General features: G+C 36.5%; 1 protein-coding gene across 10 annotated transcripts; it reads left to right on the top strand.

Annotated features, from left to right (window-relative positions):
- Positions 1–30,554: 30,554 nt before the first annotated feature.
- PWWP3B (PWWP domain containing 3B) lies at positions 30,555–59,487 on the top strand. 10 transcript variants are annotated; one of them, XM_013049668.2, is made up of 7 exons: positions 30,555–30,689; positions 33,374–33,554; positions 37,494–37,669; positions 38,401–38,499; positions 39,843–40,028; positions 53,061–53,195; positions 55,713–59,487. In XM_013049668.2, the coding sequence occupies exon 7, from the start codon at positions 55,930–55,932 to the stop codon at positions 58,018–58,020; it is 2,091 nt and encodes a 696-aa protein (XP_012905122.1). In that variant the 5' UTR covers positions 30,555–30,689; positions 33,374–33,554; positions 37,494–37,669; positions 38,401–38,499; positions 39,843–40,028; positions 53,061–53,195; positions 55,713–55,929; the 3' UTR covers positions 58,021–59,487. The 10 variants fall into 10 exon arrangements, with proteins under 10 accessions (XP_012905122.1, XP_012905126.1, XP_012905124.1 ...); XM_013049672.2 differs by having other exon boundaries at positions 33,369–33,554; positions 37,565–37,669; XM_013049670.2 differs by having other exon boundaries at positions 33,369–33,554; positions 37,536–37,669.
- Positions 59,488–72,089: the final 12,602 nt, after the last annotated feature.

The raw sequence follows: 72,089 nt of genomic DNA, 5'->3' as shown, positions 1-72,089 counted from the left end.
AAATTTAAAAAAAGATGTAATATTATGAAGCTTTAAAAGTATTTAACTTATTATGTGCTATATAGTATACCATTGATGTTTTAATATATATGTTTTCCAGTTCCTAGTAATATTAAGCAAATTGTCACATGCTGTTTGGGCACTTGCTTCTCTCATTACCTTTTTCTTGGAAGTTATAATATGTTTGATCATTCTCTGAAATTGTTCCAGTTCATGATCACTTGGTCTGCAGACAATATTTCCTTCATAGTTCTAATCGTTCTGTACATATAATTTGTTTTTGCTGTATTTAAAATATTTTTGCTACAGGGGCACCTGGGTGGCTCAGTGGGTTAAGCCTCTGCCTTTGGCTTGGGTCATGATCCCAGGGTCCTGGGATCGAGCCCCACATTGGGCTCTCTGCTCAGCAGGGAGCCTACTTCCCCTTCTCTCTCTCCCTGCCTCTCTGTCTACTTGTGATTTCTGTCAAATACATTTAAAAAAAATCTTTAAAATGTTTTTGCTACATTTCCAGATATATAGTGTTAAATGAATGCATTTGGTTGTTGTTGATTGATTTAAAAGTTGTGTTCAAAAATGGTAAGCTGGATGATATAAAGTTTTTGATATTTGAGGGTATCTTTTGTGAAGGTCTTGCCAAATATTTTTAATATTCTAATATATATGTGTAAAAAACTGTGAATTCTCTTTCTTCTTGATACAAAGTTCTACACATCTATAAAATTATGCTTGTTAGTTTTGTTTTCTACCCATCTGTATTCTTACATAATTTTGTTTGTTATATCTCTTATTTTCTAAGCAAATTATGTTATAATCTCTCAGGATGATGATGTCAGTTTTTGTAGCTTTATCACTCATTGTTGTAAATATTTAAATCTTTAATTATAAGTTTATAGAGCATTATATATTGTCTTCTTATGGTTTATTACTTAAAACATTTGACAAACGATCACAAAATTTCTATGGGAAAGTAAAGGTATATCAAGAACCAAGAACTATTTACATATATATATAATTTAGATATATATATATATAAATTTCTCTAAAATATAAATTTTATTTATAAATTTTAATTAAAATTTTTTATTTATAAAATTTTAATTAAAATTTATAAATAAAATAATAATAAAAATAAATATTATAAATAATTAAATATTTTTATAAAAATTTTTTAAATAAAATATATATATTTCAGAAAGAGAAAATACATGTGCATGTGAGGGAGAGGGGCAGATGGAGAAGAGAGAGAATCTTAAGCAGGCTCTATGTCCAGCACAGAGCCTGATGTGGAGGTCAATCTCAAAACTGTGAGACCATGACCTGAGCCAAAATCAAGAGCCAGATACTTAACTGACTGACCCACCCAGGCACCCAAGAATGATATTTTTAAAGAGACTCTTTAAATAGCTTAGTTTTTATTATAATAAACAGATTTGCTGAATCTTATTTTTAAATAATATTTCTGTGAAGGATTTTTGCTTTTCCAAAGGCTGGTATTAAAGTAAGAGCAGGAAGTTTCTGACATTGGGGTAAAGGAGAAAAAATAAGGAACTGCTAAATTGCAGTCATGGCTGTATTTGGGAATGGGATTAAAGTAAATGTTATTATTTTGAAGCAATTCATCATCAGGATTTTCCCTGTACATATACTTTTAAATTTACAGAGGTAGAAGTGATAATTTTAATATATTTTCTAACTTAGGAATTCCAAAATTCTTTTCACTGGAGAAATGTAGGCTACTTTTGCAATACGCGTAGTCTTTTTCAATTAAAAAACAATGATTGGGGGCCCCTAGGTGGCTCAGTGGGTGAATCCTCTGCCTTTGGTTCAGGTCATGGTCTCAGGGTCCTGGGATCGAGCCCCGCCGTTGGGCTCTCTGCTCAGCGGGGAGCCCTGCCTCCCACCCCCTGCCTGCCTCTCTGCCTACTTGTGATCTCTCTGTCAAATAAATGAATAAAATATTTTTTAAAAAAAGGATGGCAGAGTTAAAAAGCATTACAGAAATGACTTTTTTGTGGGGAGGTAGATAACAGAAAATTCAAGGAGATTGAAGCAATAATCAAAAATCTCCCAACAAGCAAGAGCCTAGAGCCAGATGGCTTCCCAGAGGAATTTTACCAAACATTTGAAGAAGAATTAATACCTATTCTCCTAAAACTTCCAAAAAATAGAAATGGAAGGAAAACTTCCAAACTCATTTTATGACCCAGCATTACCTTGATCCCAAAACCAGACAAAGATCCCATAAAAAGGGAGAATTACAGACCAATATCCCTGATGAACATTGATGCAAAAATTCTCACCAAAATACTAGCCAATAGGATGCAACAGTACATTAAAAAGGATTATTCACCATGACCAAGTAGGATTTATTTCTGGGCTGCAAATTTGGTTCAACATCAGCAAATCAATCAATGTGATACAGTACATTAATAAAAGAAAGAACAAGAACCATATGATACTTTCAATAGATGCTGAAAAGCATTTGACAAAGTACAGCATTCTTTCTTGATCAAAACTCTTCACAGTGTAGGGATAGTAGGTGCATACCACAATATCATAAAAGCCATCTATAAAAAACCTACAGCGAATATCATTCTCAATGGGGAAAAACTGAGAGGTTTTCCCCTTAAGATCAGGAAAATGGCAAGGCTGTCGACTATCACCACTGCTATTCAACATAGTACTAGAAGTCCTAGGCTCCACAACCGGACAACAAAAAGAAATTAAAAGCATCCGAATTGGCAAAGAACAAGTCAAACTCTCACTCTTTGCAAACGATATGATACTTTATGTGAAAAAACAGAAAAACTTCACTCTAAAAATGCTAGAACTTTACTCTAAAACTGCTAGAATTTATGCAGGAATTCAGTAAAATGTCAGGTTATAAAATCAGTGCCAGAAATCAGTTACATTTCTATACACTAACAAGACAGAAGAAAGAGAAATTAAGGAGTCAATCCCATTTACAATTGCACCTAAACCCATAAGATACCTAGGAATAAATCTAACCAAAGAGGCAAAGAATCTGTACTCAGAAAACTATAAAGTACTCATGAAAGAAATTGAGGAAGATGCAAAGAAATGGAAAAATGTTTCATGCTCATGGATTGAAAGAACAAATATTGTGAAAATATCTATGCTACCAAGAGCAATGTACACACCTAAAGAAATCCCTATCAAAATACTATCAACTTTTTTCAAAGAAATGAAATAAATAATCCTAAAATTTATATGGAACCAGAAAAGACCCCAAATAGCCAGAAGAGTGTTGAAAAATAAAACCAAAGTTGGAGACATCATAATTCCAGACTTCAAGCTCTATTACAAAGCTGTCATCATCAAGACAGTATGGTACTGACACAAAAGCAGACACATAGATCAATGGAATAGAATATAAAGCCCAGAAATGGACCCTCAACTCTATGGTCAACTGATCTTTGACAAAGTAGGAAAGAATGGCCAATGGAAAAAAGACAGTCTCTTCAACAAATGGTGTTGGGAAAATTGGACAGGCACATGCAGAAAAATGAAACTGGACCATTTCCTTGCACCATACCCAAAGATAAACTCAAAATGGGTGAAAGAACTCAATTTGAATCAGGAATCCATCAAAATCCTTGAGGAGAGCACAGGTAACAACCTCTTCGCCCTCAGCTGCAGCAACTTCTTAAGAACATCACCAAAGGCAAAGGAAGCAAGGGCAAAAATGAGCTATTGGATACAAACATAGTGATCCAAAGGGGCACGTGCACCCGAATGTTTATAGCAGCAATGTCCACAATAGCCAAACTATGGAAAGAACCTAGGTGTCCATCAACAGATGAATGGATCAAGAAGATGTGGTATATATACACAATGGAATACTATGCAGCCATCAAAAGAAATGAAATCTTGCCATTTGCGACAACATGGACGGAACTAGAGTGTATCATGCTTAGCGAAATAAGTCAAGCAGAGAAAGACAACTATCATATGATCTCCCTGATATGAGGAAGTGGTGATGCAACATGGGGGCTTAAGTGGGTAGGAGAAGAATAAATGAAACAAGATGGGATTGGGAGGGAGACAAACCATAAGTGACTCTTAATCTCACAAAACAACCTGAGGGTTGCTGGGGGGATGGTGTTTGGGAGAAGGGGGTGGGATTATGGACATTGGGGAGGGTATGTGCTTTGGTGAGTGCTGTGAAGTGTGTAAACCTGGTGATTCACAGACCTGTACCCCTGGGGATAAAAATATATGTTTATAAAAAATGAAAAAAGAAAAGAAAAGAAAAAAAGAAAAAAAATGAGCTATTGGAACATAATCAAGACCAAAAGTTTTTGCACAGCAAAGGAAATGGTCAACAAAACCAAAAGACAACTGATAGAATGGGAGAAGATATTTGCAAATGATGTATCAGATAAATAGCTAGTATCCAAAATCTATAAAGAACTTATCAAACCCAACACTCAAAGAACAAAGAATCCAATCAAGAAATGGACAAAAGACGTGAACAGACATTTATGCAAAGAAGACATCCAAATGGCCAACAGACACATGAAAAAGTGCTCAACACCACTCAGCCTCAGGGAAATACAAATCAAAACCACAGTGGGATACCACCTTACAACAGTCAGAATGGCTAAAATTAACCAGTCAGGAAATGACATGTGTTGGTGAGAATGCAGAGAAAGGGGAACCCTCCTACACTGTTGGTAGGAATGCAAGGTGGTGCAGACACTCTGGAAAACAGTATGGAGTTTCCTCAAAAAGTTGAAAATAGGGCGCCTGGGTGGCTCATTGGGTTAAGCCGCTGCCTTCGGCTCAGGTCATGATCTCAGGGTCCTGAGATAGAGTCCCGCATCGGGCTCTCTGCTCAGCAGGGAGCCTGCTTCCTCCTCTCTTTCTCTCTGCCTGCCTCTCTGCCTACTTGTTCTCTCTCTCTCTCTCTCTCTCTCTGTCAAATAAATAAATAAAAATCTTAAAAAAAAAAAAGTTGAAAATAGAGCTACCCTATGACCCAGCAATTGCACTACTGGGTATTTACCCTAAAGATACAAATGTAGTGATCCAAAAAGGCACATGCACCCCAATATTTATAGCAACAATGTCCACAATAGCCAAACTATGGATATCATCTGTTGATGGATATCAACAGATGAATGGATAAAGATGTGAGATAGATATATAGATATATATATATATTCTGTTATATAATGCATATTATATATATATATACGAAATACTATGCAGCCATCAAAAAAATTAAATCCTGCCATTGCAATGACATGCATGGAACTATAGGGTATTAGGCTAAGCAAAATAAGTCAATCAGAGAAAGAAAATTATCATATTATCTCCCTGATGTGAGGAATTTGAGAGGCAGAGCAGGGGATCATGGGGGAAGAGAGGGAATAATGAAACAAGATGAAACCAGAGAAAGACAAAGACAAACCATAAGAGATTCTTAATCTCAGAAAACAAACTGAGGGTTGCTGGAGGGGAGTGCGGTAAGAGGAATGGGGTGGCTGGGTGATGGACATTAGGGAAGGTATGTGCCATGGTGTGTGCCATGGTGAGTGCTATGAATTGTGTATGACTGATTAACCACAGAATTGTACCCCTAAAACAAACAATACATTATGTGTTAATTTAAAAAATCAATTGATTTTTTAATGTATGCATTTAATTCTGGACTCTTAATTTTATTTCATCGATCTATGTATCTATCTTTATGCTAGTACAACACAATCTTTATTACTGTATCTGTCACCTTTGTGAGGGGGGGATCCTGGTGATAGGAGCAGAAGTGATGGGACTACTGACTGATGATCAGTAGATGTCTTTATTTCTTACAATCACTTCTTTTATACCTTCCACAAGATCCGAGTACAAACAGAATATAGATTTATGTGCAAGGCGTAGGCTACCTGTGAGATGTGATTTATGCAGGCAATCAAGTGAGACAAGTGAACAACAACAATTATCTCTTAGCTTTAAATGACAATATCTCTTAGCTTTAAATGACAAGAGCAAGCTAAGGACTCTCCACACTTATCAGATGTATCTAAAGGAGGGCATGAAAACACTATAGGGATCTTCCTATGTTTATTCCAGACATGGGGCCAGAAACACTCTTGCCCTCCATCTCCTGGAGTTTTCTCACAGGATTCTACACGACCCCAGTCACATTGGTGAGGAACTGGGTTGTGTTCCAACAGTGGCTTTGTAGTAAGTTCTGAAGTTGGAAAGCTGAGTTTCCCAACTTTGTCCCTTTCAAGATTTATTTGGCTAGGCAGGGCCTCTTGAAATTCCCCTTTAACATTAAGATCAGCTTGTATATTTCTGAAAAATAAAAAAAAAAAAAGATAGTTGAAAATTTTATAAGGATTGTATTGACTTTGTGCATCAATTTGAGGAGTAATGTCATCTTAGCAATATCAAATTTTCTAATCTGTGGATTCAGAATATATTTCTATTTATTTAGGTCTTCTTTAATTTGTTTCAGCAATGTTTTATATTTTCAGTGTACAAGTCTCACACCCCTTGATAATATTTATTCCTAAGTGCTTATTTTTCTGCTAATTTAAGTGGAATTTTTTCCTTAATTTCTTTTTTTTTGGAATGTTATTGCTAGTATAAAAAATACAGCTAATACTTGAGTATTCATCATGTATCCTGCAGTTCTGCTGAATTTGTTTATTAGCTCTACTAATGGTTTTTGTGAACTTTTAAGGAGTTTTTATACCATATCATCTGTAAATAGAGATAGTTTTAATTCTTTTCCAACTTGAATGTCATTATTCTTTTTTTTTTTTTCTTTTCTATTTCAGTCAGAGCTTCCAGGAAAATGTTGGATAAAGTGGTGAAAGTGGGTATCTTTGTCTTGTTCCTAATCATAAGAACCGTTTTGTGATGTTAGCTGTGAATTTTTCCACATTAAGAAAGATCCCTTTTATTCATTTGTTAAATGTTTTTTTATCATGAAGGGTGATAGATTTTGTCAAACACTTTTCCTGCACCAATTACAATGATCATTGGGATTTCTCTTCATTCTATTACTGAAGGTCGTCCTATTGTTGATTTTTATGTGATGAACTACCCTTGCATTCCTGGGATAAATCCCAGGATTTGGTCATGGTTTATAATCCATAACGTGCAGCTGGATTCAGTTTACTAATATTTTGTTTAGAATTTTTGCATCCATATTCATATGACATATTGGCCTATAGTTTCCTTTTTCCCTTTTTTTGTAATGTTCTTATCTGACTTTGTTATCAAGTTTAACCTCACAGAATAAATTAGGAACTATCCTTCTGTTCAAATTTGTGGAAGAATTTGTAAAGAATTTGTGTTATTTTTTCTTAAAATGTTTGGTAGAACTCCCCCATTGAAGCCATCTATTACTGGGAGTTTCTTCTTCCTTGGAGATATTTGACTAGTATTTAATCTCTTAACTTGTTACAGACCTTGTAAGATTTTCACTTCTTGAATCAGTTGTGCTAGTCTGTGTGATTCTAAAAACTCTTCCATTCCATTTAAGTTATATAATTAACTAGTATATGATTATTCATAACCTCATATCCTTATTTTCTGTAGTTTAGTAGTAACGTCCTGAATTTCACTTCTGATTTTATTAAGTTGAATATTTTCTTTTTTTTCCTAGTCAGTCTAGCTAAAGATTTCTTAATTTTGTTGATTTTATTGAAAAGCACAGTTTTGGTTTTATTTTTCTCTCTATTGTTTTCTATTCTTTATTTCAATTATACCCAGTATAAATTTTATTATTTCTGTCCTTCTACTATTTTGAGAGTATGGCTTGTTCTTATTTTTCTGTTTCCTTAAGGCATAAGGTTGGGTAAATATCAAAAATCTATAAAGAACTTATAAAACTCAACACCCCCCCAAAATGAGTAATCTAATCAAAGATTGGCAGAAGACATGATTAAACATTTTTTTCAAAGATATCCAGATGGCCAACAGACACATGAAAAGGTACTCAACATCACTCATCATCAGGGAAATGCAAGTCAAAACTACAATGAGATACCACCTCACACCTGTCAGAATAGTTAAAATAAACAATATAAGAAATAATAGGCGTTGGTGAGGATGTAGAGAAAGGGAGAAACTTCTGCACTGTTGGTGCAGTGGCAAACTGGTGCAGCCACTGTGGAAAACAGTATGGAGTTCCCTCAAAAAGTTAAAAATTGAACTACCCTACAATCCAGCAACTGCAATACTACAGGTTTACCCAAAGAACACAAAGATACTAATTCAAAGGGATACATACACCCCGATTTTTATTGCAGCATTATCTACAATAGCCAAATTGTGGAGGAATCCCAAGTGTCCACTGACTGAGGAATGGATAAAAAAAGATGTGGTAAAATGGAATCTTATTCAGCACCCCCCCCAAAAAAGAATGAACTCTTGCCATTTGCAATGACATGGATGGAGCTAGAGAGTATTATGCTAAATGAAGTAAGTTGGTCAGAGAAAGACTAATACCATATGATTTCACTCATATGTGGAATTTAAGAAACAAAACAAACAAGCATAGGGGGAGAAAGAGAGAGGCAAACTAAGAAACAGACTCTTAGCTATAGTAAACAAGCTGATGGTTACCAAAAGGGAGGTGGGTGAGGGCACGGATTAAATATGTTATGGGGATTAATGAATGCACCTGTTGTGATAAGCACTGGGTGCTGTATGTAAATGTTGAATCACTATATTGTACACCTGAAACTAATGTTACACTGTATGTCAAAATGCTAGAACTTAAATAAAAACTTAAGGAAAAAACAATTTAGGTTATTTGATCACTTTTTTTAAGTTAAACAGCTATGATTTCCTACAATTTGGCTATTAACCATCATTTTTGCTGCATCATATAAGTATTGGTACATTGAATTTTCATTTTCATTAATCTCAAAATCTTTTCTAATATATCTTGATATTTCTTCTTGATTCATTGGTTAAGTGTTTATTCTATAATTTCCACACATTTAAAAATTTTCTACTTTCCCTATTGTTAATGACTTTTTTTGTAATTTGTTTTTTATTTATTTTTGGCATAACAGTATTCATTATTTTTTCATCACACCCAGTGCTCCATGCAATCCGTGCCCTCTATTATACCCACCACCTGGTACCCCAACCTCCCACCCACCCGTCAATTCAAACCCCTCAGATTGTTTTTTAGAGTCCATAGTCTCTCATGGTTCACCTCCCCTTCCAACTTCCCCCAACTCCCTTTTCCTCTCTAACTCCCCATGTCCTCCATGCTATTGGTTATACTCCACAAATAAGTGAAACCATATGATAATTGACTCTCTCTGCTTGACTTATTTCACTCAGCATAATCTCTTCCAGTCCCGTCCATGTTGCTACAAAAGTTGGGTATTCATCCTTTCTGATGGAGGCACAATACTCCATAATGTATATGGACCACATCTTCCTTATCCATGTGTCCGTTGAAGGGCATCTTGGTTCTTTCCATAGTTTGGCGACCGTGGCCATTGCTGCTATAAACATTGGGATACAGATGGCCCTTCTTTTCACGACATCTGTATCTTTGGGGTAAATACCCAGGAGTGCAATTGCAGGGTCATAGAGAAGTTCTATTTTTAATTTCTTGAGGAATCTCCACACTGTTCTCCAAAGAGGCTGCACCAACTTGCATTCCCACCAACAGTGGAAGAGAGTTCCCCTTTCTCCACATCCCCTCCAACACATGTTGTTTCCTGTCTTGTTAATTTTGGCCATTCAAACTGGTGTAAGGTGTTATCTCAATGTGGTTTTAATTTGAATCTCCCTCATGGCTAGTGACAATGAACATTTTTTCATGTGTCTGATAGCCATTTGTATGTCTTCATTGGAGAAGTCTCTGTTCATATCTTCTGCCCATTTTTTGATATACTTGTCTGTTTTGTGTGTGTTGAGTGTTAATGACTTTTAAAAATATTTTACTTGTTTGTTTTAGAGAGAGAGGGAGAGCGAGGAACAAGCAGACTCTTCACTGAGCATGGAGCCCCACATGGGGCTCAATCCCATGACCCTGAGATCATGACCTGAGCTGAAACCAAGATGCAGCTGAACCATGATGTAGAGGCTCTGCCACTGAGCCACCCAGGCACCCCTACTGTTAATAATTTTTAATTTTATTCAGATAATGAAATTCAGAGAAGATAATTTGTATGATCAGAGAAGATAATTTGTATGATTTAAATCTTTTTAAATTAATTGTTTTTATTATAGACATCCTAGTAGATGTGAAATGGTACATCATGATCATTCTAATTTGCTTTCCCTTAATGTCTAATGGTGTTCAAATTCTTTTCACGTACTTGTTGGATAGTTGCATATTTTCTTTGAGTAATGTCTTTTCAAGATTTTTGTTTATAGCAGCAATGAAAGTTCTCTTCATTGTTGAGTTGTAAGTATTTGCTTTTAAATGTTTAGGTAAACCCCCTAGATAGATATTTCTCCTTGATATAACTCTGAGCAAACAAAATAAAGGCATACTTTAACCTGGTTGTCCAGGGAACCATAAGATTAAAACAAAAAACTGCAATTCTTTGAAAATATGGCTCATTCTACCCTTTCCAGTAATAGGAATCTATAATGGGAATATGGCCTGTTATCTTCAATGCTACCACTGATCTGGAAATATAAGACTAGAGCCAGGGTAAGTTAAAATGCCCCATAGCTCTATTACCAAGATACAGGGATTTTTGTCATTGTTGTGGTTCTTGATTAACCATTCATCTGGTTGCTGTAAACATTAGATTAGTTTCCAAAGTTCCAATGAAGATCATTCTGACACTTCTTACCAATTTGTGTATTGCTTTTGTGGAGAAACAGAATTTTGGAGTTCCCTAAATTTTCATTTTTATTGACATCACTCTTACTTGGAAATTTTATTTATTGTTGATTCTAATTGGAGTGTGAAATACTGTGTGAAAAGTTTCCAGTTATAATATTTCTCAAGGTTAACCATATTATCTATTTTAGCATTTAGGACAATCTTTTACATATTCAAATTAGTGATAAATTTAGGTATTATATATATATATATTCATACACACACACACACACACACACACACACACACACAATGGCCTTCAAGAGTACAGTATTACCCTTTTACAATGCTGGTGGGATTGCAAACTGGTACAGCCACTGTGGAAAACAGTATGGAGGTTCCTCAAACAGTTAAAAATAAAGCTACCTTATGACCCAGTGATTACAATACTAGGTATCTACCCAAAGGATACAAACACAGTGATCTGAAGGGGCACCTGCACCACAATGTTTATAGCAGCAATATCTACAATAGCCCATCGACAGGCAAATGTATAAAGAAGTCACTAAAAATAATGAAATCTTAACCATTTGCAATGACATGGATGGAACTAGAGGGTATTATGCTAACTGAAGTAAGTTAATCATAGAAAGACAATTATCATATGATTTCACTCACATGTAGAGTTTAAGAAACAAAACAGAGGATCATAGAGGAAGAGGCAGAAAAATAAAATAAGATGAAATCAGACAAGAAGACAAACCATAAGAGACTACTAATTATAGGAAACAAACTGAGGTTTGCTGGATGGTGGTGGGGAATGGGGTAACTGGGTGATGGGCCTTAAAGAAGGCACTAGATGTAATAAGCACCAGGTGTTATATGTAACTGATGAATCACTTAACTCTACCTCTGAAACTAATACACTGTATGTTAATTAATTGAATATAAAATTTTTAAAGATTTTATTTATTTGACAGACAGAAATCACAAATAGGCAGAGAGGCAGGCAGAGAGAGAGGGGGAAGCAGGCTCTCCACTGAGCAGAGAGCCTGACATGGGGCTCGATCCCAGGACCCCCGTATCACAACCTGAGCCGAAGGCAGAGGCTTTAACCCACTGAGGTACCCAGGCACCCCTGAATATAAATTTTTTTAAAAAATTTGAAGGGGCACCTGGGTGGTTCAGTCAATTAAGCATCAACCTTTGGCTTAGGTCATGATTTTGGGGTCCTGGGATTGAGCCCTGCACCAGACTTCCTACTCAGTGGGGAGTCTGCTTCTCCCTCTCCTTTAACCCCTCTCCCCTGTTTACACTTGTGTGCTCTATTTCTCTCTCTCTCTCTCAAATAAATAAATAAAATCCTTAAAAACATTTTTTTAAAGAGTACAGAGTTAGTTTAATTGGAACTCCTAGTTCCACCAAAATGGAGTAACTCTTTTATTCCCAGATCCTATTGGTTACAACTAAAAGCCCTAGACCTACATAACATAACAAAGAAGCATAGAAAGGCTCTGAAATGTCTAAAAATTATAGGTTGTTTGGAACCTCAGAACTTGAGGAAGACAATGAGGTAATTTCCCTAAGTGTCTTTTTTGTCTCCCATATTTACATTAAAAAAAAAAAAAACACTACAGAAGGACCCAACACAGAAGCACCCAAAAAAACACAGATAAATAAGCTTCAAGAAAATTCCATTCCCTCTAAGGAAAGGTCCAGGAAAGAGTGATCACCAACAGAAAGATTTTATCAATACCTATCTTACTACAACCAAACACCAGTGGAAAAATCTATTCCTCACAGTTTACCAGGGATGGAGAAAGTGTTCCTTCAGCACATTCCTCTACCCCATAGAAGCAAGTGTTGGTGTTAGTGAGACTGAACATGGTGCTACTATTTCAGATACTGCCAGGAAGAAGCAGATGACACTCTGATTCCCTTGCCAGCTGCTGTTGGACAGAGTGAGGAGCTAATCTTCCATATGTCTCCTAGAAGAAGCAAATGCTGTGTAGATTCTCTTGCCTGGGTAGTGTCAGCGGGGTTTAGTGGTGAACCAAATTCTCTTGCCTGGATAGTGTCAGCAGGGTTTAATGGTGAACCAAGCTTCCAAGTCTCCCTGTGAGCAACAAGGTTTAATGAAGTGATGAGAGGCTGGAGCAAATCACCAGTCTGCCTCAATCACCCTGCTAAATAACCCAGTGTTCATGGAGTACAATGGAGAGATGAACCTCTATATCTGCATGGCAACAATGAGACTGAAGGAGGTGAAGAGAAACAGAGATGTTAGATAATGTACTTGTTTTGTGCCCAGTTGTCAGTGGGGCCTCATGGGATACTGATACTCCAAACCTACCTGGAACCAATGGTACTGAAAGGGGCAATCTGAGGTAAAGTTACTCAACTGTTTCCCCCACTCCCGCTGTCAACAGTCCTCTGTAAAAGCTGAATTTCCTCCATAATTCTGAAGATATTTTTAGTTTTTTAAATTTTGGTAAATGTCACTAGTGAAACCATCTGGCCCTGGTTTTCAGTGTGCTGGGACATTTTTGATTGCTGATTCAGCCTCCTTACTTGTTATTGGTCTGCATATTTTCTATTTCTTCATGATTGAATCTTGGTAAGTTGTATGTTTCTGGAAATGTATAGACTTTTCTAGGCTATCCAATTTGTTGGCAGAATTATTCATAATAGCTTTTGTAATTTTGTGTATTTCCATGGTATCTGTTGTAATTTCTTCTCTTTTGTTTATGATTTTATTTGAGTCTTCTCTCTCTTTTCCCCTTTTTCCTAGCTAAAAGCTTGTCAATTTTATCTTTTTCAAAGAGCCAATTCTTAGTTTTGTTAATCTTTATTATTTTCCTAGTGTCAATTTCATTTAATTCTACTCTAATCTTTATTATTTCCTTCTCTCGTCTAACTTCGGTTTAGTTTGCCCTTTTTCTAGTACCTTGAGTTGTGTTAAGTTATTTTTTTAGATCTTTCCTTTTTACTGCTGTGTGTGTTTATAAACTAAACTTATAATCTAAACTTTTCTCTGAGAACTGCTTTTGCTGTATCCCATAAGTTTTGGTATGTTGTGCCTCCACTTTTGTTTGTCTTGACATATTTTTTAATTCCCTTTTTCATTTCTCCTTTTATCCATTGTTCAGGAGTGTTGCTCAGATTCCACATAGTTGTAAATATTCCAGCATTCCTCTTGTTATTAATTTCTAGTTTCATACAATCCTGGTGAGGAAACACATTTGATATTTCTATCTTCTTGAATTTGTTGAGACTTGCTTGTGCTTGGGAGGAATGTATATTCTGCTGATGTTGGATGGAATGTTCTATATCTGTCTTTTCAGTCTATGTGTTCTACACTGTTATTCAAATTCATTGTTTCCTTATTGATTCTCTAGATGATCTATCTATTGTCAAGAGTGGAGTATTGAAGTCTCCAATTATTATTGTATTGCTGTTTATTTCTACTTTTACTTCTGTTAATATTTGCATTATATATTTAAGTGCCCTGAAGTTGGGTGCATAATTATTTACAATCATTTCATGTTCTTGATTAATTGACCCTTTTATCATTCTTTAATGATTTCCTTTGTATCTTGTGACCATTTTTAGCTTAAATACTATTTTGTTTGATATAAGTACAGCTGTCTTTACTTTCTTTTGTTTACTATTTGCTTGGAATAGCTTTTCCTATTTTTTCACTCTCAGACCAAGCTTGTCTTAACACTAAAGTGAGCATTTTGTAGGCAGCCTATCATTGGATATTTTTTAATACAGTTAGTCATTCTATGTCTTTAGATTGTATAATTTAATCCATTTACTTTTCATGTAATTGATAGAGAATGACTTACTATTGTCATTTTGTTGATTTTCTGTTTCGTACGTCCTTTGTTTTTGTTCCCTCACTTGCTATGTGTTCTTGTAGTTTGCTGAACATTTTAAAGAGGATTATTTTGAATTATTTGTCAGTTCATAGATCTCCATTTCTTTAGGGTCAATTTATGGAGCTTTATTAGCATCATTTAAATGTGTCATTTTTATCTTATTCTTCACAATCCTTTTATCTTTCATTGGTATCTACACATTTGAATAAGCAGTCTTCTCTTCCAGACTTTATTGGTTTGCTTTGGAATGAAAGGAGCTTCACAAGTCAGTTTAGCTCAAGGTACTATTTGGGTCAGCTGGTAGCATTCAAGGGTAGACAGAACTTGTCATTGGTATCTTTGTTTGGGTGATATTACTGCCTGTGCTCTTGGGGAGTGGAGGGGTACTCCTGCCTGGCTCCATGGTTGGGTGTACCTATTGGCTGGGTTAAAGCAGGGTTTCATGTTGAGCTCTCTGGTTGGAAGAGGATGTTGGCTGTATTCCAAGGTCAGCTGGGTCCACTAGTTAGTCTCTGCAACCACATCTGATTTGGTGGAGCTTCCATCTATGCTCCCCAAACAAGCAGATGGTGCCATTGGCTGGACTCTACATTCAAGTGGGGCCACAGGCCAGTCTTCACAGTTGGAAGGGCTTCAGACTATGCTTTGAGATCAAATGGAGGAATGCAGGCTGTACCTGTAGTTAAACAGAGCAACAAACTGGGCTTTGCAATCAGGTAGACTGTTGGCTGTGCTTGGCTGTTGTTCAACGTCACTAGCAAAGGTCGCTGGACACAGATGGGTGGGGCTAGAGACTGTGTCCCACATAGGGGCTAGGTTGCTTTCTTGGTTGTCTGGTCAGCTGGGGCCACAGGCTGTGCTTTCCTATTGCCCAGACTCACTGGCTGAGGTTTCTGCCTGGGTGAGGTCACAAGGTGTGTTCAGTAATAAAGCAAGGCTTTAGGCTTTGCTCTGCCATTGAGTGGGGTTACAAGCTGGGCTTAGTGGTACTATAGGATGGGCTCCAAGGCTTCTCAGGGTCACTTTTCAGTGACCTGGTTATGCAGAACCAGATGCTATCTTCAACATTTGGGCAGGGCTACTGGTTTGGCTCTTTGCCCTAGTAGGTCATTGGATGGGCTCTGCACTTTCCACATGCCTTTGGCTGCACTTCCTGGAGGGTTAGGACTTGGAGACTATGCTTAGCAACTGGGCAAAACTGTACATTTCCTCCCTTGCCAGGTTGGCCACAGGATGTGTTCCACAGCTTCTGGACATCAGTGGCCATGATTCTCAGAGGGTCAGGACTGGTAGTTGCTTTCAGTAGTTGAGCTAAGGCAAAAGAGTTCCTCTGCCTGGACAAAGACTTACAATGGGCTCCACTGGTATGGCTTTTTGGTTAGGGATCCAAATCAGGAAGAACTACCAACCAAGCTACTTGGCTAGAGGGAGCTATAGCTTCAATTCTGAAATGGGCAGATCCACTGCCTGAGCTCTCTGCTCAGGATACACTGTAAGCAGAAACATAGCCAGCCCAGCAAGATCTGAATGCTGGTTGCTGTAAGTCCCTGCCCGCTTCTCCATCTCTATCTAATACCCAATGATCAAACTCAACAGAGCCCACCGTGGGTCCCCATGAGATGAAACCCACCTCACAAGAAGTGTCCCACAATCCTGGGAGGCCGGGTGTCCATCTTGGATTCTCATTTTCTTACTGGAAAAACCGTAAGTTCAGTGGGGCCCTGTCAATGTGCTGGCCTCAGATAGAGGCAATGTGGTTAAGGTGAAACCACTCTTTTTCTTTTTTTTTTTTCCTGGCAGAAGTTTTTTATTTGTTTGTTAAAAATTCAATTTCTTTAAAAGATACAGAGGTATTCAGATATTCTGTTTCATCTTCTTTTTTAATTTTTTATTTCTTTTCAGCATAACAGTATTCATTGTTTTTGCACCACACCCAGTGCTCCATGCAACCCGTGCCCTCTCTAATACCCACCACCTGGTTCCCCCAACCTCCCACCCCCCCGCCCCTTCAAAACCCTCAGATGATTGTCTTTTAGAGTCCATAGCCTCTCATGGTTAATCTCCCCTTCCAATTTCCCACAACTCCCTTCTCCTCTCCATCTCCCCTTGTCCTCCGTGCTATTTGGTATGCTCCACAAATAAGTGAAACCATATGATAATTGTCTCTCTCTGCTTGACTTATTTGACTCAGTATAATCTCTTCCAGTCCCGTCCATGTTGCTACAAAAGTTGGGTATTCATCCTTTCTGATGGAGGCACAATACTCCATAATGTATATGGACCACATCTTCCTTATCCATTCATCCGTTGAAGGGCATCTTGGTTCTTTCCATAGTTTGGCGACCGTGGCCATTGCTGCTATAAACATTGGGGTACAGATGGCCCTTATTTTCACGACATCTGTATCTTTGGGGTAAATACCCAGGAGTGCAATTGCAGGGTCATAGGGGAGCTCTATTTTTAATTTCTTGAGGAATCTCCACACTGTTCTCCAAAGAGGCTGCACCAACTTGCATTCCCACCAACAGTGGAAGAGGGTCCCCCTTTCTCCACATCCTCTCCAACACATGTTGTTTCCTGTCTTGCTAATTTTGGCCATTCTAACTGGTGTAAGGTGGTATCTCAATGTGGTTTTAATTTGAATCTCCCTGAGGGCTAGTGATGATGAACATTTTTTCATGTGTCTGATGGCCATTTGTATGTCTTAATAGAAGTGTCTGTTTATATTTTCTGCCCATTTTTTTTTTTTTACATGATCATCTGTTTTGTGTGTGTTGAGTTTCAGGAGTTCTTTATAGATCCTGGATATCAGCCTTTTGTCTGTACTGTCATTTGCAAATATCTTCTCCCATTCCGTGGGTTGCCTCTTTGTTTTGTTGACTGTTTCCTTTGCTGTGCAGAAGCTTTTGATCTTGATGAAGTCCCAAAAGTTTATTTTCGCTTTTGTTTCCTTTGCCTTTGGAGACATATCTTGAAAGAAGTTACTGTGGCTGATATCGAATAGATTACTGCCTATGTTCTCCTCTAGGATTCTGATGGATTCCTGTCTCACATTGAGGTCTTTTATCCATTTTGAGTTTATCTTTGTGTACAGTGTAAGAGAATGGTCGAGTTTCACTCTTCTACATATAGCTGCCCAGTTTTCCCAGCACCATTTATTGAAGAGACTGTCTTTTTTCCACTGTATATTTTTTCCTGTTTTGTCAAAGATTATTTGACCATAGAGTTGAGGGTCCATATCTGGGCTCTCTACTCTGTTCCACTGGTCTATGTGTCTGTTTTTATGCCAGTACCATGCTGTCTTGGTGATCACAGCTTTGTAGTAAAGCTTGAAATCAGGTAACGTGATGCCCCCAGTTTTATTTTTGTTTTTCAACATTTCCTTAGCGATTTGGAGTCTCTTCTGATTCCATACAAATTTTAGGATTATTTGCTCCAGCTCTTTGAGAAATACTGGTGAAAATTTGATCGGAATGGCATTAAAGTATAGATTGCTCTAGGCAGTATAGACATTTTAACAATGTTTATTCTTCCGATCCAAGAGCATGGAATGGTCTTCCATCATTTTGTGTCTTCTTCAATTTCTTTCATGAGTGTTCTGTAGTTCCTCAAGTACAGTTCCTTTACCTCTTTGGTTAGGTTTATTCCCAGGTATCTTATTTTCTTGGTGCTATAGTAAATGGAATCGATTCTCTAATTTCACTTTCTGTATTTTCATTGTTAGTGTATAAGAAAGCCTCGGATTTCTGTACATTGACGTTGTATCCTGCCACGTTGCTGAATTGCTCTATGAGTTCTAGTAATTTGGAGATGGAGTCTTTTGGATTTTCCGTATAAAGAATCATGTCATCTGCGAAGAGAGAGAGTTTGACTTCTTCATTGCCAATTTGGATACCTTTTATTTCTCTTTGTTGTCTGATTGCTGTTGCTAGGACTTCTAATACTATGTTGAAGGGTGGTGAGAGTGGGCATCCTTGTCGTGTTCCTGATCTCAATGGGAAGGCTGCAAGCTTTTTCCTTTTGAGGATATTTGCTGTGGGTCTTTCATAGATAGATTTGATGAAGTTCAGGAATTTTCCCTCTATCCCTATACTTTGAAGCATTTTAATCAGGAATGGATGCTGGATTTTGTCAAATGATTTTTCTGCATCAATTGAGAGGACCATGTGGTTCTTCTATCATATTGATTGATTTGTGAATGTTGAACCATCCTTGTAGCCCAGGGATGAACCCCACCTGGTCATGGTGGACAATCTTTTTAATGTGCTGTTGGATCCTGTTTGCTAGGATCTTGTTGAGAATCTTAGCATCCATATTCATCAGTGATATTGGTCTGAAATTCTCCTTTCTGGTAGGATCTTTGCCTGGTTTGGGGATCATGGTAATGCTGGCTCCATAGAAAGAGTCTGGAAGTTTTCCTTCTGCCTCAATATTTTGAAACAGCTTCAGGAGAATAGGTGTTATTTCTTCTTTGAAAGTTTCATAGAATTCCCCCAGGGAATCCATCAGGTCCTGGGCTCTTGTGTCTTGGGAGGTTTTTGATCACTGCTTCAATCTCGTTACTGGATATCAGTCTATTCAGGTTGTCAGTTTCTTCCTGGTTCAATTTTGGGAGTTTATAGTTTTCCAGGGATGCATCCATTTCATCTAGGTTGCTTAGCTTATTGGCATATAACTGTTGATAATAACTTCTGATGATTGTTCTACTTCCTTTGTTTTAGTTGTGATCTCTCCCTTTTCATTCATAATTTTATGAATTTGGGATTTCTCTCTTTTCTTTTGGATTAGTGTGGCCAATGGTTTATTGATCTTATTGGTTCTTTCAAAAAACCAGCTTCTAGATTCATTGATATGTTCTACTGTATCTCTGGTTTCTACCTCTGCTCTAATCCTGATTATTTCCCTTCTTATGTGTGGAGTTGGTTTGATTTGTTGTTGATTCTCCAGTTATTTAAGGTGTAGAGATAGCTGCTGTGTTCTGGATTTTTCAATTTTTTTGAGGGAGGCTTGGATGGCTATGTATTTCCCCCTTAGGACCGCCTTTGCTGTATCCCATAAGTTTTGGACTGAAGTGTCTTCATTCTCATTGGTTTCCATGAATTGTATCAGTTCTTCTTTGATCTCCTGGTTGATCCAAGCATTCTTAAGCAAGGTAGTCTTAAGCTCCCAGATGTTTGAGTTCCTTCTGAACTTTTCCTTGTGATTGAGCTCCAGTTTCAAAGCATTGTGATCTGAGAATATGCAGGGAATAATCTCAGTCTTTTGGTATTGGTTGAGTCCTCATTTGTGACCCAGTATGTGGTCTATTCTTGAGAAGGTTCCATGTGCACTTGAGAAGAATGAGTATTCTGTTGTTTTAGGGTGGAATGTTCTGTATATATCTATGAGATCCATCTGGTCCAATGTATCATTCAATGCTCTTGTTTCTTTATTGATTTTCTGTGAAGCCACTCTTCTGACTTTTCTAATGTGGTATTTCCTGGCCTCTGTGGCGCAGGGGTATGTTTCAGTCTCACCCTTGCATTCTGGGACTTTCAAAGTGGTTTCTTGTCTGTGTATAACTGCTAGATGATCTTCTTTTGAGGGGAACTGCTGTCAGGAATGACCTATGTGCATTTTTCTTGAAGTATGTTAGATTCACTCATACAATGAATTACTATGCACCAATTAAACAAGAAATTACTTATAAATTTGACATGGATAAATATAACAGGATGTTTAGTAAAAGAAACCATCCACACAAAAGAATATAGGCTGTATGATTTATACGAAGTTCAAGAAAGATCGGAGAAAACTAATTTATGTTGATACAAGTCTGAAAAACTGTTGGCTCACTAGCTACAACTATTGATTGGAAAAAGGCATAAGAAAACTTTCCATAATGGAATAAGTGTCCTATATCTTGAACTGTGTGGTGGTTATAAGGACGTTTTTATATGTAAACTGATATTGAGCTGTACAATATTTATTTTAATTTTTGAAATGTGTACCTCAACTAAAAAAAGTGAAATACCATGGGAAAAAACATGTTAAAAAGATAAAATTGCTAATTTAAAAATACATTTTGGGAGGAATAGTTAAGCTGCCAGAGGAGTATGGGACCCCAAGTTTGTCTTTTCCCTCAAACACAGCTAGATAGTTATCAAATCATTCTGAACACCCAAGAATTCATTCGGAGGTTTGAGAGAACAAAACCTGCAAGTCTACAGAGAGAAAAATGACCACCTTTTGGAAGGCAGGGGGAGCAGAGAGTTGACTTGGGGGGGATATAGCTGTGACTAGGAGGGATTCAGCTTATGGAGGCTACTGCAACGTATTATTAGCAGTGGAGCACAACATCTAAACTTTTAGAAGTCTGCTACAGTGAGGACTGGCCTGGCTTAAAGGTGCTCAAGTAGCAAAGTGGGGCAGAACCCTAGGTATGAGAGCATGGTCTGAGGATCCACTGGGTTGCAATAATAAAGGATGGTGCATTGTTCCTAGGCATAAGAGCTGGGAAGCTGGGTGAGAGCAGTGGATCTTGGTGCCGGATTTCTGCTCTCCTTTACCATAAAATTCCAACCACTGCATAGTCTAACAACCACTTTCTTGGGACTGACTGTCAAATGGCAAAAACATGGTGAGACCCTACCCTGGAAGAATAGCACAGGTTAATGCCACAGGAGTCCTTAAAATTTGGAGCTTTGAAATGCTATCTCATGCCTGATTAAAAAAAAAAAAGTACTTCAGACATAAGCAACAAGCAAGGTGAATGCCAGATTCAGATGGAAACCAGGGACACAAGAGGGGTGACTGGTTGCTCTTCTCTGAGGACTCACTGAAGAGGGGGGAGGAGGGACTTCCAACTCCAGGTCTAGAGAGTGCAGTGCCACAGTATTCATCCCCCCATCAGCACTGAAAGCCTTCAAAGAGTAAAAGAGCACCGTTTAGTGGAAGCCAGAGTGGCTTACATCAAGCCCTATCCCCCCTGTAGCCTGGAGGAGCATTTCCACTGAAATAAGTCAGCCAGAAAATCAGCACAGAGGGCCCCTCTCCCAGAAGACCAGCACAAACCACTCATTTGCACCCAGACTACTGATCAGAGTACTGCAAAGCTGCAGCTCTAGGAGAAATAAAATCTGGCTTCCTTTTTAATTTTATTCTTTCTTTCTTTATTAGTTTTTCATTTATTTTCTTATTTTTTCAATTCCTTTTTAATTTTTAAATTATTTTTAAATTTTATTTTATATATGCTCTTCATATTTTTAAAATTTTTTTGTTTTGTTTTTGTTTTTATTTATTTTATTTTATTTTATTTTGGGATCCAGATTCTTTTATCAAGCAGACCAAACACACTCAGGATCTGGGGGAGGGGTTGTGTGTGTGTGTTTTTTTGTTTGTATTTTTTAAAATTTGTGTGTATGTATTTCTTTTCCTTTCTGAAGAAAATGACAAGACATAGAAATTCACCCCAAAAGAAGGAAAAGGAAGTAGAACTCATGGCCAAGGATTTAATCAATACAAATATAAGATGCCTAAACTAGAATTTAAAACAATGATTATAAGAATACTAGCTGGGTTTGAAAAAAGCATGGAAGACACTAGAGAATCCCTTACTGCCGAGATGAAAGAATTAAAATCTAGTCAGTCAGAAATTAAAAATGCTGAAACTGAGATAATATATACCTAGGTAGGTTAGTACTAAACACTTAATCATTGTCACTTTGTTTATATGGCTTCATATATGATGGCATTAGTCTTCTCCACTTATACTTCTTTTTCAAAAGTTTCCTGGAAATTCTCCGAGGTTTTCATTTCAAGTGAACCATAAAATTGTTTTGATTACTTGTATCAACCTTAGAGGTAGATATTAAGATTACTCACATTTTATATTTGTGAACTCAGGAAATGAAGGTAACATGCAAGTTAAGGAAATAACTTACAATCACATGACTAATAAGTGGCAGAGCTGAGAAATAAATTCTTATTTATCAGATTGCCTATTATACTGAGAATATCAAATATGTAAACATCCTGGAATAAACCTCCCTGACAATTTATAAAAGCCATACAGTGGGCCTTGTGAATATTCTCACACATATATTTTTATGAAAAAATGATGATAACCTCTATTCAATGCACATATAAGAATAATTCTGATACAGCCTTGTCCTTCTTTTATGGGTGCCCTAGAGAGTCAGATGGCTCCTTCTCGCTTTAGAGTCCTCAAGAAAGACCACAGAGGGTCCTGCTCTTGGCTTGTTCATCCCAAGAAGAGCTGTGTCTATACTGCAACTCTAACCTGCTATCTCAGAGTGGGACAAGAGTTGGTTGGTTGGTTGTTGTTGTTAATTCCTGTGCACTGTGATAATGCAGTTGTCAGGTCTTCAGCAATTTTACTTTAAAAAAAAAATCTTACTATTAGGGACGCCTGGGTGGCTCAGTTGGTTAAGCAGCTGCCTTCGGCTCAGGTCATGATCCCAGTGTCCTGGGATGGAGTCCCACATCGGGCTCCTTGCTCCGCAGGGAGCCTGCTTCTCCCTCTAACTCTGCCTGCCACTCTGTCTGCCTGTGCTCGCTCTCACTCTCTCTCTCTGACAAATAAATAAAATCTTAAAAAAAATCTTACTATTAAATCACTCTAAGAGATCTACCATACAGTTTCACTAGCCATTTACTGTATGTAGGATTTTAGTAACAACTCAGGAACACAAAATCCCCAAAATGAAGCAAACTCAAACTTGTATGCCTGTGAGCAGTGTGTCAGAGGAAGTTCATTTCTCTCCACTGGAAGCACTTTGTCCTTCACCACCATATTCCCACACATTTGACAAGCAATTTCTCAGCCCCCTTGACTCACTGACTAGTTTGTCTTTTTCTGTATCTGAGCGCTCAACTTCAGGAAGTTCTTTTCTCCTGTTCTTGCAATGAAGGTGGGCAGCCAGCATACATTCTTATGGCCATACTATTTGCTTATTATAGGCAGTGTTGGTTATTGGTCCAGGCCTATGACTTAATAATTGTTACATGCTTTGTATATTGTCTAATGAAAATTTGCTTTAAATACATTTACCTTTAAGGTATCAAATTTTATTAACTCACCAACAAGGGAACCAAGAAGATGACAAAGTCATTTGAGAGAGAGTGTGCCAGGTCAGAGAGGATTTTGAAATAGAATGATTACAAGTGTGGGAACTAGGGATGCTTACGTAAACAAGTGGGTTTTTATACTAATTAACATTTCCTTTCACAATGTTTTAAACAAATAATGTCCTTAAACACATAATGTTCCAATTATTATCAAGGAAGCTTGTAACTGGATGGTACATGCTATCAGTTAGAAGATAACAAGAAGGTGCATTTAAGTAGCAAATGTTCAGAATATATCTGCCTGAGATTGGGGGTTGGTTTTATCTTCTGGCAATATTGTGTAAATAGGAACATCTATGAGGAAAGCATAAAACATAGTCAACAGAGATTGGAACAGATCACTAAGTAATGTTAGTGCCAGTAATTTTTTTAAAGCTGAAACAAAGACACAGAATATATAGTTGGTCATTTCTTAGCTTGGGGACGATTTCTTTTCTTTGACTGTCATTCCTCTGGTTTCCTCCTCCAAAAAGCAATAATAATTCTCACTTTAACTTACTGTTTGAATAATCATTTTGCACAAATTTTGAATATAACAAAAAGTAGACATATGCTTATTTATATACTGTTATTATCATCATGATCATCAGAAAGTTTTTATTTGTATTATTCCTTTAAATCAGTTTCCAACATCTAGGAAAATTTTCCAAATAAAATTCCAAAGTATATCAATATTAATGGTAACAAATTAATTTTGTTTATGAACTTCGGCTTTCAGAGTGTGTTCTTTCTACACATAACCTCAGATAGTCATTAAAGTGCATCAATAACATTACTAAATGTACACATTCCTTCTTATTGAATAATTAACAACTTTCAGGATGAGAAACTACCAAGACGTGATAACTTTTGCTGGAAGATTATGAAAGGAATACAAAGCTCTGTTTTATTTGTTTTAAGGATTTATTTATTTATTTATTTGCTTGAGAGAAAGAGAGAGAGAGAGAGAGAGAGAGCACACGCACATGGGTGGAGGGGCAGAGGGAGAAAATCTTCAAGCGGACTCACAAGTGAGCATGGAGCCCTGCGCAGGGCTTGATCTCATGACCCTGAGATTGTGACCTACCCAAAACCAAGAGTCAGGCATTTAACCAACTGAGCAACCTATGTGCCTCCAAAGCTGTCTTAAATGGTCTTTATTACATCAGAAATGCCCTTTACCATTTTTATCTTATTCTTGCCTCATCCAAAGTTATAGAATGAGGACCAAGAAATTCCATCTGTTTGCAATACCTGTTACTCTGCAGCAGTCCACAGAGTTCACCCCAAATTTCCAAGGTTCCTAACCTGCTGGAAAAGATATTTCCTACCTGAGGCTGAGACCCTTTGGACAACAAAACAAGCACCAGTTCCCTGAAAGGTCTATTTAGGCATTGTTCTCAAGTGTAATATTTGTTTCTTGATGGTAGGCTTATTAATTCTAATTCAGTGACTTTACCTTCAAATGTGGCATTTCTTATATGGTTGCAGTTACAAATTTGATTTGATATCTGATAAACTACAGTATTGTTTCAAATACTTTTGTCAAGCCGTCCTCGTTAGTATAGTGGTGAGTATCCCCGCCTGTCAAATACTTTGTCAAATTCAGATATAGACATTAAGATTACACACACTTTATAGCTGAAGACAATGAGGCACCCCAAAGTTGAGGAACATATTTAAGATTATACAACTAATCTAAGTAGCATAATTGAGAAATAATTCATATCTAACAGTCTTCTTGTCATAATGGAAATATCAAATATGTAATCATCTTGCCATATACCTCCTTGGCAATATATAAAGAGTGGGCCTTTTGAACAGTCTCCCATATATCTAGAGTCACCATCTTTAAGTCTTTTTATTCCACTGAAAATTCACATTTATGGCCAGTTTTTTACATTAAAATGTCATAATACAGACATATAGGAAATTTTATGTTTCTGGATTTTAATGTACTCCATACTTTACTACTCCATATTGCAATATTCTGAGGAATTTAACCTGTTGAGTCCCAAAGTTTGATGACATGAGCTAAAACATAGAATTCTTAGCATGGGGCTTTTGGATAATCACTTGAATTTCATACCACTTAAGGAGTGAAATACTGCTGTTACCCTATGATTTCAACAGTTAGAATTTTTAAAAGAGGAGGACAAAGAAGAGAAGAGAAAAGGAAAAGAAGAAAGAGTTTTTTAAAACTCTGCAGTAATAGACTGTCCAAATAGAGAATATGAAGCCCAATACCTTAAACATCCCAATGCAAAAAATCACAATTAGATTTTTCTTATTAATTTCCTTTGGTCCTCCCATAGTCTCTAATTCTTGTTCCACTCCTCTTGAATCAACAGTCTACTTCTTGAAGTTTGTTTCTGGGTTGATATAGTCTTGGAAAACTTGAATTTCCTGTCTTTTATACAATCCATTTCACTGCAGCTCTAAGGCCAACGTTCTTGGGAGTTTCTTCCATTATATCCAACCATCAATTGATAGCTTATGACAAGAATCCTTAGGTTCATGTGTGCAGGGGAGGAAGATACAAGAATGACAGGTTTGGGTTAATTTATTAGAATGATAGAATATATCAGGATAGGAGCCTGGATTTCCCTATTGGATAAAATATGTAAAAATATGGACCTAACCATGACCTTTTCTTAGAGACTTAGGCAATACCGGTTGAAAGTTAGTGTAAAACAATGGAGGACATTAAGATAAGGAAAGGAAAAGTGAATTGGGGTAAATCAGAGGGAGAGACTAAGCATGAGAGACTGTGGACTCTGAGAAACAAACTGAGGGTTTGGGGGGGGATAGGTGAGCCTGGTGGTGGGTATTAAGGAGGACACTTATTGCAGGAAGCACTGGGTGTGTTGCATAAACAGTGAATCTTGGAACACTGAAAAAATTTTTTTAAATGTTTTTTTTTATTAGAATTGTACTTAATGTGTATATTGCTTTGGAGGTAATAAACTTCTGTAATATGAACTGTCTCCAAAAAAATTAGTGTAAACCATTTTATAAATTATGATTGACAAATCTCCAGGGCTTTAAAAAACTTCCTGTAAGGTGTGGACCACAATCATCACTGATACGCAAGGAATAATGACCTAGTAATAAAATCTTGTACATAAATTTGCAAAAGGTTTTTGTGTCTGCCCATGCACATAAGAACATGCTTCTACAAATCCTGAAGAAGCAGTTGATGAAATATATTTACATCAATAGTATGTTAGCTATACAAAATTAACGTAGGAGTTGATTTTCTCTCTTTGATCTGACAATTGTTCTATAATGTATATCTGAAAAAAAATAGTTGCTCTTCTAACACTGTAGATCCAATTACAAAATAAAGGGCACACCAAATATACTTTAGTCTGTTTTTCATTTCTTCTTTTATAAGGTGAGGGAATAAGCCTTTTGTATTATCTTCTAGCCATCTAGAATCTGCCAAAAATGATTTGTGTGTAAGAGACATCTTGACAGTTTTATTACTCTCAATATAGGGTTAGATTTTAGAGAAGAAAATAACAAAAGGGACTGTCTATTAGGAGAAACTGGCAGCTCAATTAAAATTAGAACATAGTTACCTAAGAACAAGGAACAGTTTTATTATAGGGTAAGTTGTTAACGAAATGAAAATGCATCATTTAAAATAAACATAGCACCTGAAGTTAATAAAATATTGTATGTCAACTATACTTCAATAAAAAGAACTATAAAATAATAAAATAAAATAAAATAAACATAGCAAAAAGAAGCAGAGGAATAAGTAAAAATTTTAGTTTTCCCTTAAATGCAGAATCTATGAATATGATAAGAGGCAGCATAAAAGAATAGAGGTTAACTATTTTGAGTTGAAAATAAACATACACATGAGGCATACTAAATCTTCTAGCACTCTGTGTAGAATATATGAAAAATTATGTCTATATGATCTCATTGTGAATGTAAATTGTATATTGTAAGATCATTTTTCATTTTAACTGTTTAGTCCTCTCCTTTCTATTATCCCTAGGTTGCTCTTCTTTATATTAATGTATTGTTATATGTATATATGTAAGCATACAGACCCAGATACAAACAAATGTATTCAAATTATAGAAAGGTTTAACCTTAAGCTTTAAAATATTGTTAACTTCTCAAAATATTATAAGGTGATGCATATACCATATTGATTTTACTATCTTAATTTGAATTAAAGTGAATATTTTTATATGTAAAACTCTAATAAAATTATTGCATTGCAACTTGGTATGTTTGATGCTTTGTGTCTGTGGATTTTGCTTTTCTTTGGAATTTTCCAGGTATCAAAAATATTCACTTATTATTTTTGAAGTCTCAAAGTCAACTAGAGAACTTGGAAATTAAGTCGACATTAAAAAAACCACAATCATTGCCATTAAAATTTTGGCTTTGTAGTATTTCATTGAAAACCTATATTATAAAACAATCCAAATGGAAAAACTGTAGGTCCACATATTTTGTAGCATTGTCTGAAGTTGGCAAGAACCAATACTTTTGTAAAAACTTGACTTAATATAATTCAGTTTCTCATTATTATCTTAAACATTTAATGAGTAATGGCAACTTCCATAAGCAGCAAAGTCAGTTACATAGGCAATCTAGGAAGTTCAGATTAGTCTTTTATAATATTATAATCCCAAACAATGCAAATCAAGGAGAAAACACGTGGGAGAACTTAGGCGGGTTATGTGTTCCATAAAGCAGACTATTCTACGTATTTTTTTTATTGTCACCACTGTATAAAATTTGATGAAACTCCCCAGTTTGTATTTTTATAAAGTATATAATATATTAGAGTACAAATGATTTTTATAACCATTTTAAAGTATTTATAAATAAATGCTTATAAATAAGATGAAAAGAAATGAATTTTGGATATTTACTTCCTAGGTCAGACTAGGTGGTCTTATTTGTGCTCTGGAGTATACGTATCTCTCTCTGTAGAGATTATTTCTCCACAACCTGTTTAGTCATGCCACTCTGCTACCAAAAGCCCTAAATGTTCTCTGTTCAACTTTAGGGGATCATGTCGAACATTTCCCAAAATATTAGTCCCAATTTATACTCCAGGAGTGTACAAACCTTTAGTTTCTCCTAATCGTCACCTATACTTGGTATATTCAATATTTTAAATTTTGGTATGTTTATTTTTTAATGTTCCACTGGCTTCTTTTTAAAGCATTTTTTAATACTGAAAAAAATTACAAAATAATACCAAAAACAATAAAAGAGCAACCCTCAGAGTAGAATCTTTTCATTCTTAATAACAGTTTCTCAAGGTCTTCCCATTTTAAATAACAAAGTTTATCAGTTCTCTGTTGTCAATTGTTTCAAAAAACAATGTTTCTTAGCATTATGTCCTTGATAAACAACAGAACTGATTCTGCAATTTTGCAAAACTTCTCACGAACAGAAACTGTTTTTAGAGAATTGCAGTATTGAGAAGCATTGGTTTCTGACATTATATTAGAGCTCTTGAGAGAATGTGCTGTTAGAAATCATATCAGATATTATACGACCAAAATAAATGGACTTTAATCTGGGAGAGATCAAAATGCTTTGTATGCTAAAAGAGCCTCAGGAAAAGCTGACCAGCATTTTCTCCCACTTCTGTTAAGGCTAAACAAATTTTTCTTGCTTGCCCAGTAATGTATTCCCATTCTTTTTGGCATTATTATAATTTTGAGGTTAAAGATACGTAAGTCTCTACCTACAATTGTCACATCTTAGAAATAATGAACAAATTGCAACAACAACAAAATAAATAAAATAGCAGATGAAACCAAAATTCAGAAACCAAAATTCAGCTTTATTCAGAGGGGAAAGTGAATTGCAGAGTACTGCTCATTAGGAGAGTGAAATGAAACTAACAGAACCCAAGATTGGAGCAAACTATCCATCAGCCTAGAGGCCTTTCTAGTCTAGAAGTAGAACCTTCAAGGTGCACCATTTATGCTTTCTTCACAGGAAAATGAATATTGGGGATAAGGAAGAACATTGCTAATTTCTTATGGCTTTTACCAGTTTCTCTACCCTGGTATTCATTTCTTTCTTATTGAAATATAAGAACCAGCTTAGGGATATTTTTGTTTATCCAGTCATATGCATTGAAAAACATTTCTATGTTTGTGGTTGATTTTTTTTTTTTTTTACTTTGGCTTATTGTGATTTTACTATTGATACACATATTTTTTTCAATTTTGGTATAACCAGATTTTGTTTCAGGATTTTGTTTAGAAATGGCTTAAGGAAAGAAGTATTAGACCTAAATCAAAGAAAAAATAGATACATTATGTCCCAGATTCAAATACAAAATTGTAAATTATTAATTCTACCTAAAATAAAGTATTCATTCATATCAATCCCAATCAAGACGCAGCATTCTTTCATAGTGGAGCTTGACTAGCAGGTTTCAAATTTACCAGAGACAAAGTATAAGAGAAGGTCTGAAAAAAAATATGCGAGGAGAATTTTAATGCATCTTTACTTATGAAAAAAAAATTTGCTACTTCTATTTCTTTTCTTTTTTGTTGTCAGGAAGTCACCCACCTTAGGGATTTGAATGGAAACTGAACAGACATATGTTGCCATTATGCTTCAAAATTCTTTAAAAGGACCCAATTCTTTCTGTTAACTGTATTGCTGTTTAACTTGTGATTCTCCTCCCTCTAAATGAGGGAAGGACCTCCTGCTTTCTCCATCACAGAGAAGGGGCGGAGCATTCTCTAGAAGCTTGGATGTAAGCTGTGCCTGGGCAGTCTTGGAGGAGGAGCCGCATTACATACAGACTTGGAGGCTTCCGCCCTGAAGAGAAGAAGCTTGGAGGTAATGGCTGTCGTAAAAGCCAGTTATTTTCGGTGATTTCTGGAAACTTTCGAGTAAAGGTGAGAAAAGAAGGGACTGCTGCTTTGGAGTGGAGAGAAAGAAGTGTCGTTTCGTGGGGGTCGTTGTTTCTATGAGGGAATTAATGCCTGAATTTTGTATTCCTTCAGATATTTTAAAAGTCCACATTTTGAAAGTGGGGGAGGTGGTGATCAGATTACACCTGCGGGAAAAATACTTTATGAGGTGCCCAAAACTAACTTCTGAATAGTGCATTTTAGGTTTCAGATGAAAAGCAGTGGTAACAAGGGATAAATGATGAAACAAATGTTGAGAAATAAATCTTTCTTATTTAGAAAAAAAAAAAAAAAGATTGTGATAGTCCCAAATGAAAAATGAAGTTAGTTGGGGTGTTGGCTTTTCATATTACTTTGATTGTATTGTGTTTCTAACAAATATTACTGTTGTGAAGGAGTTTATATAGTAATGTATAACTGTGGGGATTTAAATAGTTCTGAAAATTAGGAGTTTGGTTGTCAGTGGATTCTCAATGCCTTAGAAGAATTGCTTTTTTGTGGAAGTTCAGAGGACTGTCTTTGTCTACATCCCTACCTAGCTATCAGAAGAATATGTGTTCCTATTTTTACTAAAATCTGAAAAATATTAAGCTAAGGAAAAATGGGCTTATGTTAATATAACAACAAACAGTATGTCTAGTAGTTAAAGATGTCTAGGAGAAAAAAGAAAGGAAATTTTCCACTTCTTTCTTCCACATTTCACTTAGCATGTAGTACCTGTCTCAGCATAAATAAGAGAATTTTTTAAAAGATTTTATTTATTTATTTGATAGAGATCACAAGTAGGCAGAGAGGCAGGCAGAGAGAGAGGGGGAAGCAGGCTCCTTGCAGAGCAGAGAGCCCAATGTGGGACTCGATCCCAGGACCCTGGAATCATGACCTGAGCCGAAGGCAGAGGCTTTAACCCACTGAGCCACCCAGGCGCCCCGAGAATTTTAAAACATGGTGGAGAAACCTACCTTCCCCAAAATGTATAAATATACATAAACATGGAAAAATCTTCAAATATATGGGTGAATAAATGTAATCTCAGATGGTACATCCTAGTGTATCTATGATGAGGGGAACAACCAAAGGGATTAGACTCAAATGCAAGCAGTAAACAACTCAGTGGTTGAAGTAATGATGGTCTATATTTTCTTCTTTGGACTTTACTTATCTTTAGAGTTTTTTGGAAACACATAATGGAGCTGAGAGGGAGCAGTCTGTTTTGTTACAGATATTTAAATAGACACCACACACACTCCATTGTCTTTACCTGGAGGTGGATCTGAGAAGGCTGGTTATCTGGTTGCTTGGGCTTTTCTTACAATTCCAGATATTTAGACTCTTGTCCAGACTTTGGTTCAAGTAGAAGGTATGTATTTGTATTTTTATGTACTCTTGAGAAATAATTCAAAAAATTAATGTTTAAAACATAGAATAGTCACATAGGATAGTGCATCCATAATGTTGAATACTATGCAACTGTAAAAAGAATGAGCTAATACAATGAGCTAAATAATAATAAAAAAAGATGTCCATGGTATATTCCAAAAATAAATTGCAAAATGACCTTTATTATATTAATACATTATATGCCAGAAAAATCTGGAAATATGCATGCCACCTTATTAATTGGGGATATAGGTATTGTTGGAGAGAGAGAACATTTCAGTCTTCTGTATATCATATTTCTCCATTTAAAAAATCTTACTTTGAAAATAGTAAGCTTGAATAATTCTAATTATGAGAAAAATGAGATCAAATTTTAGAAATATAGACAACTCTTGTAACAGTAATTCACAAAAAAGTGATGTGGGAAAATATCGATGTGGAGAGACGATCAAGCATGTTCTTGTTTAAAAAGCATGCATATGTATAAATATCTGTAGGAAAAATCTAGAAATATGGAGAGAAAACCCTTATATTTTGACCATTATTGTGGAGGTTTGTTTTCTTTGAAAAATTAAAAGATGAAGAGATACAATATGTATGGGAGATATTATAATAAAGACATTAAAATGAGGAATTGTTATTCCATTTTTGCCTAACACAATTCTTAAATCGAGGATGAAAAAGTATGGAAGCCTAGGAAGGCCACTGTCTGGATAACTAGTTCCCACCCTTCCCCACTAAGGATCCAGATATCTGCAGTTCTCTTTCTAGTCATTAGATGGCTCTTGCCCGGTGTCTTAAATTTTCTTCATGCAACCATTTTTATGAAGTGGACAAACAAAGCAATGAAACATATTTTTCATTAGCAGGTGATGAGACAGTATGTACAGTGTGATTGCAGTTCTGCTGAAATTTTTCATAGGTGCAGAAAAAGCACCCACACTAAGACTGATGTAAGAATTCAAACAGAATGCATTTTTTTTAAAAGATAGCTACAGAGATTTAGATATAGAAGATGGACAGCAACTATTATTTCCCTTCTTGCCTGTACCCAGATCATACTTTTCATGAGAGAGCTCATTTCATCACGAAGCAAATAACAACTGTATCATAGAGAGCATTTCAAATAATAACCAAAAGGGTGATAAACATGGCATCTGCATAGTAGATGAAATTTCACCTCATTTCCTATGTTTCAGAATGACCCTCATGCTGCAGTTTTGGTAGGGAAGTTTCTTTCCACCTTTTCTATTGAATTGGTTTGATTCCCTGTCTCCTTTGGGACAGTCTAGGTTAATATCAAAGATACACGTGACCTAGGGAATCTGCATGTGATGCCCATTGAGCCCCAGAAAGGCAGTGTGACCTCGGAAGTACTGAGCAGGGAGAAGGCTCTGCTGGACAAGCAGCTGGAGTGACAATCAAGACAGCCAGATCACAGGACCAGATCCTCTACGATCCACGTGACATTGGGTAAGGCTCCTCCCATTCCATGAACTATTTCATGAAAATGTGTTGAGAACCTAGGGTATGTGATGCGTTTGCTTCCTGCTGTATCCATAGCATTTTGAATTAAAAGCTGCATTTCATACTAAAATTATGTTAGGTTGTGAATTAGCAGTACAATTTATTTTGTTTGCTATTCTGTAATTAAGAGTCATAGCTTCTCATTTGGGGAAAAAAAATCTCTTGTGTTAAACCACTATGAAGAAAATTGTGCAAGAATCTATTCAGGCATCTACCTGAGGTTTTAGCCAATGGTCTGACTCTCCATTCCTTGACAGCTAGGTTGTCATCACCACATACTACATAACATAGTTACAAATATAATTTTAAAACCTGCTTAAGGTCTTCTGACCCTCCTTACATAGACATCTGTATACTCTCTTGAATAGTAGCTTATAATGGTTTAGCACATTTAATTCTTTCCCAACAGCCATCAGGAATCTCTCTCTCTTGAAGTCATACTCTTAATGAGGTTGGTGCTGAATCTTACCCCCTGTGTCCATGAGATCTTTGTTTGCTTTGGACAGGTGGAACAGCACTAGCAGTATAGAAAACGCAAAGACGCACATTCCCTCATGATAATCCAGTGGAGTCCAAAAGGTCCAAATTGTCCAGGAACACAAATAATGTCCCTGACACTGGCTAAGCCTCTCCTGCACTCATTCCCTTCTTATACTACAATAGAAATAATAAAGACAGGATATTAGGTTTGTTATTGTAATCTTTCTTCTCTGTTTTTGTTCCTCTCTCCCAAAACATGTTCCATGTCTCTCACCTCTGCTGATATTATTTATTCTTCTGATTTTTATCTTATCTTCATTCTCATTGTCCACATCCTTTCTTGTTAGCAAAGTAAACTTTGTGTCTGATCCCTTTTCTTCTCTGCCATGTTTTAATCTAATTCAGTTTTCACTCATGGAACATATTTTATTCAGGCTCTTTTGTGAAGTTTCAGGATAAGAGGCTATAGAAGGTGAGAACCATTTACTAGCCCTAATAAGAAGAGTTAAGGATTCTTTAAAAACACTGCTTTTCTAGAAAACCAGGCAACTAAAACCATATCAGTGGCATAAGGTTTTTCCTAGCATATTGTGTATCTATTGATTGATTTCTTGTCTCTATCTGGCTGCACTGATGGAGCAGGAGAAAATTCAGTTTCTCGGTGGTTAAATTGGACTTCTTTTGCCCCGTTTCCGGTACTTCCTATCTCATCTGTCTCTTACTGCACACTTAGGTAATAAACTCTTTTTTATTGTACCATTAAATATGATTTAATATTTAGACAACCTAGGTTAGTATCAGAGATAGATGTGACTCATGTGTCTTTCTTAACTATGCTATCTAGTGTAGGGAGATGACAACTTAGCATAGTTGTCAAGGATTTGATATATTTCTCTCTGCTGAACTAATAAAGGTCTCAAACCCACAACTGTCTGCCTGCATGCCTTGCCTGTTCAAACCCTTCAAAAACATGACTCTGTCATAATGCCTCCATGACAGATTTTTAAAAGAAGGACATTGGATTCTGCCAATAGAAATCCGTATCTCCTCACTGAAGACCACTTGACATCCTTTATTCAGAGTGGCTAGCTGAATAATTTTGACCCATTCTGACCCAGCTGTTATGTGTCTCTGGAAGAATGATGGCTTCTTCTTTCTTTAGAGTCCCCAGTGCAGATAGTTTTCTTTCTCTTGTTTGCTAATTACAGGAAGAGCTGTGTCATACTGCAGCTCTGTTATTCCAGCCTGAATAATCAGAGGTAGCAGGAGGTAGCAGTTGTGTTTACTTGTTCACTGTGATAATGGATGAGGTTGTAGGGGGTCTCACCAAATTTACTTACATTTTATATGTTACTTGTGTTTTTTAACCTAGCAAAACATTATGTTAAGAGAACTAACCCCCTGAAAGATCCATTGGCACTGTGTAGGTTTTAGCACTTCCTGGGAAATAGCACTCTAAGTTAAAAATCTAAATTTAAGTCTTACTTTATGGAATGTATTGTGCACACAAAAGCTCAGTGAAAGAAGATAGAGAAACAATTTTCTCATATTGAATTAGAAGTAGCAAACAAGAAAAGCACAAGAACAAGGAGTTGCCAAATGTAAATAAGGATGGAATGAACTGGGGCGTTTCTCTACATAAATGACTGATTTTTCAGCCCCTGCCCTGGAATAGCTGTATCTTCAGGGGAAGATACTGCCAAGCCCTTCAACACAAAAGAGATATGTCATCTACCGCATAACCAAGTGAATGCTATCATGCAGATATGGTCAGTGCAAAAACATAGTGCAGAAAAATATTTTTTAAAATTTGTGTTGATGTGTGAATATACATCAAAGATGGAGAGTTCATAGATAAGTCTGATAGTTATGAAAGTGGTTGTAGTTCACCAGTGTGTTCCCCAGAACTGACAGGAAATTAAGCAACGCTCACTCTGGGGTTACATTTATCAATTTCCTCGCAATCTGAAGGTAAATGACATCATTTCTGGTTCAGCCAAAGACTCGGGATTCCAAGCCCAGGAGGCAGTGAATACTGGTGGAGAAAGAACACATCCTTTTGTTTGGGAGTCAAACAGACTTTGGCTTTAATTGTTTTGCCCTCTTCCCAGCTTCATGACCTTGCCCAAGAGCCAAAGTGCCCATTTCCTCATTTTCTGGTCAACTGTCCATTGTATCATTTCTTCGTGTCTTTGTAAGTGAAATTAGGTAGAAAAATCTCATTGCTGTTTACATTTGCGTTTCTTTGATTATTAGGGAAGGTGAATATCCTTCATGTATCATTTACTTTTAATTTTTATTTTGATTGGGTTTTGAGAAGCCCCACTGAATAGCACTTTCCTTTCTCCACAGAACAAATTGATATAAAACCAGTAAAGTTTCAGGTGGGAGCCCAAATATCAGCTCTTGTACAATGGCAAGATAAGTTGCAGGGCATTGATTATTGTGAGAATCAAGTGAGCCTTATAACACCACATTTAAACAAATCTACCCAACAGCCTAGAGGTTTGCAGCTGCACAAAAAGGAGAGAGAAACATGTAGTTAAATTACTTGAGCTTGCTCACAGGAAGTAAATAGGAGCAGGGTAGAACTACCCCCACAGAATATTGTAGATTGCTGAGCTCCTGGGTGACTCAGTTGGTTAAGCGACCAGCCTTGGCTCAGATCATAATCCTGGAATCTCAGAAACAAGTTCCACATCGGGGTCCCTGCTGAGCAGGGAGCCTGCTTCTCCCTTTTAACATCTCTCTCCCTCTCAGAAATAAATAAAATATTCAAAAAAAGAATATTGTGAATTGCCTATTTATACCTTTGCTTATTTTTTTCCATTCTGCTGTTTGGTCTTACTAATTTGGAAGCTCTACTTTAGATGAGAGGTTTTTTTTAATTGAAAATGGTTTTGTGAAGTTTATCATCCTGTTTTCAACTTTGTTTTTTCCATGTTTTTTTTTTTATTTCAGTATATTCGGATACAGATCTCTTTTCTTTAAAGATTTTGATGTTTTATGTCTAAGGAATGACTGCACTTGAAAAAACTAGAAAACATTCTGAACGATAAATGAGACATGCCATGTCCCAGGTCCAGAGAAATAAAATTACAGAGATATAATTCTTCACAAATTAATGTATTCATTCACGGCGATCAGAAACAAGAATCTAACAGGTCTTTTTAATGGACAATGACCAGCTGGGTCTTAAAATCTGGTAGAAATAAGGTGCCAGAAAAGGCAAGAAAAATATGCAAGAGCTATTTTTAACTGGATCTTTATTTTATTGTGATAAAGGGATTTGCTAAGTCTTTTCAGGAAATCACCTTACCCCTGTGGTTTGAATGGAAATTAAAGAGACACATGTTGCCATTTCACTTTCAAGTCTTTTAAAAATGAACGTTTTTCCCCTTTAAGTGAATTTCAGTTAACTTGGCGATTCTCCTCCCTCTAATTGAGGGAAAGGCCCCCTACTTTCCCCATCACAGGGAGGGGGCGGAGCATTCTCTGAGAAGCTTGAAGTGAGCTGTGCCGGGCCAGTCTTGGGGGAGGGGCTGTGTTTCACGAGGCTGCAGCTGACAAGAAGCTTCAAGGTAATGGCTGTCTTAAAGCTAGTTATTTTCTGGGAATTTCTTCGGGCTTTTGTGTTATGGTGGAAAAAAAAAAAAAAACCGACAACAGACGTTATTGCCTGGGAAAGGTGGGAATGGAATAAATATGGTTTGGGGAGAATTGCTGTTACTGTGACAGAATCAATCCCATGAAAATTTAGTTTCTCAATATTTTATGAAGTCCACAGTGTGAGAATGGGTGATCAGATTACAGCTTCTAAATTAAGACCAGTGAGGCAAGCTGTTCATGTTAATTTTTACATGGCATTCCATGTTTCTATTTTTGTTACAGATTGTATTATGTTTTGATGTAAACATTTATTATTCTACACAAAAAGTAACTAATAGAAAAATATAAGCATAAAAAGTGATTGACAAGTACAAACACAAATATAAATGTATGTGAACGAATGTGGGAGGGATTCAGATATGCTGTTGAGCGACAACATTTGTGTAAAATATATGCATTTTCCTTAAAGAGAACTAGACTCCCGTGTTAACAGTCAGCATCTCTGAAGTGTTCAGATTACTGAGGATTTCAAAATACATTTTTATTTGGATTAGCATTTTTAGAATTGCTTTATTTCATGATTATTTTTATAATGAGAAGAGCACAGTGACGCTGCAACAGTATACCTGTTTGGTTTCAGACACATAAACATTCACAGACACGACAGACATGCAAACATACCCCTCTTGTCTTCTGCCAATAGTGGAAATTTTCCTGGACCTGATCGAGCTCATAGCCGGGTTGCTCTGTTGGCTACCGCCCTGCATGTGTCCTCCTTGCAACTCATTCTTTCAGACCACAGGTATGGCTGTGGTCAGCAAGAACTATTTTTCTATATCTTTTAAGTCTATTCAGGGGGTTTGGTTTATTTCTGTTAGCAGTTTTAAAAATATCATGTGACAAGGTGCATCCACAGAATTGAATGCTATATAGCTGACAGATGAAGTATCAACATGTAGTGATTTGTAAAAAAAAAAAAAATGTCTGAGAAGTAGTATTAGGTGAAAATGGAAATTGTAGAATGGCAAGCACTATATTATGTCATTTAAAGATAAAAGACTGCCTTAATGCTCTATGTCTAACAAAATCACCAAAAAATATAAGGCTGCCTGCTAATGGGATTGTGTGGTTGGAGGCATAAGACAGTCTTTACTATCTTTATGTAAAAATAATTCTTAATATATATTTAGTCATTTTTTAACAGTAGCAGAAAAAAGTTTGAGATAAAATGTTACAAATTAGGGGGGAAATTACATTTAAAATCATTCATAATCAATGAAAATACTTATTGATATGGGAAAACTTTCAAACCATGTGCTTGAGCATGGTGAAAAGCTGGTCTGAAATAAAGATTATGAAAAAATATTCAGGAAAAAATAATACTAATTATTTTTCTAGAATTACACTTTCTTTTTATAAATCATCTTTTCAGTTTTCAGTAACTATGCAATTTTTATCAGCCCATTAGAAGTAAAGACATAGCATTCAATGTTTTGCATAATGCATAACAAAACTCTAAATTTGAGCATGGTATATTCTAGAAGCCTGAGAAAATTGCTGGCTTGGCAGCATGTAGTTCCCACCCTTCCATAAGAAGGTTCTGGTAGTAATAGAGTGCAGTTCTGGCACTGGTCACAAGATGGCGCTTGCCAGACTCTCCAAATTTTCTCCAAGCAACTATTTTTATGGAGTGTGCAAACAAAGACATGAAATGTATTTTGTATTACCAGACTATGAAACGGCACGTAGAGTATGATTATAGCTTCGTTGAAGAAAACTGCGTGTCCAGAAGAAAAAGCCCCACATGAGAACTGATAGGAGAACTCAAAATGAAAGCAATTTTTTAAAGTAACTACATAGAATTCGGCCTATAGAAAACAGAAGGCAATTGTTATTTCTCTTCTCTTTTGTCCTCACCTTACCTTTTCTTAATAAAGATGATATCAACATGAAGCAAATAACAACTGTATCACAGATAACATTTCAATAATAACCAAAAAGGTAATAAACATGGCATCTACATTGTAGATGAAATTTCCTCATTTCCTGTGTTTCAGAATGACCCTCATGCTGAAGTTTTGGTAGGGAAGTTTCTTTCCACCTTTTCCATTGAATTGGTTTGATTCCCTGTCTCCTTTGGGACAGTCTAGGTTAATATCAAAGATACACGTGACCTGGGAAATCTGCATGTGATGCCCATTGTGCCCCAGAAAGGCAGTGTGACCTCGGAAGTACTGAGCAGGGAGAAGGCTCTGCTGGACAAGCAGCTGGAGTGACAATCAAGACAGCCAGATCACAGGACCAGATCCTCTACGATCCACGTGACATTGGGTAAGACTCTTCCCATTTCATGTTAAAACATGGTTCCAAGTTGAGAATATGCAGTACAATTTTTTTTTTTTTCCTAGCTCGGGAGCCATAGCATTTTAAATTTTAAATCATATATTCTAGTGTTAGGAAAGAATTATCTTAAACTTCTAGAAAGGAATTATATAAATGGAAATCTACTTATGGAAGACTTGCAGGTTTCTGCCAACTGCTTGACTCTCAAGAAATCTTTGAAAACTACCCTAGTCACTAGGTAGCTATGGTAGCCATTCCAAATATCTAACTTCTAAGCTCATCTTCTTGATGAGGTCATTGTGCTATTGTCTGAATCCAGGAGACACAAACCCCAGTATCTACGTCTGATTGCCTTGGGTAGATAGGGCAGCACTGGCAGCTTTAAAAAGTTAAGATTACCCTAGGGGCACCTGGGTGGCTCAGTTGGTTAAGCATCCAACTCTTGATTTCAGCTCAGGTCATTGACTTAGGGTGGTGATCTCTGGGTCATGAAACCAAGCCCTGCATCAGGCTCCGCTCAGCGGGCATCTGCTTCTCTCCCTCTCCCTCTGCGACTCCACCCTGGCTGTGTGCTCTGTCTATATATATAAGGTAAATAAATAAATCATTTTTTAAAAAGCTAAGATTACCCTAGAATAAACCTCAAGAGGCCCCAACGTACCAAAACATCCAATAATAGAAATGGTCTCCCTGACACATTCCCCAACACCCCCATCTCCTACCATACACACCCTCATTCATTTCTTTTATGTAATAGCTATAATAAGTATTACATAGTAGGACATTATAGAATTACTTCTCATTCATTGAATTTTCACATATTTTCCCCCAACCACATTTCTTTGGTGCCAGGCATATATTCATCTTTTTGTATGTCTTCTCCATTTTCATTGTCCACCTTCCTTCTCCTTTGACAGAAGAAATCCTTTTGCTTATTCTCTTTTCTCTTCACCTTGTCTTTAGTGACTATTTTCTTACTCCCTCATTTATGTGAATATTTCTTATCTCCCATTCAAAATCAATTACTAGCCTTCCTCACAAGTTTTCAGGAGGTTTAAGCACTGAATGCAAAAAAATTATTTGTAGCCCTGAGGCAATAGAGGCCTCTAAAATCACAGTTTTTGTGGTTAGCTGGGCAGTCAGACACAGCCCAATGACCTAAGGATTTTTCTAAATGATTCAGAGTTCACTGATTGATTTCTAGTCTATATCCAGATATACCAATCAATCACACACATGTTCAGATCTTCAGTGATTCATTTTGAACTAATTTTATTTTGCCTTTCTGATGTTCTTACCTACTCCTTGCTTCGCACTTCAACTGTTACTGAACATTTACAAATGATTTTAACCAGTCCCTTTTTTTATTAATTCCAAGAAGATTGTAGTAAAGCTCTGTTTACTACATGCTCTAATGATAAAGTTGTGACATTCTCATCAACCTTTATTTTATTTCTTTTAATATATTTTCCATTCCATCATTCTGAATCTTAATTTCCTAGCAGCTTCAGCCATTGGCACCATGTAGGTATTAGCATTACCTGGGGAATACAAAATCTCCAGACATGGCAGCTTTATCTTCTTGTGATCTCTAGGTCACTGATGGTACTTTTTTCTTTTTTCGCCTCTCTGTCTGTTCACATACATTTGGCCAGAGATTATGAAATCTTTTTGTCTCTGGCCTTGATTCATTCTCTGGCTAGCCTTTTTCTTACCTGGCATATTCATTCTTAGCAAACTTTCTTCTGATGTTCTTCCTCTTCAGGTGGGCTGACGTTCAGCCAAAGAACATTAATAATAAGATTTTAACTTTGTTTATCACCAGTTTCTGTTATTTGTTTGTGCCTATGCCTTAGGGGTCATTCGATATTTTGTATATCCATGAATTATCTATAATTCCTTGCTTTACCAGTGCTCATGGCTCCCTCATGGTTTTTACAAGTGTTCTAACTGAACAATTTCTACTCTTTTATATGAACCTTATACACTAAAGATATTGATATTTGTTTATTCTCAAGCCACACTCTCTCTCCCCTTGGCTTCTACTTTCTCACTGGGGACGTAATTCTTTTTTATTTATTTATTTATTTGACAGAGAGAGAGATCACAAGCAGGCAGAGAGGCAGGCAGAGAGAGAGAGAGAGGAGGAAGCAGGCTCCCCGCTGAGCAGAGAGTCCGACGCGGGACTCGATCCCAGGACCCTGAGACCATGACCCGAGCCGAAGGCAGCGGCCTAACCCACTGAGCCACCCAGGTGCCCCACTGGGGACGTAATTCTTAACCATATCTCTATATCCAGATTATGACACTTAGGCTTCTACTCCTTCCTTTCCTTCCATTCACATAGTTGAGTGGCATGTGAAAACTTCAGTGTAGTTAAAGGCTCTTCTAATGAGGATAAGCTTCACAAACTGTAAGGTGCTGATGTCATCTGGATTCTTGACATTTATCCTGTGTTAACTAACTTCTAATGAAGGGATATTTAGTGAGTATATAAATTTATAGAAAGAGATACATAACTGCATTAAAAGTCATGTGTCTTAGGTAACTTCCCAGTATTTTAAAGTGAGTTCAGAAATATAAGTTAGCAAAAATTAAAGATATTTAAAAAATTAAATTTCTAACATATTCTTTGTACCCTCCAGAAAATATTTTTATACATATCTTGTGGTACCCACAATCTATGCTGGTATTCGTGACCCAAAGTACAAATCAAACTCTTATATGTATTCCCATCATTCTCACAGTGAAATACAAACTTCTTATATTGGTTATATTCTGATTTTGAATGCCTTGTTAAGGCTCAGGTTTATTGAGATATGATTTACATGGAGTTAAATTCACTGTTTTAGGTGTATAGTTTGATGAGTTTTGTCAAAGGTCTGTAGTCATGTAATAACCAATAGAATCAGGCTATAGATATAATTCCAAAATGTTCCCTCTTGCCGCATTGTAGTCAGTACTTTTTACCCTCATTCCTGATGACCACTGATCTAATTTTTGTCCCTACAGGTTTTTATTTTCCAAAATATCTTATACATGGAGTCATATAATATATAGTTTTTTACATCTTGTTTCTTTCACTTAGCATGATGTTTCTGGTGTTTACCCATATTGAAGTATGTATCAGTACTTTGTTATTCTGTTTTTCTACAATTTGTGTATCTACTTATAAGTAGATTTATAATTTTAGTAATTATGATTAAAGTTGTTATAAACATTCCAGAACAGATCTATGTCTGTTCATAAATTTTTATTTCTCTTGGATAAATACCCAGGAGTGGAATTCCTGGATTACCTGGTAAGCCTATGTCCAACTATATTAGAAACTGCCATACTGTTTTATAAAGTAGCTCTGAGATCTTGTATGTTCATCAGCGGTGTATGCATTCTAGTAGCTCTGCGTCATTGCCAGCAGTTGATACTGTCAGGTTTTCTCTCTCTCTCTCTTTTTTTTTAAGATTTTATTTATTTATTTGACAGACAGAGATCACAAGTAGGCAGAGAGGAGGCAGAGAGAGATGGAGAAGCAGGCTTCCCACTGAGCAGAGACCCCAATGTGGGGCTTGATCCCAGGACCCTGAGATCACAACCTGAGCCAAAGGCAGAGGCTTAACCCACTGAGCCACCCAGGCACCCCGGTTTTTTCTCTTTTTAATATAAGCCATTCTTATAAAAGTGTTAGTGATGTCTTACTGTGGTTTTGCTTACATATCCTTAATTATTAATAGTGTTGAGCATCTTTCAATGTGTTTATTTGATATTCATATACCTTCTTTGATTTTGATTTAAATTGGGGGTCCATTTTTTACTGGGATGTTAATCTTATTACTGGATATATATTCTGGATAAAGGTTCTTTATTAGATATGTGTTTTGCAAATATAACCTCCTGTGGATTTTCATTTTGTATTTTTAAGAGAAGTTTTCAAGTCCAATTCATCAATTTTTTTATATGGTCTTAGGTAAGGGGCCAAGATGAATATTTTTACCTATAATGTCCAATTTTTCCAACACTATTTGTTGAAAAGACCATTTCTCCTTTTAATTACCATTGTCAAAAATCTATTGACCACATTTGCTGGTCTATGTGTGTTCTATTTATCTGTACATCTATTTTATAGTATATAATCTATTTTATAATATAATACACTATAATGATTAATAATTGATAACTAATAATGTACTTGAATGCTATAGTCAACTTTTTAGGGGAGGGGAAGAGCAGAGGGAGAGGGAGAGAGAATCATTTTTTTTTTTAAAGATTTTATTTATTTATTTGACAGACAGAGATCACAAGTAGGCAGAGAGGCAGGCAGAGAGAGAGAGAGAGAGAGGGAAGCAGGCTTCCTGCGGAGCAGGGAGCCCGATGCGGGGCTCGATCCCAAGACCCTGAGATCATGACCTGAGCCACCCAGGCGCCCCAAGGGAGAGAGAATCTTAAGCAGGCTCCACACCCAGGGGAGAGCCTGATGCAGGGCTCAATCTCATGACCCTGAGGTCACAACCTGAGCCAAAATTAAGAGTCAGATACTTAACTGACTGAACCACCCAGGCCCCCTTGATAGCTGTAGTCTTAAAATCAGATAGCATGAATTTTCCACTTTGGTATTTCTATCCCAAAAGTGGTCTGCCTATTCTAGTTCCATTATTTTTCCATGTATACTGTACAGATATCTTTTCAATTTCTTCAAAAAGTCTTCTGAGATTTCGGTTGAGATTGCAATGATTCAACAGATATGTTTGGAGGGAAGTTACATCCTAAAAATAGTTAATCTGTCAGTCAGTGAACATGATATATTTCTTCATTTATTTAGGTCTTCTTTGATATCTTTCATCAATTTTTTGAGGTCTTCAGCATACAAATGTATACATATTTGTTAGATTTGTCTTACCTTAGTATTTCCTAGTGTTTTTTTATGATATTATAAATGGTACTTCATAAAACTTCCAAACTTTAGGGGCGCCTGGGTGGCTCAGTCATTAAGCATCTGCCTTTGGCTCAGGTCATGATCCAGCCCTGCATCATTCTCCCTACTGTGCGGCAAGCCTCCTTCTCCCTCTCCCACTCCCGTTGCTTGTGTTCCCTCTCTCGCTGTGTCTTTCTCTGTCAAATAAATAAATAAAATCTTAAAAAAAAAAAACTTCCAAACGTCACTATATAGAAATAAATTGGGGCACCTGGGTGGCTCAGTAGGTTAAAGCCTCTGCCTTTGGCTCAGGTCATGATCCCAGGGCCCTGGGATCGAGCCCTGCATCGGGCTCTCTGCTCAATGGGAAGCCTGCTCCCTCCTCTCTCTCTCTGCCTGCTTGTGATCTCTGTCTGTCAAATAAATAAATAAATAAAATCTTTTTTTAAAAGAAATAAATTGTTTTATATTGACCTTACATCTGCTGATACTGATAAACTACCTTATTAGGTCTAATAGCTTTGGGGGGGAGTTGTCTACATGGATCATCATGTTTGCAAATAAAGACAGTTTTATGTCTTCCTTTCCAATATGTATGCCCTTAAATTACTTTTCAGGCATTACTGTATTGGCTAGTATCTCCAATATAGTGTTGAATAGTATTGGTGAGAGTATACATCCTTTCCTTGTTCCTGATGTTAGGGGAAGAACTTTCCATATATCATCATTAAGTATGATGTTAACTTCAGGCTTTTTAATAGATATCCTTGATCATATTGAGAAAGATCCTTTTAATTCCCAGTTTTTTGAGCTTTTTTATCATGAGTGCCTATAGCATTACATAAGATGCTTTTTCTGCATCAGTTGAGATGATCTTCTTTTCCCCCTTTGGTCTGTAATACGGATATGGTAAATTACATTGATTTGCAAATGTATAACTATCTTTACATTCCCAGGATAAACTCCATTTGGTCATGATATATTATCCTTTTTCCATATAATTGGCCTTTTTCTAGATAATTTTCTACATCATTTCTATACCTAACTAATATCATTGGATCCATTTGTTTGTTTATGAGAGATATGGATCTGCAGTTTACTTGTTATGGTTCTTTTTCCAGTTTTGGTATCAGGTTAATGCTGATATCAAAATATATTGTAGATTGTATCCTTCTTTTTTTACTTTACCTTTTTTCACTATTGTCATCTCTCTTGCATAGGGTACATTATTTTAGCTTATTAGCTAAATTTTTTATTATTAGCTAACCTCTGATTTGTACCTGGAGTTGGTCTTTGGCAAGAGATATATCTTGCCCCTTCCTCATCAGTAGCTGACCCCTGCTTTTATTCATGTAGGACCCTGAACCTAACTAAGGGTTTTGTACCCCACCTCAGGGGCAGAGGTTTTGTTTTTAATTTATGTTATTATGTTTTGTTAGTCACCATACAGTATGTTATTAGTTTTGGATGTAGTGTTCCACGCTTCATTGTTTCCGTATAACACCTGGTGCTCCATGCAATATGTGCCCTCCTTAATACCCATCACTGGGCTCAACCATCCCCCTACCCCCTACCCTCTAAAACCCTCAGTTTGTTTCTTGGAGTCCATAGTCTCTCATGGTTCATTCCCACTCTGATTTCTCCCCCTTCATTTTTCCCTTCCTTCTCCTAATGTCCTCTGTGCTATTCCTTTATGTTCCACAAGTAAGTGAAACTATATGATAATTGACTTTCTGTACTTGACTTATTTCACTTAGCATAATCCCCTCTAGTCCCATCCATGTTGATGCAAAGGTTGGGTATTCATCCTTTCTGATGGCTGAATAATATTCCATTGTGTGTATGGACCACATCTTCTTTATCCATTTGTCTGTTGATAGACATCTCAGATCTTTCCATAGTTGGGCTATTGTGGACATTGCTGCTATGGACATTGGGGTACATGTGGCCCTTCTTTTCACTACATCTTTATCTTTTGGGTAAATACCCAGTAGTGCAATTGCTGTGTCATAGGGTAGCTCTATTTTTAACATTTTGAGGATCCTCCACAATGTTTTCAGAAGTGGCTGTACCAACTTGCATTCCTACCAACAGTGTAAGAGGGTCCCCCTTTCTCCACAACCTCTCCAACCCTTATTGTTTCTTGCTTTGTCAATTTTTTTTTACCATTCTGACATGTATAAGGTGGTATCTCAATGTGGTTTTGATTTAAATTTCCCTGGTGGCTAATGATGTTGAACATTTTTTCATGTGTCTGTTGGCCATTTGTATGTTTTCACTGAAGTGTCTGTTCATGTCTTCTACCCATTTCTTGACTTGATTATTTGTTTTTTGGGTGTTGAGTTTGAGAAGTTCTTTATAGATCTTGGCTATCAGCACTTTATCTACAGTATCATTCACAAATATCTTCTCCCATTCCGTGGGTTGCCTCTTTGTTTTGTTGACTATTTCCTTTGCTGTGCAGAAGCTTGATGAAGTCCCCAAAGTTTCATTTTTGTTTTTGTTTCCCTTGCCTTTGGAGACATGTGTTGAAGGAAATTGCTGTGGCTGATGTCAAAGAGGCTACTGCCTATGTTCTCCTCTAGGGTTTTGATGGATTCCTTTCTCACATTGAGGTCTTTCATCCATTTTGAGTTTATCTTTGTGTGTGGTGTGAGGGAATGATCGAGTTTCACTCCTCTGTATATAGCTGTCCAATTTTCCCAGCACCATTTACTGAAGAGACTTTCTTTTTTTCCATTGGATATTTTTTCCTGCTTTGTTGAAGATTATTTGACAGTAGAGTTGGGGGACCATGTCTGGGCTTTCTATTCTGTTCCATTGGTCTATGTGTCTGTTTTTGTGCCAGTACCATGCTGTCTTGATGATCACAGCTTTGTAATAGAGCTTGAAATTAAGCAACAGATACCCCCAGTGTTGTTGTTCTTCTTGTTGTTGTTATCATTGTTGTTTTTAACATTTCCTTGGTGGTTCAGGGTCTTTTCTGGTTCCATAAAAATTTTAGGATTGTTTGTTTCAGCACTTTGAGAAATGTCATTGGTATTTTCATCAGGATGGCATTGAAAGTATAGATTACTCTGGGCAACATAGACATTTTAACAGCGTTTATTCTTCCAATCTATGAGCATGAAATGTTTCCCCACCTTTTTGTGTCTTCTTCAATTTCTTTCATGAGTGTTCTGTCGTTCCTAGAATATAGATCCTTTGGCTAGGTTTATTCCAAGGTATCTTATGGTTTTTGGTGCCATTGTAAATGGGATTGATTCTCTAATCTCTCTTTGTACAGTTACATTGTTGATATATAAGAAAACAGCTTATTTCTGTGCACTGATTTTGTATCCTGTCACATTTCTGAATTGCTGTATGAGTTCTAACCATTTGGGGTTAGAGTCTTCTGGGTTTTCCATATAAAGTATTGTGTCATTTGCAAAGAGAGAGAGTTTGACCTCTTCCTTGACAATTCGAATACCTTTTATTTCTTTTGTTCTCTGATTGCTGTTGCTAGACCTTCTAGTACTATGTTGAACAATAGTGTCAAGAGTGGGCATCCTTGTCATGTTCCTGATCTTAAGGGAAAGGCTCTCAGCTTTTCCTCATTCAGAATTATATTTGCTCAGGGTCTTTCTTAGATGGATTTTATGAAATTGAGGAATGTTCCCTCTATCCACATATTGTGAAGAGTTTTATTTAGGAAAAGAGGCTGTATTTTGTCAAATGCTTTTTCTGCATCAATTGAGGGGACCATGTGATTCTTATCTCCTCCTACTTATGTGTTCTATCACATTGATTGATTTGCAAATGTTGAACCAACCTTGCATCCCAGGGATAAATCCCACCTGGTTGTGGTTGTGGTGGATAATCCTTTTAATGTACTGTTGAATCCTATTAGCTAGGATCTTGTTGAGAATCTTGGCATCCATATTCATCAGGGATATTGGTCTGAAATTCTCCTTTTTGGTGGTGTCTTTATCTGGTTTTGGGATCAAGATAATGCTGTCCTCATAAAAAGAGTCTGGAGGTTTTCCTTCTGATTCTATTTTTTGAAACAGCTTCAGGAGAATAGGTATTATTTCTTCTTCGAATGTTTGGTAGAATTCCCCAGGGAATCCATCAGGTCCTGAGCTGTTGTGTTTTGGGAGATTTTTGGTCAGTGCTTCAATCTCATTACTGGTTATTGGTCTATTCACATCATCAGTTTCTTCTTGTTTCAGTCTTGGTAGTTTATAGGTTTTCAGGAATGTATCCATTTCTTCCAGGTTGCTTAATTTATTGGCATATAGCTGTCAATAATAATTTCTGAAAATTGTTTTTATTTTCTTGGTGTTGGTAGTGATCTCTCCCCTTTCATCCATAATTTCATCAATATGGGTCCTTTCTCTTTTCTTTTGGGTAAGTCTGGCCAGTGGTTTATAATCTTATTACTTCTTTCAAAGAACCAGCTTCTAGTTTAGTTGATGATTTCTACTGTATTTCTGGTTTCTAATTCATTGATCTCTGCTCTAATCTTAATTATTTCCCTTCTCATCCATGGATTAGGTTTAATTTGTTGATTTTCCAGATCTTTAAGGTGTAAAGAGAGTTTGTGTATTCAAAATTTTTCTTTCTTTTTTTTTTGAGTGAGGCTTGGATGGCTATGTATTTTCCTCTTAGGATCACCTTTGCTATATCCTATAGGTTTTGAACTGATGTGTCTTCATTCATTCTCATTGGTTTCTACAAATTATTTAAGTTCTTCTTTGATTTCCTGGTTGACCCAAACATTCTTGAGCAGGATGGTCTTCAGCTTCCAAGTGTTTGAATTTCTTCCAAACTTTTTCTTGTGATTGAGTTCCAGTTTCAAAACATTGTAGTCTGAGAATATGCAGGGAATAATTTCAATCTTTTGGTATCAGTTGAGAACTGATTTGTGACCCAGTATGTGGTCTGTTCTGGAGAAAGTTTCATTTGCTCATGAGAAGAATGAGTGTTCTGTTGTTTGAGGGTGGAATGTTCTATATATTTCTATTAGGTCCATCTGGTGCAGTGTGTCATTCAAAACTCTTGTTTCTTTGTTGATTTTCTGCTTAGTTGATCTATTGCTGAGAGTGGCATGATGAAGTCTCCTACTATTAATGTATTCTTATCAATATGTCTCTTTATTTTTGTTAACCATTGGCTTATGTAGTTGACTGCTCCCATGTTGGGGGCATAGACATTTACAAGTGTTAGATCTTCTTGTTGGATAGACCCTTTAAGAAGGATATAGTGTCTTTCTGTATTTCTAATTACAGTCTTTAGCTTAAAATCTAATTTGTCTGATATGAGAATTGCTACCCCAAATTTCTTTTGAGGTCTTTTAGCATGGGGCATGGGGCAGAAGTTTTTTACTTCTACTTCACTCCCTACCCATCCAGCAGCAAAGGATCTTTGCTTTTGTCCTGGGGATAGGAAGGTTTCCTGTCTCTCCCTTCCTGGATACATGGGTTTTGCTTCTACTCTTCCCCCAGAAGCAGTGGCTTTTTACCTGTACCCAGGAGGGAAAGGTTTCTTGCTTCTCTTCTGGTGACTTAAGGCTTTTGCTTTTCATAATTGAAGGGTTTGGATAAGTGTATGGTGCTGTGTGTCTGTCTGCCAGCAATAGCTTTTTGCCCTCTACCTACCTCAACCACTGATATGGGATCTTTTTGATCTCCTGCTTTGGCCCTAGTTATGTGTTTCTGGTTAAGGACTGAAAAAGAACTTGGCAGTGAGTGAGTGTATAAGTATCTGGGATGCCAGGTATTCCAAACTATACTAGCCCATTAAGAATTTAAGAATTCATTAAAATTTCAGCTGATTTCTTTTTACCTGCTTGCATGACAGCCATCTCTGCCCCATGCTTTGCCAAAAGTAAAGCAGTACATGTGTCCTTTAATGGGGCTTGTCACCCTCTGTAAGTCAGTTTACCAGAGTTCTCTGATGGGCTCAAGGAATGTTACAGTTTTGTAGATTATCTAGATTTTTATCATTGTTTATTTATGGGTGACATTCTCTTATGCTTTTTCATATCCTAAGTGGAAGTGGAAGTGGTACTTTCTAATAATGTTATGTATGGGTTATTTTTGTTTTCTTTGTTATTAAATATGCTTTAGAAAGAAGCAGATAGTTTCTAAAGCATATTCATAAATGGATTTTATTATGTTTATGAAATGTTTCTACTTAAATTTATTTTTTTAAATTATTATTAGTTAAAATCATTTTATAGTATCATATGTAATACATGACTTCTTTGTATACACTTCTTTGGATTTTACACATGTATAGATTCATTCATATAATGAGTACCACCGTCAGAATACAGAAGAGTTTCATCACCCCACAACTTTCTGTGCTGTTCTTGTATATTGCCACACCCTCCCCCATCTGTAATTCCTGACAGTCAATGATCATATGGTCATCATTATACTTTTCTCTTTTTGAAAATGTCTATAAATGGAATCATACAGTATTGTGGCAGACACAACCAAAGTGGCTCACCTCCTTCTGTAATTCCCCCTCTTGAGAAGTGTAGATAGATCCTGTGTCTTGTTTCTAATCAATAGACTTCAGCAAACATGATGGTAATCATTCTTATGATTATATTAGGTTGTATAAGATAATTTTATGTTAAATTAGATGCACAACCAGGTACGGAGTTTTAAGTTCCATGACTCCCATTACATAACCATTTCAAATTCATTAATTAACTCACCTATTCATCCAGGCACATTTACAGACAGTTTTTATTTGCAGTGAGGTAGGTACAGTGTATCTTAGTGATTAAGAGCATGGATTCTGAAGTCAAAGTACCTGGATTAACGTTCTGTGCACCACATGCTCTCTAGATATGCTGGTAAATGTCCATTAACCTCTAAAGCCTTACCTCTGAAATGGGAATACTCATAATACCCACTTAATAAGAGTTCATGGATCAACAGAGATGGTGTATACAGAGATCCTGACAGAGCATATGGCACATGATTAGAAACACTTTTGGCTTCTACAATCTTTGTCATTATTATGAATAATACTACTGTTCTTAGGCAAAAATGAATTGGTTACGGGACTCTCTTCCATGAAATAACTATCTAATTATTAAATGAGATAATGTGTCAAGTGTTAAGAACAGGTTTAGATACTATTAGATCTATAATTAGTATCTATCTTCATTATAATAGTAGTAATAACAGGCTTTATTATTATTGGTTATCATCCTTCTCCTCTTATTTCTACAGAACAGTGAAATACAAAATATAATCCAAGGAATTTTTTTCCCCTTTGCATTTTGTTTGGAAAATAGTAAATTAGCATTTCCTGATATATGTGCAATATAGAAAATAGACAAATGAAAGAAATTAGGGTTTTGATGTAATGTCTGTACTTTATTTGCATTTGTTTCTTTTTCCAAACATGTGAAATGAGAAGACAGAATAATTTAAATTCAACACAGGAGAATTTTAATGAACAAAATTTACAAAATACATTTCAGACATATAAATAAAGACATGTAAATTTTGAAAATTTAGTTATCCCCACATTGAATAGCCTGAGTGAAAAATACCAACAAAATATAAGAAGGAATTTCCAATTATTGATGAAGGTATATAAAATGGGTACTTTCCTGCCAAACCAGGCATTTTTCTGACTTTAGTCAAAAGTAGCCATGTTTGTGAAGAATTCTATGAAACTTTCCTAAAGCACTTAGCAGAAGAACTGAATAAAAGGAAAGACTTGCCATGTTCTAGAAACTGAAAAAAAAATTGTAAAGAAACCATTCTCTCTAAAATATGTACTATTTTAGTGCATTCCCAGTCACAATCTAAATGAGCTATCTTAACGGAGGTTTATCAGCTGGGTTGTAAAATTTACCTGTAAAGGTAAGGTGCCAGCAAAAGCAAGGTAAAAAATATGTTAGGAATATTTTAAACTAGTCTTTTGTTTTTTAACAAAGTGGTTGCTAACCTCTTTTTATCAAAATATCACACACCCTCAGACTTGAATGGAAATTAAATGGACACTTGCCATTTGACTTTAAACTTTTTGGGAAAATAAACAATTTCTACCCTTTCCTACTTCAGCAGTTTAATTTGGCAATTCTCCCTTCTCTGATTCAGGGAGGTGCCTTCTGTCATTCCTATCACAGGGAGGGGGCGGAGCATTCTTTGAGAAGCTTGGAAGTAAGCTGTGCCGGGCCAGTCTTGGGGGAGGAGCTGTATTTCACCAGTCTGCAGCTGACAAGAAGCTTCAAGGTAATGGCTGTCTGAAAGCTAGTTATTTTCTAGGGACTTCTCAGGACCCTGGAGTAAAGATGAGGAAAATAGGGAGGGTGGTCTTAGAGTGGTGGGGAGGGTATATGCTTTTGAGAGAACTGCTGGTGTTTTGAAGGAATTGATCCTTTGGAAATTTTTTATCTCCCAATGCTTTAGAAGTCCACAGTAAGAGAAGGGGTGATCAGATTACAGTCTCTATATTAAGGCTTCTGTGCTGCATAGCCGTTCATGCTAATTTACTGACTTGATATTCCATGTTTATATTGTTAATTTATTGACTTGATAGTCCATGTTTATATTATTAGACATTCTGTTATTCTTTAACTTTTTAGGTATTTATTAATCTACACACAAAACATGATAGATAAAAATATTTGACAGCTTGGGGGAAAATACTTTAAATAGATTGCCATATAGAGAGATTATGTATTTGTCATCTGCACATGAGTATGGAAAGGGGAACATGTATGTAGATGAGTGAAGACATTTGCACATACCCATGCGTGTATATATGTGTGAGTAGAAGAAAATTTGGGAGAAAATAAAAGATGTTAGCATTTCTGGGTGGCCAGGTTACTATTTTAATGTTATTTTTCAGTCTGTTTCAGCATTTTTAGAGTAGATTTCCCATGATAATTTTTATAATCATGAAAGAAAAATAAAGCTGAAACAACATACCCATTTTGTTTCAAACACATAAGAATTCATAGACACATGCAGACATGCAAACATACCTTGTTTTTTTGCTGATAGGGGAAATTTTTCTAGACCTAATCAGAAGCCATGTAACCTGGCTGCTGTGTCTGCTACAGTCCTGCACGTGACCTCCTTGCAACTCATTCTTCCAGACCACAGGTATGGCTGTGGTCAACAGGGCTGTGGTCTGACAGAGAGGAAGAGTGGTTTGTTTCTATAAGCACTTCTTAAAATGATTATCCAGCTTGATTTAATCATACAACAGAATACTGTGTATCTGGGGAATAGAAACATGAACTTCTACATCTAGTGATTTGAAATGTCTGAGAAATAGGATGACGTGAGCAAAGCAAATTATAACATAGTATTTATCATATGAGCTCTCTTAAAATGAAATATGTAGGTTAATGGTAGGTATGTATGCTACTACTGGACTTGGAACAAGGCTGAGAAAAACATGTCTGTCACAGTATTAATGGATTTACCTGTGTGGTTGGAGAGACAAGCTCTCTATTTAAAATACTGTTAGGATGTTATTATTATATTTATTCATTTACTTGGTTTACATCATCAGGGAAATATATTGAGATAAAATGTTGCAAAGCTGGGAAAAAGCCTCATTTAAAGTAATTCATACAAAATCAAGTGGAAAATACTTTTTTGTGTGGAATGATGTTCAAACTCTTCTCTTAATTGAGATCTAATGATGGTTTGAAGTGATATGCATTCATTTATACACATAAAAAATTCTGTAAAGATAGAAAATATTCCTAGTGAATATTTGTATAGAGCTGTACTTTATTTTTCATATATCTTTTTGTATCATTTCAGTTTTTAATAAGCTTCTGTATGTTTTATAGCCAGAAATATTGTAATTGAAGACATTATAATCTTGTTATAATCCTACAGAACAAAACCCTTGGGCCTAGAACAAAAAATTATAGAAGCCTAACACAGTTCCTTGCTGGCTAAATGTCATTCCCACCCTCTCTAGAGAAGGATATGATAGTGATTGCGGCACTGTCTGTACTTCTTGAGGAGTCTGCAGTTCTGGCTTTGGTCACAAGATGGCACTTGCCAGGTTTCCCGAAATTCTCCAAACCATTTTTATGAAGTAGGGAAAGCAATGAAACATATTTTGTATTTCTGAACTATGAGACAGTATATCTAGTGTAATTAAAATTCTGTTGAAAAAGTTATATATTTAAAGAAGGAAAAATCCACATAATGGTCAATGTGAGGATTCAAACAAAGCTCTGTGGTCTGACTCATAGTAGACACAGGGTAATTGTTACTTCTTTTCCCTCTTCTCCCCACCTCACAGTATTCCTGAGACCAATTATTTCAACATGAACCAAACAGATTAACAGTATCACACAGAGAGAATTTAAAATAATAAGAACAAGAAGAAAAAGAAACATATCTAAATTACAGATGAGATTTTATCGTAGTGTAGAGTCCCCTTGCCCTAGGTATAATATAAGGGGCACCAAAGTCCCATGGTATGTAATAACATAGAGTCCCTGACACACCACTTCAGCCTCATTAACCTCTGAAATATGTACACAAATTTACTCCTTAATATTAATGTGCAATAACAAGGGCATGTTCTTGAATTTGAGATATTATAAAACCATTTCTCCACTTCTCATTCCCCCAGCTTACATTATGTTGCATTTTTCTCCTCACCAAACTTTGTTCTTTCTTTTACCTCATCTTTGTTTGCAGCTGCTCACTTCTACTTTGGCAAAATAATTTTATTTGCTGATATTTTTCTTCTTTTCCTTTTCCATATTCTAGTATCCTCCATATTGTCCCATTCAAGCAACGCGTTCACGCATCCTTGGGAAATTCAGCTGGAGAAGAACAGGCCACACAAGCTGTGTACCCTTTGTAGTTCTAGGACAAAAGAGGCTTTGGTCAGAGTATAGCTTTTGGTAGAAATTGCCTTATAGTGTCAAGAATAGCCAAACACCTCAAGTTCTGCTAGTAACATTTTGGCACACACTAAATCATAATGGATGCCGAGTATGTCCTGTGCAATTGGAAAGACCAGTTATGGCCAGCAAAAGTTTTATCTAGATCTGAGATGTCATCAAACAGCAAGAGAAAAAAGACATTTTCCCTAGAAGTTCAAATACTCTCACTGGATGAAAAAATTAAAGTGGAAAGCACAGAAACAAAGATTCTAAATAAATCTCAAATTGAAGCCCTTGTCTCCTCACTAGAAGCACAGTCAGAAGTCAGTTCTCCACCTAGAGAGGAAACAGCCTATGAAAGGTCACTAAAAGCGGCACTGGATATTCTGAATGAAAAAACAGATTTGAGTCAAGCAAGCAGTTCAGATGAAGAAGCAACCTCTACTCTGTCTCAAAATGATTTACAAAATCTTTCTGATTCACCCCCTCGTAAGAAGTATCGGAAGCATGAAGGAGATGGAGACTTATCAAAGTGTCTTGAGGAAAGTGAAAATGCAACATCCCTGTCAGTAGCTAATTTAGAGAATAATGATTCCCTGTGTGATGATAAATCGCGGGTGCATGCAACCATTGATACTCTTGCAAGTGAAATGGAAACAAAGTCATCAGAAAACTCCAGCTGGTATGAAACTTTTCCTTCACTTTCAGAAGATGAGGATGAAAAAGAAAGCAAGAAAAAGATTGATATCTTGGCAGTTATGCCTCTGTATTCCACAATCAAAGAAGAAGACGTATGTGTTAAAGATGAAAAGTTCACTCCAACTTGGTCATCAGACACCTTCATTGTTCCCAAAGCTGTGAAAGAGGAGGCACAGGATATTTGCCCAGAGACCCTGGCTGTTTCCTCTGAATGCTCTACCTTCTCAGAGAATACTGAAGATCCAGGAGAGGGTCCCTCAAATCCGTGCTCAAGTACCAGCCAGAATCAACCTGTTGAATCAGAAGCAGGTGCTGCGGCATCCCCCAGGCATTGTTCATGGGAATGTCAGGTTTCACTTAGTGCCTCTAACCGTGTCCTGGATTACTCACTCCTTCTTAGGAATAATGAAGGAAATCTTCAGAGACTGGATTTTGAAGAACTTGGGGAAGAACTTCAAGCTTCTGATAAGTCAGCGCAGCTAAATCCTATTGATGCTTCCATATTAGATGACAATGAGGAAGATGAAGAACTTCCACGCTTTGTTTTTAATTATGAACCTCGTTCATTTGAAACAGGAATGATAGTCTGGTTTAAATATCAAAAATACCCATTTTGGCCAGCAGTGGTGAAAAGCATCCGGAGAAAAGAGAGAAAAGCAAGTGTGCTTTTTGTTGAGGCAAGCATGAATCCTGAAAAGAGAGGCATTAGGGTGCCTTTTAGAAGATTAAAGAAATTTGATTGTAAAGAGAAACAAGCACTAGTGGATAAAGCCAGGGAGGAATACAGTGAAAGTATTGACTGGTGCATCTCGCTGATTTGTGACTACAGAGTTAGACTAGGTTGTGGTTCTTTTGCCGGTTCTTTTCTTGAATATTATGCTGCTGATATTAGTTATCCACTTAGAAAAGTAATCAAACAGGACACCTTTAGGAACTTATTTCCAAAGTTGCATAATGAGAATTCTGCAGAACAGATGGTTGTCACTTCCCAGACCAAGAAAATGTCCTTCCAGAAAATTCTTCCTGACCGAATGAAGGCTGCTCGGGACCGAGCCAACAAGAACCTAGTGGATTTCATTGTGAATGCAAAGGGAACAGAGAACCATCTTCTAGCCATTTTAAAAGGCAAAAAAGGGTCCAGGTGGTTGAAGTCATTTTTGAATTCAAATAGATTTACTCCCTGTATTGAAACATACTTTGAAGATGAAGATCAGTTGGATGAGGTTGTGAAATACTTACAAGAAATCTACAAACAAATAGATGAAAAAATGCTGACTCTGATAAGAGATGATAAAATTAAATTTATCCTGGAAGTTCTTCTGCCAGAAGCAATCATTTGTTCAATTTCTGCTGTTGATGGATTAGATTATAAGGCAGCTGAAGCAAAGTATCTAAAGGGACCATCTCTAGGATGTAGGGAAAGAGAATTATTTGATTCAAAAATCTTATTTGAAAAGAGACGGAAACCATTAACAAATGAAGCTCATTAAATCTCTTGAGAGTCCAGACCATAACAGGAAACTTTCATAGATACTAGCTTTAAAAAGTCGCTGAACAGTTCTAACATATATTTTCCAGAAACGGGAGAGTTTGGATACTGTGTTCACTTTTTTTTTTTTTTTTTGCCATCTTTAAGATTTGCGAGTATTACTACATCTTTGTTTCTTTTTCTTATGCTTCTTCAAAGTCAGTTTTATTAACATATATCAGCAGTTCTACTTTCCCATACATTTTTAGAATGCATAATTCCTAAATTATTTTTACGGGAAAGTACTGTTTTGTTTTTTGACATTTTTTGTGTCTCTGCTGTATGGTTAAATACAGTGTGCACAATCAGTTTAATATTAAAATTGCACTGGTGTTAGATATTAAGGGAGATAATTAGAAAATAGTCTAAAGGACATCACTTATATATTTTTTGCTTAATTTTTATAAAATATTAGGTTTTCTCTTAAGATAGTTGAATTATTTTTCCTGCCATGCCTATTTATTTTTGGAAAAAAAATAACTCTGAGACATGGAACCAAAGATAGAGAGATGCTTTGCTATATATTATAACTAACTGCAATTGCCTTTGCAAAAAAAAAAAAATAGTCTAATTCAAAAATAAAGTAAATAGATTAACTGCATGCAGTCTATATGTGTGTGAATAACATCTCAGCATGCAGAAAATAATTTTGGCAGCCTTTAACAGGATTGCTCATTTTATGTTTCCCTGAAATTCCATTTATGAGAGTGTCTGTTATTCAGTAGCTGAATGGTTTCTTAAAACAGGCTTTTGGCTGTCTTCATTAGTAACAGTGACAGTATCTTAATATAGCCTTCTGACCATATGTGGAAGGCAGCTAGAGTCATTGTATTCACGGTTGACTACTCTAGATGAATGAGTCCAGGCCTATTGCTTAAGAGCTATCTAGTTTGATATAAACTATAGAAAATGCAAGCACTTTGTTCTGAGTCTTGTATCTCTGAATACATAGTCATTTGTTTCAAACCAAGCAATCTTTATCATCTGGTTTATTTGTAAAATAGTTCACATTGGTTCCAACAATATAAATGCCAACTGGTGAGTCATTCCAGGCTACTAGAAAGAGTAGATGGACCAGAATCTGTGAATTTGGAAATGGGTCACAGATAAGGCCTCCATTTGGCCAAAGTTGACAATTATCTGAATCTGTTTTAAAATAAACAATTAAAAGTTAATGTTTGAAGCCAATGAAGTGTTTATTCTAACTTGAAACAAGACTTCAGTGAGAATAAATGTTAGGGGAGCTACTTTATTTTAAAACCTTGACATAAATATAAATGCTAAAGACTTAACATGAAACTGTCTGCATTGTTACTTAGTGAGACAAGTGTCACTCTTGGGTTTTTGTTTTGTGTACACATGGCTGCAAGTTTATGTAAAATTTGCAAATTTGATGTTTTGATTTGCAATAAAGCTATTATATCTTTCACCTTGGATGGTCACTTTGTCATATTTCAGATTTTACAGCTTCATAAGTGGTGTTTCTGTGAAAAGAAACATACAGACACACACATATATATTATAATTTGTTTGAAATTTTTGCCTGTTGTAGTCATAATTTTAATACTTGTTATATGTTATCATTCTAAATAAATATTCATTATCATGATTGATTTTGTATTATTTTAAAGGAAAGCCATCTAAATTGTATAAGCTTCAGATTCCACAGAACCTTATTTGGACCCTGCCTGACAAAGACGTAGTCTCCTTGGCGTACAGCCTATACCAATTCACATAGCTTCCTCATGATCCCGAGACATATTTGACAACAGAAATCACTACATTATATGCAGATCTTATACCCTGGGAAAACACTCTATTTACTCTATAAAATTGTGTTCCTTTCATTCCAATCTGTTACCCACCTTCAGTTTTCTCAGTAGAGCCAACCCTATCACTTGGTTCTAATATTTTCTTTACTACCCCATTCATTCATTCATACAAATCTAAGTCAGAAGAGCAGAAATGTGTGGTTCAAAGCCCAGCTCTGAACATTTAACGTGACCCAAATGAGAAGGTCAGATTTAGGGTGAGTCAGATGACAATCTAATTTCTAAAATGGGTAGGAAGCATTACATCACAATAGAAATATTTATTAATCTTATTGATCACTTAAATTTGAAAACCAGAACCTTACACTTCCCCATATTTGGGAGTTCCTGGATATGTAGTTTGGAGTAAAGGAAGAGTACACAATTCCTCCTGGGATTTCATATTATGACATTTATTGAAGTGAGGAAGATGTTCCTCAGACGTACATCTATATTCTCTTTGGGGTTTTTGAAGATTTTATTTGAGAGAGAGCACAATTGAGGGGGGGAAGGAGAGAAGCAGGCTCTCCACTGAGCAGGGACCCCCCCACAAGGAACTTGATCCCAGGACCCTGAGATCATGACCAGAGCTGAAGGCAGCCACTTAACTGACTGAGCCACCCAGGTGCCCTATCTCTAATCTATTTTCCCTGGAAGGGCAGAGAAGAGACTACTATGACTCTGTGGGTGAAGCGATGCACAGTTATTTCATTTTATTTTTTAGATTTCTCATTTATTTAGATGGAGAGCATGAGCAGTGGGTAGGGCAGAGGAAGGTAGGGAATCTCAAGCAGACTCCACGTTCAGCATGGAGACCAACATGGGGCTCTATCTCACAACCCTGAGACCATGACCTGAGCTGAAATCAAGATGCTTAACTGACTGAGCCACCCAGGCACCCTGGAGAAACACATTTTTTAGAAGGTCAGTGTTGGCTCTCCTCTGCCAACCAAGATTAAAAGTAAACTATGTTGCAATAAGGATGATAAGATTCTGGAATGACAGTACCCAGGTGGTGGCACAAAGCTTTAGGGACAAGTTGGGCATCATTACCGTAATGGAAAACAAGGTCAGAGAGGAGTGAGGCTATTTTGACAGACAGAAATCTGTGGCAATGCCTTGCAGATAGTATTCCAAAGCTAAATGTATGGACAGCTGTCTGCGGTATTATGTCCTTTGTGCAAAAAGAAAAACACGAGACTTGGCAAGCCAAAGTCTGATGTTAGCAGCTGTGGTGGAATATCATGATCCCCCACCAAGTTATCAGATATACAGTGCAAGTAGTCCCACTACTGAGGACATATGACTTAGCATATCTGCTAGTGCTAACAGTATGTGGATAAGAATGTACTCTCTAGTCTTCTAAGCCATAATATGGGAGCTCCAACACAGAATTCTGAGGTTCTGAACAAAATTCATACATCCTATATCAGTAAATTACTTGTTATAGATTTAAAAAATCTCATTGTATGCTATTAAAGGCTTAGTAACTATAGGGCACCTAGCTAAGAGACAACAAAGGGCATATACAGGAGCTTCCCACCATAAACTGTATCAGTTTGATAGAGTTTGGCAGGTTTAAGAGCAGTCCACCCTATGATGGAAATACTACATTCAGGATCCAACCCGAGAAGGCACAAATAAATCAGAAGATTTAATAAACCAAGATGTTATTGACTACAGTTGCAATGATGTCCCTCATGAGTTATAAGGTGATCTATGGCCAGCCAATGGAAGAGGAAATTATCAAGCATAGTGTACAGATATGTCGGCACATTAAATATTGATGATAGTTGTAAATGAATTACCACCATATTTCAGCTTCAGTTGGAATAGCCCCAAAGAATAATGTTGAAGGGAAAAATGTTCCAGTTGGCAGAGCTGTGAGCATTACACAAGATCTTCCACTTTTAATGGAAGGAGTAGTATCTTGAGGTCATGTCCTGAACTGTGAAGAATGATTTGCTATGTGAAGGTCTTGGAAGGAGAAGAGTTGGAAATTGAAGATAAGAAAGTTTAAATAAAAGGCGTGTAGATGGACTGTGGGAATGGAAACAAAGCTTATGCATCTCTATGCCTTGTATTAGTGGTCATCCAAGCAACTGACTGTACAGAAGACACTGACCCAAGTGGTTCTGATGGCTCATGCTGTGGATGTGAAACAGCTTGTGTCCTCAATCATCTTAGTTTTGGCACAGGGTATGATGAATTTTCATGATGGCAGGGATGGAGACTGAGTGTAAGCTCAGTAACACTGGATCTGACTCCAAGGGTAATTAAGTTACTGTCACTGCTGAATGTATAATTCCCCAAGAGAAACCTCTGATTCTGGGCCCTCAATTCTGCACCTTCCTTCAAAGATATCATTTAGTGAGCTACCTCATTCCATGTTAAATACACTGCACTCATTCTGTCTTAGAATAGGTCGTGGCAGTTAATTGTCCTCATAAAAATGCATACCAACTTTGGACCCACAGGATCACCTCCACTTGCCTGTAGTTGTGTGAAATTTCATAACACATTTTTGTTTGACTTTTCCACCTTCTTTGTTTCACCACTTATTTTCCTCACTCTGACTCACTAGAACCATTTGCCAAATGAACTATTCATGCAGAAACTTATATCGCACTCTCTTTTAAGGGAACCCAGACTAAGAAAACCAGCAGTAATTAAGTATATTTTATAAAATATAAGTAGGTGCTATGTCAAAAGGTGTTAAAGATTTTAAGCTTATTCATAAATGAAAGCTATTAAAAGTAAGTGTTCCAGGGGAGCCTGGGAAAATGGCATAGTAAGAGGACCCTAGGCCCACCTTATCCCATGGATACAACTAGTTAACACTCACATCAGTATAAACAACTTAGAAAATTACCTGAAGACTGACAGAACAAACTCCACAACTAAAAGTAGGGAAGAGGCCACATCAAAGAGTGTAAGAACCGTAGAGACTCATGGGGAGCTAAATAGACAATAGCCCTCTGTGATGGGAGAGGGTCAGGCACAGAGAAGGGGAAAAACAGACTGTCACACCAGGGGGCACACACAGGGAAGAAAAATCTCCATAAAATTTGGCTTTGAAAGGGAAAGGGACCAAATTTTCATAACTTCTTAAAACCAACAGAATTTAAAACCAGAAATTTTAAAAATCAGCAGACTTGTCTCTGCCATAGTCTAGAGGACAAGAGGAAGCTGAGAGCTTCTTAAAGAGACAGCAGGACAAATAAACCACAGAGATACAGCCTAGAAACAACAGTTTGAAAAGCACCTGGGACACACAGGAGGAAGAGTAGTTTACTCATTCCAGAGCGTATCTGAGAGGGGTAGAGATCACAGGAAGGCCTCTCCAGAAAAAAAAAGTAGCTGGAAGGCACCATTTCCCACCCCTGCCTCCCAGCATAAACACATGACTACTGCTGGGAACCCACACAGTATTGGAATTCACTATCAAACTTGCTAAAAATATGCCCCACCCACCCTCAGCTTTCACTGATCTGCCCTTCCTAGTCCTGCTTACCTCAGTTCCACCTCTGTGAGTCCCCTCCTCCAAAAGACCAGTACAAACATTGCCAACACTATGTCTCCTGACCCATGCATTTTGCAGGGCCGTGGTTCCACTGGCAGCAGCGGGGGCAACAGAAGCTAATCCCGCAAAAGACCAATAGGTAACTTGTTGAAATTGTTTGCACGAAGCACATGGTCTATGCAGAACTGCCCAGGCCAACCCTAGTCCTGAGAGCCACAGTAGCAGATATTTCATAAGTAGACCAGCAGGCACCATGCTAAAACCATGTGCCCCATTCTGGCCCAGTCCCAGCAGCAGCAGCACGAACCCTTCAATACACTCTCAGTTGCAGCCCATCCAAAGCTATACCATAAGACTGACGATGTGTAAGCAGCTCCAACAGGGACCAGCACTACTCCAAAGCGACTCATGCCCAGGGAAGAAGAAAAGATAACTACACACATCAGTCCCACCGTAGCGCCAGTAGTGGGAAGGAGTTAGAAAACTGGTCTGAATGCAGGTCCCACGCACCAATGAAAACTTCTCAGGAAATGACACAGGGAAAGTGCTCTGCAGTTTGGTACTATTGAATCTTTGGCAAAAGCCTAGCCTGACTCAACTCGAACTCAAGATGACCCCAGACTGGTCCACTTACATGACAGGAACCAAATACTGCTCACATAGGCAAAGAAAATCACTACAACTGACTAGACTGAAAAAAAAAAAATAACCAAGGCACAACCGTAAGGTACACAAAACACACATAGAAGACACTGGTGTACTGTCAAGTTCTAGTGAACAGGAGACACTGCACTGCAGGCCACTACAATACCTCATCTTCATAAGGCAATTACTTTCAAGAGCAAAAGACATAGCTGACTTTCCTAATACAGAGAAACAGACAAATAGATTTAGACAAAAGAGACAGAGGAATATGTCCCAAATGAAAGAACAGGACAAAACCACAGAAAGAGACATACATGAAATGGAGATAAGTATTATTCCTGACAGTGAATTTAAAGTACTGATCATAAAGTTACTCACTGAACTTGAGAAAAGAGTGGAAGACATTAGTGAGACCCTTACCAAAGTAACAGAACGTATAAACAAGAAGCAGTCAGAGATGAACACAATAAATGAAGTAAAAAATATAATAGATGGAATAAATAACAGGCTATAGAAAACAGAGAAATAAATTAGCAACCTGGAGGACAGAGTAATAGAAAGTAATCACGCTGAGATAGTGAGAAAAAAAATTATGCAAAATGAGACTAGATTTAAGGAACTCAACAAATCCATCAATTTTAATAACATTTGCACTGTAGGTTTTCCAGAAGAATAAGGGGGGGGCAGAAAATTTACTTGAAGAAGTAATAACTGAAAACTTCCATAATCTGGGGTAAGAAACAGATACCCAGATCCAGGAGACAGAGCTCTCCCAACAAAATCAACCCAAGGAAGGCCACAGCAAGACACATAGTAATTAAAATGGCAAAAAGTAATGATAAAGAATTTTAAAAGCAGCAAGAAAAGAGAAGTTATGTACAAAGGAAGCCCAGTAGACTACTGGTGGATTGTTCAGCAGAAATTTTGCAGGCCAGAAGAAAGTGGCATGACGTATTCAAGGTGCTGAAAGAAAAAAATCTGCAGCAAAGAATACTCTATTCAGCAAGACTACCATTCAGAATAGAAGGAGAGATAAAAGAATTCCCAGGCAAACAACAGTTAAAGGAAATCACAACCACAAACCAGCCCTAAAGAAATGTTAAAGGGGATTCCTGGAGGGGAAAGGGAAAACCATAAGAAAGCCTAAGAAAAGTAGGAAGGAGAAAAGCACTAAAAATGAGTATATCTGTAAATATTAGTCATGTCTCCCAAAATAAAAGGATGTAAAGTATGGCAACATATACCGAAAGCATGGAGGAAAAGGAATAAAGAATGTTCAGGGGATCCTGAGTGGCTCCATCAGTTAAGCGTCTGACTCTTGATTTTGTCTCAGGTCACAGTCTCAGGGTTGTGAGACTGAAACCCATATCAGGCTCCACACTGAGCATGGAGCCTGATTAAGAGTCTTTCTCTCCATTTCCCTTTGCCTCTCCCCTCCCCCATTTCCTCTCTTCTCTTAAAAAAATAAAAAGAATGGGTTCAAACTTATGCGACCATCAACTTAATTTAGACTGGTATATTTAGAAGATTTATATACAAACCTAATGGTAACCACAAATCAAAAACCAGTAATAGATATACAAAACAAGGAGAAAGGAAACTAAGTATATCACTAAAGCAAGCCAGCAAACTGTGAGAGAAAAGAGCAAGAGAAGAAAGGATCAAAGAACTACAAAAACAACCACAAAAAATTAACAAAATGGCAAAAAATATATGTAACTATAATTATTGGAATGTAAATAGACTAAGCACACCAATAAAAAAACATAGGGTGATGGAATGGATTTAAAAAAAGGATCATGTACATACAGCCTACAAGAGACACAATCTGGGGGTGCCTGGGTGGCTCAGTGGGTTGGGTCCTCTACCTTCAGCTTGGGTCCTGGTCTCAGGGTCCTGGGATCGAGCACTGCATTTGGTTCTCTGCCTGCTCCCCCACTCCCTGCCTGCCTCTCTGCCTACTTGTGAGCTCTGTCAAATAAATAAATAACTTTTTTAAAAAGAGACACAATCTTCAGGTGCAGATTGAAATGAAGGATAGAGAAACAATTCTCGTCCAAATGGTTGTCAAAAGAAAACTGGGGTAACAATACTTAAATGAACTACTTTAAAACAAAGACTGTAACAAGTGACAAAGAAGGTCACTGCATAATAATAAAGGGAACAATCCAACAAGAAGATATAACAACTGTAAATACTTATGCACCCTATGTGGGAGCACCCAAATATATAAAACATTTAATATTGAATATTAAGGAGCTAATCTGGAGGAGATTATGCTGACTGAAATAAGTCAAGCAGAGAAAGAAAGTCAGCTATCATATGGTTTCACTCACCTTCCACAAGGAGCTTAAGGAATAACATGGAGGACATAAGAAGAAGGAAAGGAAAAGTGAATTGGAGTAAATCAGAGTGGGAGACAAAGCATGAGAGACTGGACTCTGAGAAACAAACTGAGGGTTTTAGAGGGGAGTGGGGTGAGGGGATGGGTGATCCTGGTGGTGGGTATTAAGGAGGGCACATATTGCATGGAGCGCTGGGTGTGGTGCATAAACAATGAATCTTGGAACACTGAAAAAATGAAATTAAATTTAAAATATAAAGAATAAACCCTTTTAAAAAAGGAACTAATCAATAGTAACACAATTACTATAGGGGACTTTAATACCACACTTACATTGATGGACAGATCATCCAAACAGAAAATCAATAAGGAAACAATGAATTTGAATGACACACTAGACCAGATGGATTTAAGAGATATATTCAGACTACTCCATCTTAAATAGCAGAATATGCATTCTATTGAAGTGAACATGGAGCATTCTCCAGAACACATATATTGGGCCAAAAAAAAAAAATCTCAACAAATTAAAAAAGATTGAAGCTATACCATGCGTTTTTTTTTTACTTCAACACCATAAAACTAGAAATCAATCACCAAAAAAAAAAATCTGAAAATATACAATTACATAGAGTTTAAATAACATACTACTCAACAATGAATAGATCAGCCAAGAAATCAAAGAAGAAATGAAATATTACATGGAGAGAAACAAAATGAAGCACAATGACCCAAAATGGTTCTATGTAAAAATGGTTCTAAGAGGGAAGTTTATAGCAATACACACATACATCAAGAAGCAAGAAAAATCTCAAACAACCTAACCTTACACCTAAAGTAGTAGCTAGAAAAAGAACGAAGTCCAAAATCAGCAGAAGGAAGGAAATAATAAAGATTAGAGCAGAAATAAATTATATAGAAACTGAAAAAAAAACAATAAAAATGATCAATGAAACCAGGAGCTGATGTTTAAAAAGATCAACAAAACTGATAAACCTCTAACTGCAATCATTAAAGAAAAGAGAGAGGACTCAAATACACAAAATCAGAAAAGAAAAAGGAAAAATAACAACTGGCACCACAGAGATGCAAAAGATTGTAAGAGAATACTATGAAAAATTATATCCCAACAAATTTAACAACCTAGAAGAAATGAATAAATTCCTAAAAATATATAACCTACCAAAACGAAAGGAGGAAGAAATAGAAAATTTGAGCAGACCAATTACCAGCAAAGAAGTTGAATCAGTAATCAACAAACTCTAAACAAGCAAAAGTTCAGGACCACACAGTTTCATGGGTAAGTTGTACCAAACATTTAAAGAAGAGTTGATACCTGGTCTCCTCAAATTATTCCAAAAAATAGGACACAAAGGAAAACTTCCAAATACATTCTTTGAGGTCACCATTATCCTGATACCAAAAACAGATAAAGAAGCTACAAAGAATGAGAACTACAGGCCAATATCTCTGATGAACATAGATGTAAAAATCCTCAACAAAATATTGGCAAACTGAATCTAATAATATATTTAAAAAATAATTCACCATGATCAAATAGGATTTATTCCAAGATGCAAGGGCAGTTCAATATTCACAAATCAAGCAACATGATACATCATATAAATAAAAGGATAAAAACCCTATGGGAACTCCAACTGATGCAAAAAAAAAAAAATTGACAAAGTGCACCATCCATCCATGATAAAACCCTCAACAAAGTAGGTCTAGAGGCAACATACCTCAATAAAGGCTTTATATGAAAAACCTATAGGTAACATCATACTCAATGGTGAAAACTGAGAGGTTTGTTCTTAAGTTCAGGAACAAGACCACTCTCACCACTTTTATTCAACATAGTGCTGTAATTCCTAGCCACAGGAATCAGACCAAAAAAAGAAATAAAAGACATTCAGATTGGTAAGGAAGAAGTATAAAGTTCACATTTACAGATGACATACTATATATAGCAAACCCTAAAGACGCCACCAAAATCTACTGGATTTAATCAATGAATTCAGTAAATAAATATACAGAAATCTATTGCATTCCCGTATGTTACTAATGAAGCATCAAAAAGAGAAGTTAAGAAAACAATCCCCTTTACAATAACAGCAAAAATAATAATGTATCTAAGAAGGGCACCTGGGTGGCTCAGTCATTAAGTGTCTGCCTTAGGCTCAGGTCATGATCCCAGTGTTCTAGAATTGAGCCCCATATCAGGCTCCCTGCTTGTTGGGAGGCCTGCTTCTCCCTTTCCAACTCCCTTGTGCTTGTGTTCTCTCTCTCTCTCTCTCTCTATCATAAATAAATAAAATCTAAATATATATATATATATATATATACACACATATATATATATGTATATATATATATGAATAAACTTAACTAAAGAGGTGAAAGACCTGTACTCTGAAAACTATAATACATTGATAAAAGAAATTGAAGATGACACATGGAGCACTGGGTGTTATATGAAAATGATGAATTGTGGAATGCTACATCAAAAACTAATGATGGGGGCACCTGGGTGGCTCAGTAGGTTAAGCCTCTGTCTTCGACCCAGGTTATGATCTCAAGGTCCTGGGATTGAGCCCTGAATCGGGCTCTCTTCTCAGCAGGGAGCCTGCTTCATCCTCTCTCTGCTTACGTGTGATCTCTCTCTCTGTCAAATAAATAAATAAAATCTTAAAAAAAAGAATGATGTACTGTATGGTGACTAACACAACACAATTTAAAAAAACCCTGCAAATTCACACACACACACACACACACACACACACACACACACAACAAACATTAAAAAAAAGAACAGAGAAACCAACTTGAAGGGAAGGCATTGCAAAATTCAGGCCAAATTGAACATTGAAATTAATAATGGTAATAATGGATTGCAACCCATTGAATAAAATAAGAAGTTGTGGGTTCAAATGGATTTAAATAAATCAATGGACAAATTTTAAAAAATGAAGATGACATAAAATAATGGAAAGACATTCCATGCTCACAGATTGAAAGAATGAATATTGTTAAAATACCTATACTACCAAAAGCAATCTATACATTTAATACAATCACTACCAAAATACCACCAGCATTTTCCACTGAACTAGAACAATCTTCAAATTTGTATAGAACCACAAAACACCCAGAATAGCCAAAGCAGTCTTGAAAAAGAAAAATAAAACTAGAGTCATCATAACTTCAGGCTTCAAGTTATATTACAAAGCTGTAGTAATCAAAGCAGTACAAAGCAGTATGATACTGGCACAAAATAGGCACATAGATCAATATAACAGAATAGAAAATACAGAAATAAGCCTACAATTATATGGTCAGTTAATCTTTGACAAAGGAAGCAAGAATATACAATGGGAAGAAGACAGTCTCTTCAACAAAGGGGTTGAGAAAACTGTACAGCTAAATGCAAAAGAATGAAACTGGATCATTTTCTTACACCACACACAAAAAATAATTCAAAATTGTGTAGAGACCTAAATGTGAGACCTGAAACCATAAAAATCTTAGAAGAGAGATGAGGCAGTAATTTCTCTGACATCAGCCACAGCAACTTTTTCTAGATATGTCGCCTGAGGTAAGGGAAATAAAGCAAAAATAAACTATTGGGACTACATCCAAATAAAAAGTTTCTGTTCAGCAAAAGAAACAATCAACAAAACTAAATGTCAACCTACTGAATGGGAGAAGATATTTAGAAATGACATATCTCATGAAGAGTTAGCATCCAAAATATATAAAGAACTTCTACCACTCAATACACACACACAAAAAAACCCCACAAATAATCCAATTTAAAAATGGGCAGAACACGTGAATATTTTTTTCAAAGAAGATATCCAGATGGACAATAGACATATGAAAGATGTTCATCATCACTTATCATCGGGAAAATGAAAATCAAAACTACAATGCATTATCAGCTCACAGCTGTCAGGATGACTAAAATAAAAAATTCAACAAACAACAAGTTTTGGCAAGGATATGGAGAAAAAGGAACCCACTTGCACTGTCAGTGGGAACGTAAACTGGTGCAGCCACTATGGAAAACAGTAAGAAATTTTCCCAAAAATTAAAAATGAACAAACAAACAACAACAGCAGCAACAAAAAACTACTCTGTGATCCAGCAACTGCACTACTGGATATTTACCCCCAAAATACAAAAACACTACTTCAAATGGATACATGTATTCCTGTATTTATAGCAGCATTATTTACAATAGCTAGAATACAGAAGCAGTCCAAATGTCCATCAATAGATAAACGGATAAAAAAGAAGTGGTGTGTACACACAATGGAATATTATTCAGCCATAAAAAGAACGAAATCTTGCCATTTACAATGACATGGGTGGAACTAAATCATTCAATGCTAAGCAAAATAAATTAGTCAGTGAAAACAAATACCATATGATTTAACTCATGCTGAATTTAAGAACCAAAACAAGCAAACAAAGGAAAAAATACACAGAGAGAGACAAACCAAGAACCAGAGTCTTAACTACGGAGAACAAAATGATGGCTACAAGAGGGGGGATAGGATGGGTGATTGGGTGAAATAGGTGACAGAGTTTAAGGAGTGTGCTTGCTATGAAGAGTGGTTTTTGTATGGAATTGCTGAATCACTATATTGAACATCTGAAACTAATATAACACCATATATTAACTATACTGGAATTAAAATGAAAACTTAGTAAATATATAATAAAATAAATGGGTGAAGGGGAACAAGTGTTCCCTTACCATGATTAGCACTAAGTAATGTATAAAATTGTTGAATCAGGGGTGCTTGGGTGGCTCAGTCCATTTATTAAACATCTGACTTGATTTCTGCTTAGGACATGATCTCAGGTTTGTGAGATCGAGCCCCACATTGAGCTCATGCACTGGGCATGGAGCCTGCTTAAGATTCTCTCTATCCCCTGCCCTCTGTCCCTCCCCCTTCCCTCTCTTAAAAAAAAATGTTGAATCATTATATTGTATATATGAAATTAATAAAATGCTGTATAATTATGCTTGAATTAAAAATTATAAAATCACACTATTTTTAAAAATTAGAACTAGTCTACAATTCATGAATCACACTACAGGGTATAGAATATGAAAACACTAATTTGGAAGGACATAAGAACCCCTCTGTTTATTGCAGTGTTATTTCAATATTACAATAGACAAAGAGTAGAAGCAGCCTGTGTCCATCAATAAATAAGTTTATATATATATTTATATATATTTGTGTATATATATTATACATGTATATAATATATATATGGAAAGAAATATTATTCAGCCATAAAATAGAATAGAATCTTGCTATTTGTACCAGCATGGATGGAACTAGAGAGTACAATGCTGAGCAAAATAAGCCAGTCAGAGAAAGAAAAATACCATATGATTTCATTCAGACATCAAATTTAAGAAAGAAAATAAAGGAACAAAGAGACAAACCAGAATACAAACTCTTAACTATAGAGATCAGATGGTTACCAGAGGGAAGGTAGGTGGGGGGATTGGTGAAACAGGTTTCACCTTGGAGATTAAGAGTACACTTATCTTAAGAAAAAAAAAAAAAAAGCGTGCACTTATCTTGGTGATCACTGAGTAATGTATGGAAGTGATGAATCACTATATTGTACACCTGAAACTAATATAATATGATGGTGTTAACTATACTGGCAGTAATATAGAT

This window comes from Mustela putorius, unplaced genomic scaffold, assembly GCF_011764305.1.
Source record: "Mustela putorius furo isolate JIRA1106 unplaced genomic scaffold, ASM1176430v1.1 tig00003901_pilon_pilon_pilon, whole genome shotgun sequence".
Classification (NCBI taxonomy): Eukaryota; Metazoa; Chordata; class Mammalia; order Carnivora; family Mustelidae; genus Mustela; species Mustela putorius.
Note: the sequence above shows the minus strand (reverse complement) of the source record. Positions and strands in the feature narration are given on the sequence as shown.

Bases quoted from the DNA above. Each gene is read 5' to 3' on its own strand.
- PWWP3B (XM_013049668.2), top strand. From the start codon at position 55,930: ATGGATGCCGAGTATGTCCTGTGCAATTGGAAAGACCAGTTATGGCCA.